Below are 60,948 nucleotides of genomic sequence, written 5' to 3'. Positions count from 1 at the left end.
ACTTTTATCTATTATCCTTCTGATCCAACAAGCTTTATAGCATTTATGAAGTGATCTAGATTTATCATTTTTATACCACCCATTTTGTAGTCCAGTATAATAATCTCCCTATTAATTTTATCTGGTTTATTATCCCACAAGAATTTAAACAATTGTGTTTTAATCTCTTTCATTACTTCATTTGATGGGTTTGGTAACACTGTAAGAGGGTAAATTAGTTTTGGTAAAGCTAATGATTTTATAACAGTTACTTTTCCAAGTAGTGTTAGTTTTCTATGTTCCCATTGTTTTAAACAGTTAGTAAAATTTTGAATCTTGGGTATCAGGTTTAACGTTATGCTGTCTTTTTTATCATTTGTAAATATCATTCCTAATGTTTGAGCTGACTCGGATGTCCAATTAAACATTTTATCTTTACAGTACTGGAGGTTTGTATCTTTTAATGATCCTATCCTTAGTATGTTAGTTTTGTTGATATTAAGTTTCAATCCAGATATACACTCGAAGTTCGATATAACATCTATTAGTTGTTCAAATGAATGTTTTGCACCATTATTGATAAAGGTTGCATCATCTGCAAACAGGGATTGTTTTATTTCAACATTATTAACTGTTATGCCTTTTATGATCTCATCAGTCTCGATATAATTTGAGAGGATTTCAATGCAAATAATAAATAAGGAAGAGGAAAGAGGACAGCCTTGTCTCACTCCACGTAGTATTGAAAAGGGTTTTGATAGATAGCCATTATTTATTACCATACTGGTTATATCATTATAAAATAATTTTACCCACTGTATAAGAGAATCACCAAAATTGAAGTGTTTTAAACACCTTATCATAAAGTTATGATCTAGTGTATCGAAAGCTTTTTCGAAATCTGCGAACAGTAAAAGTCCTGGTATTTTATTTTGTTGTGCGAAATCTATTATTTCATATATTAACCTAACATTTTCCCCTATATATCTGCCTTTTATGAATCCTGTCTGTGCACTGCTTATGATAGAATTGATAATCTTTTTTATCCTGTTTGCTATGGTTTTGGCGGCAATTTTGTAATCTACATTTGATAGACTTATAGGGCGCCAGTTACTCAAAATTTGTGTGTCTTTATTTGGTTTCGGCATAAGCGAAATAATACCTTGTTTCTGCAAACTAGTCAGATGTCCGGTGTTGTAAGAGTAGTTAATAGATTGAATAAAGTACGTTTTAATCTCTGTCCAAAATATCTTATAAAATTCAACAGACATGCCATCTGAACCTGGACTTTTTTGATTCTTCATCTCCTTAAGAGCTTCGAAACATTCATTTTCGTTTAATATCCCTTCACATTTTTGTTTTTCGTTTTCATTTAAAGTTCGCGAATTGGGTCTAAAGAAATCATAATCGCAGGTTTTGGATTCTTTTTTGTTATATAGCTGTTTATAGAATTCTGCTTCTGCCTTTAAAATTTCATTTTGAGAAGTTATTTCTTTATCGTTGATTTTCAATTTGTATATTGTTTTTTTTTCTGCGTTTCTTTTTTCTAAGGCTGCAAAATATTTTGTATTTTTTTCATTTCCTTCAATACTTATTGCTTTTGCTCTGATCAACATTCCATTAATTCTGTTATCAATGATTTGATTTAATTCCTGCTGTTTTTTGTCAAGTTCTTCCTTTAAAGTTTTTATATTAATGCTATTATTATTTTCGCTTAAAATCTTTTCTTCCAATACTTCTATATTTTTGTTTATTTCTTTTTCAATTTTATTTTCTTCTCGTTTTCTATGGGTGGAATATTTTATTGTTTGATTTCTTATAGTGCCTTTAATGACTTCCCATAGAATGTTTGGGTTTGCATCCTTATTAATTGTTACGGTTTCTCGAATGGCATTTCTTATTATTGATTGATATTCTTTTTCAAGTAAAATGCTGTTGTTTAATTTAAAATAACCAGGGCCTTTTTTTGTGTTAATAAAATCCAATTCTAGTTCAACCAATGAATGGTCTGTTTGGTAGCCTGGTTGTATAGTGCAATTTTTGACATAGTGCGTTAAACACTCAGATAATAAAAAATAGTCAAGTCTACTGGAGATGATTGGAATTGTATTTGAATGCCATGTATATTGTAATTTTGATGGATTACATAATCTCCAAATATCTATTAAGTTTCCGATGTTAATGATATCATTTATTTTCTGTCTGCAGTTTTTATGGCTATCAATCTTTCCATTTCTTTTGTCAGTATTTGTATTCAATATGGTGTTAAAATCACCACCAATTATAAAATCTTCCTCTAAGTTTTGACTAATTTCTTTCTCAATAATCGTAAAAATATCAGCTTTATCCTCATTCGGCCCATATACATTCATAATATTAATTTGTTTTTCGTTTATAATCATGCTAACAATAATCAATCGCCCTTCAAGTAATTCATGATATGTTAAAATATCTCCTGTAAAGTTACGATTAAAAAGGATTGCTACCCCTTCACTATTGCTTTTGTCCCCACTAAAAAAAGATTTTCCCTTCCATTCCCTTTTCCATTTTTCAGCTATAAGTGTAGATGAATGTGTTTCTTGTAATAAGCAGATAGAATATTTTTTAGATTCTAAATATTGAAACACTTGTTGCCTTTTCCTAAAATTTCCTAATCCTCTTACATTGATTGAGCAAATCCTAACCGTCTCGAAACTTAGTAGGTTTTTTTTTTTTGATAATTAGACGTTTGGAAACGATCATACATCCACAATGTTTTTTCATGGTTTAAATTAGGTTCACTGTTGAGCCAATGCCATATCTACTATCTAAGTGAGTTGAGCATTTAAACCATTTAAGAATATAATAAAATTGTTTCTTTTGTTTCTGTAACATATCCTATAAATTACATAATTTTTTTTAGAGAGAAAATTTATTATATCATATTCGAAGATATTTTTCATTTTATAACGAGAACAAGTATATATGTTTTAACTAAAGGTTTTGATAGGACTTCGTTTTTAAGATTTGAAAACGGTTTACATAATATTACTACATGCATACTTAAGAAACAACTTTTTTTCAAGTAATATATATTACTAATTTTATAATACATCCGTTTTTATGACTGAAAAAGATTTAGGTAACATATCAGGCATGTAAAATTAAAATTAAAACAAAATATGTTTCAATTATTTGACCTTGACTATAGTTGCTTAACACTATATTGAGTTTCAAGTAACTAATTACGATAGTAACAGAGATATTTGACTTTGTTAAAGGCTTAAATTAAAACTTCCCGAGATTTAAGGGACATATCTCTGTCATACTCCAAAAGATTCTCAATTAAAAAGGGGTATAACTCTGTAAGAGATCCAATTAGAGTTATTATGATGTATACTTGGTTGCAGATAACCATTCTTAATTTCCAGTCAATAGCTTTGATAGCAGCAGTGATAAAAATGTATTTGACTGTATCCTAAACTTTAACAATGGCAATGCCACAATGAGGGACATATCTCTGTCATACTCCAAAAGATTCTCAATTAAAAAGGGGTATAACTCTGTAAGAGATCCAATTAGAGTTATTATGATGTATACTTGGTTGCAGATAACCATTCTTAATTTCCAGTCAATAGCTTTGATAGCAGCAGTGATAAAAATGTATTTGACTGTATCCTAAACTTTAACAATGGCAATGCCACAATGAGTGCAAATAGCTCTGCTTTTTCTTCAACAAGTTGAGCTGAAAATTTGTGCATAATGTTACAACACTGAAATACCCACAAATGCTCATGATATCACAAGTACTATATCAAAAACACCTTTTTAAGTTCTATTAAAAAACTTGCATATGACAGTACTATATCATATATGACAGGCATTTTTTAAATTATATACTATTATATATACATGATTTTACCATGAAAATTTGTGTATAATGTCACAGTACTGAAACACATACAAAAGTATTCGATATTACAAGTACTATTTAAAAAAACCCTTTTTAAGCTCTATTAAAAACTTACATAATATTATGACATTTACTATGTGACAGGCATTTTTTTTTTAAATTGTATAATATTATATATGAATTTACCTGAAAACTTGTGCATAATGTTACAGCACTGAATTACATACAAATGTACGTGATATTACTAGTACTATATAAAAAAAACTTTTTTTAAGTTCTATTATAACACTTACTTATGACAGTACTATATGGCAGGCATTTTTAAATTGTATGATATTATATATACATGATTTTACCTCAACATTTGTGTATAACACAGTACAGCACTTAAATACATACAAATGTACGCGATATTACAAGTACTGTATCAAAAAGCCTTTTTAAGCTCTATTATAAAATTTACATATGACAGTATTATATGACAGGCATTTTTTAAATTGTGTAATATATACATGATTTTATCACAATATATTAAAAAGCTCGATTGTTCAGGCCAAAAATGTATTTTTTGACATCGCTAATTTTACCATTATAATAATACTTTCTATGAGGGTATTACAAAAATTTAATCACCTATTTTTTAACTTAAGAAAGTATGGTCATGATATTTATATTTTAAAGTAATATAAAATATGTCAATAAGAACTTTTTGACTTGACTAGCATAACACTGATATCACAAATGACGTCACATACCTGTCTTAAAACATTGCATATCAATATGGAAAATACTGAAAAATTCAGTTTAAGTTCAGCTTAACAAGGTTTTTAATTAATATCATAAAAAAAGATTGCTATCTTTTGACTTGACTAGCATAACACTGATATCACAAATGACGTCACATACCTGTCTTAAAACATTGCATATCAATATGGAAAATACTGAAAAATCAGTTTAAGTTCAGCTTAACAAGGTTTTTAATTAATATCATAAAAAAAGATTGCTATCTACACACATTATTCAAAAATGTATTTATTCAGACATCACAAAAGACGTCACGTACTGTTATGATAATTTGCGTATCAATTTTGGAAATATTTACAGTTTCAATAAACATAACTAGAATTGATATTTTTACCGTTAAAGTGGTAAAGAACTTTGGTCGTGGTAAACATGACACTAACACCACAAATGACGTCGCTTACCGTTGTGAAAATTCGTGTATCAATATAGAACATATTGAAAAACCTCAATATGCATGACTGTATTTGTACATTTTATTGTTAAAGTGATAAAGAATTTTGGACTTGGCAAACAATGTCACTGACATCAAAGACTGACGTCACATACTGTTATGAAAAATTGCCTCTATCACTATGGAAAATACTGAAAAATCTCTTTAAGCACGACTGTAGTTGAAAATTATCCTAGTAGAGTGATAAAGAACATTGGGCGTGGCATACACGTCATTGACATCACAAATGATCACTGACATCAAAGACTGACGTCGCATCCTGTTATGAAAATTTGCCTCTATCACTATGGAAAATACTGAAAAATCTCTTTAAGCACAACTGTAGTTGAAAATTTTCCTAGTAGAGTGATAAAGAACATTGGGCGTGGCATACACGTCATTGACATCACAAATGACGTCACGTACCTTTATGAAAATTTGCATATTAATATGGGAAATATTGAATAGTTTCAGGTTCCATTGAACTTAGCAACGTTTTAATTTAGAAACTAATAATGAATGTTATCTTCATACCTCGTCTAAAGATATGTTTTATCGGGACATCACATATGATGTCACAAATTTTTTAAAAGTTCTACCGCTATTTGAAACAAATTACGTTCTCATAAACAATATATACAATAACCAATTGTTTATACACACTTTAAACAAAAAAATGTTTTCCGCCCGGAAAAAAATCCAGCACGCCAAAATATGGGAAGAAATCCGATTGAATTTTCAAAAATTCCAATCGGACGCCATAAATCGGATTGGAAATTGGAAAAGTCCAATTCGACAATTTTTTTTAAATCATCTTTTTTGTACATAAGAAAATAAAAACTAAAGCAAAACTATATCATTTATTGCTCATTGGCCCCTAAACTACCATCCTAGCTAAAACAGTTCCTAAGTCACTTAGAAATGGTAACGAAGTTTGCCAAAGTCTGGTGGTTGTTTATAAAGGTTGTAACAAAGAAGAAAGTTCTAGATGCATTAACTACTATTGTTAATAAGCAAAGATCTGGGGAATATTCATATACGTATTGTGAATCTGCTATGACACGTAGGCAAAAGGAAGAAGATCAGATATTGAGAAAACTACATTATGATAAATGGAAAGAGCATGAAGATCAACGGGTTGCCAAGGCGAGAGGTATGGTCGAGCGGATCTTTCGTTGCAACAGATACTAATTATTCAAACTTGCACTCAAATGTACATGAAAGTTGTTATACACTTAGTTCACAAAGTTCAAGATTTTCATATGTTAATTCTACGTTTCGTTTACCTCTGGTCAAAGTCAGGAAGACTTAAACTGTTCATCTATTACTTTGAATGACAATAATCTTGTATTTTTGTAGGACAGTATTGTGCAATGAAAATGACTATGTGGATAATGATTCATGTTTCTCAAGTACGATTTTGTACAGCAGTGTTTTTGAAAATGATTCTATTGTTGCACCAACCGGTAGTGATGACAATGTAACCTTTTCCTCTACTGCTTCAGATGATTTCACTACTATTAGTGACAGAGGTGAAAGTACTTTCAGGTACAGGGATTCAAGGCTTTTTTAGAATATAACAATAGCAGAAATAAAGAAAATCTCTCAATTTTTTTACACAAATTCAGTCTTTTGAATAAACGGTATGACCTTCTTTTAGAAATTAATTGGAGAAACCCTGATGTTATTATTATAACTGAAATTTTACCACATATCATGGAGTGACCTAACAACTGCACCACAACGAAGACAATTGTGAATTTATTTTTTTAGAAAATCTCATAGATAATTTTCTGACACAGATGATACAGCAGCCAACACGGTATAGACTGAATCAAAGAAGTAACATTCTAGATTTATTCTTAGTTGATAACACAGAAATTGTTGATGATATTAAATATGTAAACGGGTTATGAGCAAGTGACCACATATCGTTGCAAGTTGCTAGTAACTTGAATTTGAACCCATTTCAAGTTGAAAATAATACACACAAAAAAATACAATTTTCACAAGGTTGAAAATAATACACAAAAAATACAATTTTTACAAGGGGGATTACGAGCAAATGAAAATTTAATTAACAAGATGTTGACTGGGAGCATATAGAAAAAAATGATGTGCAAGAAAGTTGGAACTTTTTCAGTGACACAATTCAGAGTTGTGTTGAGAAAAATGTTCCTTTGAACAAACAAGGACCTCGTAAGAAAGAAAAATGGATGAATTATGGAAGTATGAAAGCAATAAAAAAAGAAACGAAAAGCCTGGAATACATATATACGTACGAAACGCAGATCTGATTTCCAAAAATATTGTGAAGTAAGAAATAAATGCATGAAAATGGTACGTAAAACTAAGAAAAAATTTGAGAAGAGAACAGTGGAAAATTTAAAAGAAAATCAAAACAAAATCTGGAGTTACATTAAATCAAAAACAATGTCAAAGTCTGGAATCAGTGATTTGAAAGATCAAAACGGAAAAACAGTTTGTGATGATGAACTTAAGTAACTTTTTTGCTTCTGTTTTTGTAATAGAACCAAATGCTACTGTCCCTGTTTTTGACACTAGATTCAGAGGGACTCCTATAACAAAGGTTGTAGTTTCTACAGATGAAATACTCAAAAAGACTTAATGCTCTCAAGATTTTAAAATCTATGGGTCCTGATCTAATACCCCCAAGACTTTTCAAGGAATGTGCAACTGTCATAAATTCTCCTCTCTCTTCTAATTTTAACAAAACCTTTGAATACGGTGAAGGTTGAAAATCTGCACATATTGCTGCTCTATACAAAAACAAAGGTGTTAAAACAGAATGTACGAATTATAGACCCATATCTTTTACCATGCAAGCTTTGTGAAAGCTTTGTGAAAAATCAGTTAAAGATGTATTGATGCAAATGGCTTGACAGTATATTTGTAGCATTCGTACGTACGTGAAAGACAATAAACTTTCTCGAGCCATACGGTGTCAAAAGCAGCGCTCAAAGTACTAGAGTTAACTGAAATGACTAGGACTTAAAGAGCATTTTAATGGTTTTCAGGCGACAAGCTTATGCATTATTTTCCCAATGCTCATTTCAACAGATTTTACTTTTCTTTATACGAGGAACATTTCAACATATTTTACTTTTCTTTATACGAGGAATAAATATATGGTATAACAAAACCCATCTTTCATATTTGCCAGACTACCATACCACGTAGTTGTTTGTCAGTTTATGGAATCCTTCGAACATGTACCATCTTTTCCTTTCCTCGTCATTTTTTAGACCATTGAAATGATTTATTGCCTCGAATCCAAAACTATGAAACTCTTTCTTTTTATTGAATAGTACAGCTGTTGGCACTTTGGTCGTTTTATAATCACATCCTTCCCATCTTAGAAATGTATCAATTTTTTCAGGAGAGTGAATCGGCGAATGCGCACAGCAGCTGTGGGTTGTTCCTATATCAATGGCGATAACACAAATATGATCCATGTTTAATTGCTATCTGAAAGATAAACGCATCATAACATTTTGACAAAGCGAACTCATCCTAAAGGTTTCATATAAAAGAAACTCCTACAGATTGCATAGAAGATACAGTTTAACATGCATGACTACTTTGTTTAAATCACAGGTGAAATAGAGAAAGTAGTGTATCATTAAACTAGTCAATGAAATAGGCCAGTATTAGAATGTATATTTTTCGAAACAGATCCCAAAATACATGCCAAACTGTGAACTTAAGGAAACAGTGATCAACATGATGATATAGAATATTGTTTTATGACATTGGCATAAACCGTTAAAAGTTTAATTTCTCACCACGTATTGTGATTGCTCCAAACAAGGCCCGTGTAAGGATTTATTGACATTTTTTTTAAGATAAAATACAGTTGTAAGATTTTGAATTTTCATTCGTGTTTGTTTCGTTAACATCTTAATACTATTGTATTGAGTTTTAGTATGATATTATTAGTGCGTTCTTGGTCTTGTTCATTAATAACTTGAATTGTGTTTAGAAAATATAAATTTTTTACTGGAAGCAATAATGCTAGCATGGCTATTCCAATACTTCTCTATTCCTACCATATTTAAAACAAAAAAATACATGTAATGTACACCATACGTCAGTTGGAGAGATTTAAAGATGGTTCAACATATTTTTTTAAAGTAACGGTATTGTTCCAAAATTTAACAACTGCTCATTTACAATTATTTGTGTTCATAATGTGCTTAATTAAACGTTACATTTTCATTTTTTTTAATATGACTTTTCTATCCTGGTTGTGAAACCAAGGCAGAATAATCAATTTGACAAACATATTTTGCATAAAGACTGATTTTACTTTAAGATATTGTATTAGATTTGTTAAAACATTGCATTAACAATTATAAATTTAGCTGAATTTCATTAGAAATGCAAGTTTGAAAAAACATTATTATTACCTCCCTTTGTCTGTCTTGCTTGCGCAATGAGGACAGATTGTGCAAAAGTTAATTAAGAATTGCACGCAGTTTTAAAACTTGCCTTCTGGTTGTTGAAACATCCAGATATCTATCAGAATGCAAATGTAAAACTAGACATTATATTGAAATAAAAAGAAATATTCATCTTTTGAAATACTTTCACTTTCAAAGGGGAGTATTAAATTTTTGCAAATTTTTACAACAATCAATAAAACATACATTTCTGATAGGGACCTCACTCTACGTAATGGGTATTTTTGTTACATAAATAAATCTCTAACATTATTATACAAAAATGAAGAATGCCATAATGTGATTGACCATCTTCAATACAAAAATACATCTTTGATATCTCAATTAGTAAAAATCTGTCATGGAAGTACATTTCACATTCATGTAATTTGATCTGTTATACATAGAAACTGAAAAATATGGATGGTTTGTTTGCTGTTTTTTCTTCAATTTATCGGTATAATATTCAAACTAAAATTTCCAAAGTTAGTCTACCCAGATAACAGTCTTTCATTAACAAATTCTGAGTCAAGTATTAACTCCCTGAGGCCGATAGTGAAACATACCTGCTGCGGCGAGATAAAAATTACCACCTGACGTCGAAGACATTATCTGATCTTATCATAATCACACTCGCATGCGGTCAATTGAAATAATGCAGGGGAACATTATTAACTTTTGTGTAAGTTAAAATAAACTAACAAAATCTTGGAAGTTTAAACAAATATTTTTAAACATATTTCGCCCGTGGCTTATATCCAAATTGAACAATAATTTCACTTCGAAATATTCACAATTTAAGCACACCTAATGCGTTTGATAAATATTTGAACATTTCTGCTTTTCTTACCTTTTTCACACGTAAACACATTATATTCCAATTGATAGATACGTTATTTACACAGAATATTTAAATCAGTATTACTTGAAATTTACACCTGTTTTTGTGTGAATATCGATGGTTTATTTTGATGTATAATCTATTTCTAAATATGTACATAAATATTGTGTGAAACGCGCTTAGACAGTTAAGTTGCAACATTTACATCCATGGTTGAATAATCATTAAATTTACAAACATGCATTTATTTACATACATTTTTGTTGTGTTTTATGAAACATGTTTTGGTGTGTTATTTGTATCCATTTGTATCGTATGCGATATAAATGTAAGAATATTTCAGCCTTCTAAATCTTAGTATTTCCCGACCATTCATTTCTCTGATACTGGAATTTCATCATCGGTCTCATCACCCGACGGAGCTGATATGTCAGAATCAGCATGGTAATGAATATTTTCTTCATTTTAAGAAAGATCTCTGGCCAACGACATTATTTTACTCTTTTGAAAAAATGTATGAACAGTATGAAAGAAAAAAATCACAGCGGAGTTCGTCTTTTTATTTCCTTTACATGACCGCATAATTATAAACATTTATTTTAACAAGGGAACTGATTAGTAGCACACTTAGTAATTATAACATCTGAGAAATAATAACCAGAATGCAATATAATTTTGCTTTTATCAGATTTATCAAAAATTAACAAGTATGTGACGCAGTTAGCATGATGTCGGTACCGCGACTATAGTCGTCAATCGCCGTCCTAGGGAGACCTGATAACGCGCTTATAGTCGCATATCGACGCTACAGGGGTAGAAAATATAGCGCCTATAGTCCCATTTCGGCCTCAGGGAGTTAAGTAAACGCTTTACGTTTTCCATCTAATCACGCTTGACTGTCAATCCAGAGGTTCGGGGTTCAAATCCTAGTCCAGGCACTGGAAATTTCTGAGATGCTCTTGAGTGTATCCCACCTAAGTAAGAGGCCTGTACTGGTTCTTCCCAGGAAAGACGGCTTCGAGTGTATCGGTGCTATACACCGGGCACGTTAAAGAACCAGACTGTCTATTCGCAAAGAGCTAGGCTAAGTTAGCCTGACAGACCTGTATTTAAAAGGATTTCTCTCTATCTGTTCTGGGGGCTTTATCTCACTCTGTCCCTCTGGTCAGATCTCTCTGTGTCTGTACTAGTAGAGGATGAATTTCGCACCCTGTATGGTTGCGTTTGCCATATGTAAAGCGCCTTTGAACGTGTATATCATGGAAAGGGCGCTATATAAATCTGGTATAATAATAATAATATTATATATGCATCGTAGGTCTACTTATTACACGCTTTAGACACAAACACGGTGATATGCCTTTGTATTTCTGAGGTAGGTAGTTGAATTTACTACAGGCTTCTGTCTCATACGGCGTCACCTTATCTTTAATTTTGAAATTGCTATAAACCTAATTAACAATCGCAAAAAGATACCCTCGACCAATATTTGCAAGATGTGGATAAAGATAAATGTCATTTGGTAGAGGTCTCTCATATTGCTTCCGACTTATAAATGCATCTATTTTTCTAATATATCATATTGCATGCATACCTTAGTTCGAAAATTCGATAACAACTAGTATGAAACTAACGCGGACTAATTCGAATACACTGGTAGGAATCTGAAGCACTGACGTTGAGATTCGATCAGAACTTACTGTAAACTGAGGCACCGAAGTAGCTGACTGGAAACTGAAACAGTTGCGGGAGAATTAGGTAAGGTTAAAAATAAATTGAAATTAAATCTCGTTTTATTACTATAAAGCAGTTTTACGACGGTAAACATATGATAAGCATCTTATGTGTTGCTTAAAAGACACATGTTTCGCAATGTGTATGAGTATTGTTATTGGGACCGCCTATGTCATATATCACTATCGTTTGGATTATTCCTCAATCGTTCATTAGAGTTTGATGGTTCAATTTTTATGGACTATTTCTTACAAAACTTTTAAAGGAGGAGGTTCACTTTTGCCCCAGAATGGCCTAAAACTGCAAGTCTCTAAATGAAGACTATATTAAGGTTTCTTTTATCAAGCAGTATTTTCTTATCAAACTTCATGCAGTATTTTAACTTTTTTTCATTTTCATCACATATCCTTTGGACTACCGGCACATTTTTATGCAATCTCGCCAAGCATATAAAACCTTTTCAAAAATGGCTGCCCGGTATGCCTAACTATAAATGGTTTATAGAGCTATATGAGGGACAACTCGGTATGCACGTTTAATTCCAATATCTATCTTTCAAATAAATCATGTATCGTATATATCGGTAACGTAAATATTTTTTCAACATGTTTACTTATTTACAAATTATTCATCGATGAATGCTTTTAATTTATGATATATGATGTATGAATCCATCAAGCTTTTAGCTGATATGAAGTTCATATACAGTCTAGTTGTGGTAATCTAACTATACTTGGTCACGAAAATATTGAAGGGAAATGTCCCTTGCAAAAAGGAAAAAGAAAATGTACAATATTTATTTCGAAGATAATAGTGTTTCGCTAAATATTTTAATTACATTACAAATTGGTGTCTGTAATCTTTTGTATAAAGTTGAGACAATTTGTTTTTATCACTTAATTTCTTAAAAATTGGTCGTGTTATTATTTTATAATTCATTTTAGATGTTCGCAGATTGAAATTATAAGACACCTTTTTGATTCGCTATTCTGGAAATATGTTACTAGCATACAGCCGGGTGGACAACGCCAAAGCATTCGGCGGGGTATAATAAGGCTTGGTTTACATACTGCCCCCAGGATGGCATGATTGCCATACATGTTTCAATCTGACTTGACTGAAATACTGTTTTTAAAGAAACTACTGTTCATCTCTTGTCTTTTTCATCTGTCTACAATAGAATCTTAATTTTATACAAACAAGAAACACTTTTATTCTGAAATGCTTTTATTATTGAGAATTCGGAATAAGCGTCTGATTTCAATGTTTCAACTTCAATATACATATAGTCAATTTCAATGAACAGGTTTGTAACCAGCTGACAAAATTTAAAAATATGTTTAAATCCATTGACATAAAAAGGTTTCAACCAACTGACATAATGTAAAGAAAAGGTTTCAACCCACTGACATCATGTAAAGAAAAGGTTTCAACACACTGACATAATGTAAGAAAAGGTTTCAATTCACTGACATAATGTAAAGAAAAGATTTCAACACACTGACATAGTGTAAAGAAAAGTTTTCAACCCACTAACATAATGTAAGAAAAGGTTTCAATCCACTGATATCATGTAAAGAAAACGTTTCAAGTAAGAAAATGTTTCAATCTATAAAATTGGTTTCAATCAACTGATATAATGTAATGTATAATGTCATTGGTCCATTGAGACAATGCCAAACTCTTCCGAGTCAAGTCCTCAGAGCTTACATCTCCCCCGACTATTATGCTGTAAAGAAAATGATAAGAACCTATTACAGATGATATTTATTTCAAAATATACATGTATGATTTTAACATATTACACGAACTTATGTTTCTGTTGTACAAATTGCATTAATGATAAAATAAAAACATGAAATGATTTTTAAATAGTCCACATGAATATACCACAAATAATTTTGTTTTGTCAGGTGTTCAGTTACATTGACACAATGTCATATGAGGACTTTTCATTTTATTGGTCTAGGATGATGTCTGGTTACTATTGCTACCAGCATGCATTCAGACGTCATTTTCCAGCATATATGTGCACCTGAGTACAACACTTAACATTGTGCTGGTAAAGTAGTAGAATGAAAGTTTTTTTCCTAAATAAGTCTATGTAAAACTTGGGACCCCAGGGCGGGGTCTCTTTTCATCCCAGGGTAATAATTTGAATAATATTGGAAGAGGACCACTAGGGAATGCAACATATCAAATATCAAAAGCCTAGGTCTTTCAGTTTCAGACAAGAAGATTTTTCCCCTATATAAGTCAATGTAAAACTTGGGACCCCAGGGCATGGCCTCTTTTCACCAAAGGGTAATAATTTGAACAATCCTGGTAGAGGACCACAAGACAATGCTACATACTAAATATCAAAGGCCTAGGTCTTGTGGTTTCAGACAAGAAGATTTGTAAAGTGTTTCCCTATATAAATCTATGTAAAACTTAGGACCCCCAGGGCGGGAGCCTCTTTTCACCCCAGGGGTACAGTTTGAACAATTTTGAATAAGAAAATGCTTCAAACCAAATATCAAAGGCCTAGGTATTGTGGTTAAAGACAAGAAAATTTTTTAACTTTTTTCCCTATATAAGTCTATGTTAAACTTGGACCCCCGGGATGGGGCCATATTTGATCCTAGATGGATAATTTGAACAAGCTTGGTAGAAGACCACTAGATGATACCAAATATCAAAGCCCTAGGCAATGTTGTTTCGTACAAGAAGATTATCAAAGTTTTCCCTATATAAGTCTATATAAACCATGTGATCCCCAGGGCAGGGCCATATTTGACCCTAGGGAGATAATTTGAACAGTCTTGGTAGAGGACTACTAGATGATGCTACATAACAGATATCAAAGCCCTATGCCTTGTGGTTTTAGACGAGAAATTTTTTATATTTTTCCTTTCGGTTGCCATGGCAACCAGAGGTCTGCATGGAATTCAATTCTTTGAAAAATTTTGAAAGGGGACTACCCAAGGATCATTCCTGAGAAGTTTGGTGTAATTCTGCCCAGTGGTTTTTAGGAAGATTTTTTTTAAAAGAAAATGTTCACAGACGAACGACACACGTCATAAGACGGACATTGAGCGGTCACAAAAGCTCACCATGCGCTAAAAAGTTGACCGATATTTTGTTTCCACTTTTTCCATTTTAAAAACACTTTTATTATCTAAGTTTAACCATTTCTTGGACTCACCAGCAGCGTCCATTTCACAAATGTAGGGTAGTAAAATTTCTGGAATGCATGATTCGACTAACCACATGGTATTTTGGAAGAAAACACAGTCCTTTTCCTCACCATTTGTGATAGAGACGTAGTTGTTGACGTAAGACACTATGCTTTCGCTTCTAGTCCAAGTGAATGTACCCTCAGTTGTTGCGTCACTCAAGCCAATCCAGAAATATGCATTAACTGAAACATGTAATTAGTCTATAATGTTGTAACTAATACTTTTTGTATGAAGAAGTATGTGTTCTGTTTTTTTAGACATTTCACTTTCAGGTCTAATTTAGGTATCTCTGTATTTGACTGTTTTCACACCTTTCAGTTATGATAAAGCATTGTAAAGTTCACTTTCTACAGTGTATGATACATATAAGAAGGTCATGGTTGCCCTAAGTGAGGACGCTTACTGGTGCATTGCAACTTCCACAAGGAACATTTCCACCAAATAACTTTCAAAATTGCACTGATGATTCATAGATGTTGTAAACAGGAATAATGTATACATATATATTTTAGTCCCTATTGTTAAGTAGGATTTTTGCATTATATAGTCTAATATGTTATCATAAATATTTGTATTTTCAAATAGTATTGTATTTAAGTTTAGAATGCATAGATATAAAGCTAGTCTAATAAGGGCGTTCTGCTAGTTTATCAAAGACTGCTGATTTTAATTTTATGATTTATCTATATAGACCATTCTTCAGTTCAGTATATTCATTTATGGTACTTTATCACTGCTTTTATACTTCATTATCATCAGTGCTTTCAGTTTATCTTTATTGTTACAAACTGCATTTTATATCATTGCATAATTTCATTTTTATTTTCATTAGCTATTCTCATTATGACTTATTTGTAATTACAATGTACTCAAAATTAAAGACAAAACATGTGTATGCTGTTTCTGACATGAAGACTTTAAATTCCTACTATATGCATAGAGGGAATAGTAAACACGTCCCCTGGTGACCATTTGTTTTGATGAATAGAAATAATTTTAATAATCTTTGTACAGGGCCACAAAGGACTATTCGTGTAAAATTACTTTAGATTGGGCTTTATCCTTTAGCCTGCTGATGGCAATTGGTTTGCATTGCCCAAATTGAATGATGGACCAGTCTATTTTAGAAATTTAGCAGGGTTAGGGTTAAAGTTTTCACTTTATACACATCCGTTAAAGCAACCATGCCCATATGCGTCCATGAGTTTTGATGAATTGAAGTAATTTGAACCATCTTGGTAGAGGATCAAACAAGGATAAGGATTTGTGTGGACTTATTTTAAAACCGGGCAAGTAGTTTCATACAAGGAGATTTTTATGGTATGCACCATATACATACAGGGAAAAGTGACCATATCCTTTGGCGGTCATGTTTTTTGACAAATCGGAATATTATGTATAATCTTGGTACAGAGTCACAGAAGAATATTTGTGTGAAATTATTTCAAAATCAGACAATCTGTTTGTAGAAGATGTCGATTGAAAGTTTTTTTCTATATTTAGCCCTTTATGTTTCATACAGATGACAAAGTTTCAAGAACATCAGGCTGTCAGAGTTCTTTCCTACGATTTGCATTAGTGACATATTTTTTAACCACAGATAACCTGAAACTTGATTTAGGTTTCATTAAAAGCATTCTGACAAGATTTCATGAAGATCAGGTGGAAAATGTTGCCTTTATAGAGATTTAACAAGACTTAATTACCTATGATCTGACATTCTGACCAAGTTCTTGATCTTTACCACATAACACAGACTCAAAATTGACCTTGATTTCAAAGAGATAAACATTCTGAATCATTTTATCATGACTGTATGAAATTTTACAGCTGTAAAAGACCTGTATTTTTGTCAAAATTACAGTCTGACTCATGATTATTTCAAATTTACACCTGAAGATTTCTTATAACAACACCGATTTCAATTTACAATTTGGGCAATTACGGTAGACATTACAAATCTAGCTGATATTACACCCAAATATCAAGGCTCTAGCTATTATTGATTGAGAAAAGAAGATTTTCAAAGTTTCTAATATAAAAGCCTATAGTAAGTACATGTCAGACACAGGGGCGTGGCCATTTTTTTACCTTAGGGCAATAATTTGGACAAGTATGGTATACATAAAGGGAAAAGTGACAACACCCTCTGGCGGCCATGTTTTTTGACGAATCAAATAATTTGAACAATCATGGAAGAGGGTCACACAAGGACCATTTGTGTTAAATTATTCTAAAATCGGGACAGCACTTTCACACAAGAAGATTTTTAAAGTTTCCACTATATATATATAGTGAAAAGTGACCACGCCCTCTGGCAGCCACGTTTTTTTTTTGTCAAATCAAAATAATTTGAACAATCTTGGTAGAGGGTCACACAAGGACCATTTGTGTAAAATTATTCTTAAATCGGGCAAGCAGTTTCATACAAGAAGGTTTTTGAAGTTTCCACTATACATTATAGGGAAATGTGACCACGCCCTCTGGAGGCCATGTTTTATGACGCATCGACATAATTTGAACAATCTTGGTAGAGGGTGACATAACCATTTGTGTGAAATTCTAATATTTACTAAATAAAAAGGGGACATAATTCATAAAAAAATCAGTGCCAATTTATGCACCTTGTGTCATATGATGTTGGTGATAAGGTGGAACAATATTTTAAGTTTGAATCAAATTCATTCAGTAATAATTGAGATGGAGTGAAAGTGCATCAAAACTTAAACCTGAAATTGTAAGTCAAAAGGGGGAATAATTCATGAAAAATTGGCGCAACAGAGTTATGACCCTTTTGCCATATGATGTGGAACGATTGTTTTACTATTGAATCAAATCCATTTAGTAATTATAACAAAGCTAAAGTGAAAGTGCACCAAAAATTAAACCTGTAATTCTATGTAGAAACGGGGCACAATTCATGAAAAATTTAAGCCAGACTTATGAACCTTGTGTCATATAATGTGGGTGATAAGGTGGAACAAAATTTTAAGTTTGAATCAAATCTATTTAGTCACAACTGAGATAGAGTGAAAGTGCACTAAAACTTTAACCTGAAATTTCATTTAAAAAGGATGCATAATTCACAAAAATTGGTGCCAGAGTTATGCACTTTGTGTCATATAATGTGGGTGATGATGTGGAACAACTATTTTAAATTTGAATCGAATCCATAAAGTAATAACTGAGATAGAGTGAGAGTGCACCAAAACTTTAACCTGAAATTCTAAGTAAAAAGGGGGCATACATCATGAAATATTAGTGTGAGAGCTATGGCCCTTAAGCCAGATAATGTGGGTAATGATGAGGAATTATTATTTTAAGTTTAAAGCAAACCTATCAAGTAATTAGAGAAATAAGGTGAAAAAAGAGGAAGTGTAAAAAAAAAACTTTAACCAATGTTGGGACGCGGAAAGACGCTGACGCCGACGTGAGAAGGATAGCTCTCCATTTACTTCGTATAGGCGAGCTAAAATGAATGGGATACTTACTGTGCATGTCCTTATTTAACAGTTCAGTATCCCTTTGTGGTACATTTCCTTTTTGGAATGATACCTCTTGTACATACTTAATTAAACAAAGCAATTAAATCATCTCCCTTACCAGTTAACAAAAACTCATTTTCTCCAGCACTACCGATCTCTACAAGGAATCCACCTGTGCGGTTGCAGTCATCCTGTGCAAAAAACAGAAATGTTCCACATCAAGTTACAGATCTCATTACTTGTGAAAATCAGATAAGTTCAATAAGCATTTATTTTACATTTCCTCGAAAGTAAAGAACTTTGACAGCAATGTTTCCCATTTCTTATTTTGTGTAACAGGTAGCTTGCTTGAATTACATTTAAATACAGATGCAACTTCGCAAGAACCTGGTTGATTCTTCTATCTACAATCTGCTTATGATAAAACTTCTTATGTTCATGGAATGTTCCCTGACACTGTAGAAATGTAGCACTTAGAAAAAGTTCTGATCATTTTAACTCTGGAAAATAACTCTTGTCATTTTCTGACATCAGAAAACAATCAGCATCAGACAGGGAATACCATGTGATCAAGTTCAGTCAATTAATTGATTAAAATGTCAAAATACTCCGGAGTCCGGACTTCCATGCAAATTCATAGATTAATTCCATGGAGACCTCTGGAGTTTTCTCAGCCGGGTAGCGCCAAGAACATATTATTTTTGAACTAGAAAGTTTGACATTTAACTCAAAATTTTAAGAAACTAACTGGAAATTTCATCTCTCTTAGTTAGTCTACTTGGTATCTGACATTTTGTGGAGAAATCTAGAAGAAAGAAGTAAGGGGTGGGTATTAGAAGGCAGGGTAAGTCAAAAATAAAGCCCCAGGTGCACAACTTCGCATGCTGAATAAAATTGCTATAATGTTTCATGACACCGTTGTACACTGGTAACGACGACAGGAAAGTATTTTTACCCAGGCAACCTGGGTTCCATTCCCCTTGATTTAAGCATTTTAAAATGACCTTGATATACATATTTATGAACTATGCTATAAGTTCTTTTATCTTTATTTATTCAGGTTTAGCGCAATTTTTCATAAATATTTCATTGATGTAGCAGCAGGCAATTAACCTTACCCGTTTTTCTGGAATCTATACCAGCACTAACCCGTCCTCAAGAGGTAACTGCCAACTCAGAGGTGGAGGACAGATGATTTCAGAAACAATGTCTTTTCTCAAATCATTATGGAGAACATAAATCTCAACCAGGGATCAAACTCATGACATTGCTATTCAGGTATGCGAATGGGCTTATAAAAGTTCTTTAAAATCTATGAAATCTTGTAAGGGCTGTCAAATGTTTGCAAAGAAGAAGCACAACATTTTGTACTACAATGTGCAAAGATACGATACTATGCCTGTTTGAGACTATAAAACAGGTTATGTAAATTGTTCTCATCAAAATATCAAGTATTGTACTTTTATTCATCTGCAGCTTTCCATCAAGTGTTGTGTTGAAATCATACCAAAATAATTCCAAAGTTTTTCCAGCTCCTGATAATTTGGAGGTCATCCCCAAATAATTCCAAAGTTTTTCCAGCTCCTAATAATTTGGAAGTCACCCAAATAATTTCAGTTTTCCAAGCTCTTGATAAATTGGAAGTCATCCACAAAATAATTCCAAAGTTTTCCCAGCTCCTAATAATTTGGAAGTCATACCCAAATAATTTCAAAGTTTTCCCAGTTCCTGATTATTTGGAAATCATCCAAATAAGTCCAAAGTTTAGCCAGTCCCTGAAAATTTTGAAGTCATCTAAATAATTCCAAAGTTTTCCCAGCTCCTAATTATTTGAAAGTCACACCCAAATAATTCCAAAGTTTTGCCAGCTCCTAATAATTTGGAAGTCATCAAAATAATTCCAGGTTTTCCCAGCTCCTGATAATTTGGAAGTCATATCCAAAATAAAATCCAAATTTGTGCCAGCTCCTAATAATATGGAAGTCATCAGCTCCTGATAATTTGGATGTCATACCCAAATAATTCTAAAGTTTTGCTAGTTCCTAATAATTTGGAAGTCATCCAAATAATTACAACGTTTTGCCAGCTCCTAGTAATTTGGAAGTCATACCCGAATAATTAAGAAGTTTTTAAAGCTCTTAGTTAATTCCCAAGAGATGGGATTCTTTGAAATATTGTTGTCCCAGAAACAGGAATATTATGCTTAATATTAAAATACTTATAGAGTTTCAATTCAGTATCTGCATTAGTTTTTGAGATAGTATTTGTATGCAAAACTTAATCCAGAAGTTTTATAGTTCAAAAGGGGACATAATTTTGCAATATACAGGTCAGAGTTATAGGACTTGATGCTATGATCTAATTTTATAACAACATGTGAAGTTTCAATTCAATATTTGCATTAGTTTTTAAGACAGTAACTTGTATGCAAAAGCTTAATCCAGAAGTTTATCAGTCCAAAAGGGGGTATAATATGGCCAAAATACAAGTCATAGTTATGGGGCTTGATGCTATCACCTAGTTATATAACCCCAAAGGCACACGTGAAGTTTCAACTTAGTTTTGGAGTTAAATTACTTGCATGAAAAACTTTAACAGGTCCAAAAGGGGGAATAATCTGGCCAAAATATATGTCAAAGGTATGGCACTTGATCCAGTGATGTTAGCAATTTACATCGAAAAAGGAAAAATAAGTTTCAAAGCTATGCCTTAAATTGATAGTAATATTTTTCACTTGCATGCAAAACTATAACCAAGGTGTAACGTTGACCACCGATGCCAGGGTGAGTAGAATAGCTCGAACTATTTTTCGATAAGTCGAGCTAACAAAGCTCAAATGCACACATTCACATGCATGATAATATTCCAACATGGTTTCATGACTCTAGGTCAAACATTTTTTATGATTATAGCAACACAATTCTGTAAGCATTTAAATGGTTTATTTTTTCACTAAGTCAAGGGTCATAACTCTGGTCTGGCTGAATGAAATTCCAAACAGATCACAAGGTGCACAACTTCACATGTTACACAACAAACCTCTAATGGTTTACTACTTAAATGTGACACAAACTTGTATGCCCTTTATGCATATCTTTGACTTATACATGCACCAAAACTCTGATGTCCCAAAGATAATCCCATGCCTACAACTTCACAAACAGAATGACACTCCTGTGGTGTTTCATGACTTTAGATCAAAGGTCATTTTCAAAATAAGTGACGCGGAATTTTATACACTTTATGCATATTTTCTGAATGAGTGCAATACTTCATATACTGAGTAATAATCCTATGTTTAATAATTCAAGGTAATACACTTCTTGAGATACATGCGAAACAATCTTTTAGGCTCGTACGCAAAATTTTGGCAAAGTCAATAGCAATAACTCTTGCCAGGTTGTGTGAAATCCCAACTAAAACACCAGGTGCACAACTTCACATGCTGAATGACAATCACGTGAATATGAAGACTGGTTAAAATACTTTTTGAGATATGCACAACAAAAATTCAGACAAAAAAATAAGGACGGAAGAATAAACAAAGGCAACTCTAAGTGACCCCCAGTGACCCCCATCCCAATTTTGGGGATCACAAAAAAAGCTAGGCTAATATTTCTTCAACGCATTATTAAACATTGTTAAGGAATTTCTAAAACGATAACAATATAAATAATAAAGGGTGAACCTACACGAGCATCTGTCCAGGATCTATCTGTTGAACTAAGTAAATAACAACTACCATTGTTGAAGATCCACTCAGGTGGACATGATTCAACTGCTGCAGAATCTGTTAGCAAGGAAAGAAAATATGTAATCTTTTAATGTTACTAAATGTACATGCTAGTTCAAAATTTATAGTATATTATACATGGGTTGTTATATTTTCTGGTCCTTTGGGATCATGGAGTTCATTCAGCTTATGTGTAATAGAGTTCCGCTTAAGCCGGTGCTAGGGGGGCGTGAGAGGTGTTGCACATTTTATTACCTCTCATGAACAGACTCAATCAAACCGAGTCTGCTATTATTGTTCTTGGTTGTATTCTTTGCTTCCAAAGGATCTTTTTACAGATTTTATTTGCTACAAGATAATGTATAGTGCTTTATGAAATTTTGCTTGCTAAAATCTTTCAAATTTTTACATTTTGTAAAGGTCTTTAAATCTCTAATTCAATAAAAATAAAACTTATCATAGAGATTTAAAATTTAACAAGAGGGCCATGATGGCCCTATATCGCTCACCTGTGTAAATGACTGGGTGGAGGAGTGAAGTGGGGGAGGATACAACTTTGTATGTTGATAAATATTCATAAAAGGTTAAAAAGTATTTTTTTAAAAGAAAAAATGAAACAAAAATGGGGGGGGGGGGCGTTGATGGGACCAGGTCGGTGGGGGTCAACATACCAAATATCAAAGCTCTAGGCCAAGTGGTTTTGTACAAGAAGATTTTCAAAGTTTTCCTTTTATAAGTATATATAAACCATGTGAAGATAAGGGCAGGGCCATATTTGACCCTACATCTTGTTAGAGGACCAATAGGTAATGATACATACAAAATATCAAAGCCCTAGTCCTTGTGGTTTTGGACAAGAATGAGATTTTCAAAAATTTCCCCTATTTATGTCTATATAAACTATGTGACCTCCAAGGCGGGGCTATATTTAACCCTTGGGGGATAATTTGAATAATCTTTGTAGAGGACAACTATATTATGCTACATACCAAATATCAAAGCAACCAGAATTTCGTATGGAATTAATTTCTTTGAATAATTTTTAAAGAAGACCATCAAAGGAACATCCCTGTGAAGTTTCATCAAAATTGGCCTGGTGGTTTAGGAGATGTTATTTAAAGGAAAGTGTGTTTTCCCCATATAAATCTAATCCTAGGACCTGTAGTTTTGGACAAGAAGATTTTCAAAGTTTTTCCCTATTATAAAGTCTGTATAAACAATGTCACCCTCAGGGCAGGCCCAAATTTGACACTAGGAGATAATTTGAACAATCATTGTAGAGGACAACTAGATAATGCTACTTACCAAATATAAAAGCCTTTGGTTTTAGTCAAGAAGATTTTCAATTTTTTTCCCTATATAAGCCATGCGACCCCTAGGGCGGGGCCATATTTGACCCTAGGGGGATAATTTGAACAATCTTGGTAGAATAAGACCACAAGATGATGCTACATACCAAATATCAAAGCCCTAGGCCATTTGGTTTTGTACAATGAGATTTTCAAAGTTTTCCCTATACAAGTCTATATAAACCATATGACCCCCGGGTCGGGGTCATATTTGACCCTAGGGGGATAATTTGAACAATCTTAGTAGAGGACCACTAGATGATGCCAGATATCACTGCCCTATGCCTTATGGTTATGGACAAGAAGATTTTTAAAGGTTTTCCTTTCGGTTGCCATGGCAACCTGAGGTCTGTATGGAATTCAATTCTTTGAACAATTCGTATAGGGGGCCATCAAGGATCATTCCTGTGAAGTTTGGTGTAAATCTGCCCAGTGGTTTTCAAGATTTTCTTTTAATGTTGACGGACACACGACACATGACAGACGACGGACATTGAGCGGTCACATAAGCTCACCATGGGCCTTTGGCTCAGGTGCGCTATAAACAAGAAAGTAGGTAAGTAGGTCAAATTCATGGTCACTGAAAGTCAGTTTTAAGATCGGTGTGCAAGACTGTATATGTCATCCAAACCTCAAGGTTGTTTCTTAAACAAGAGGATCATGAAGGCCCTAGGTCGCTCACCAGAGTAACACAACCAGAGTAACACAACATAACAAACATGTTTGACCTAGTGACCCAGTTTTTGAAACCACATGACCCAGTTTCAAGGAGAAAATTATTCTGACTAAGTTATTAGAGCAAAAATGTGGCTTCTAGTGTTTTTATTTGGCCTAGTAACCTAGTTTTTTACCCAACTGGAGCTAATTTTTAATCTGTCCGAAATATCATTGAGGCAAATATTTTGACCAATTCTCATTAAGATTGGACCAGAAAATGTGGCCTGAGTGTAAACAAGCATTTTCTTTCATTTGACCTAGCGACCTAGTTTTTAACCCCACATGACCCAGATTAAAACTCTTCCATGTTTTCATGAAAACATTCTGACAAAGTTTCGTTAAATGACCTCTAGAGTATAAACAAGCTTTTCCCTTGGTTTTACCAAGTGACCAAGCTTTTGACCCTACATGATCCAAAGTCGAAATCATACAAGACTTCATAATACCAAACATTCTGATAAAGTTTTATGAAGATTGTATAAAAATGTGGTCCCTAGAGTGTTAACAAGCTTTTCCTTTGATTTGAACAGTTGACGTAGTTTTTTCCCCACATGACCCAGATTCGAACTTTGCCTAGATGTCATCAAGATTAACATTCTGACCAAGTTTCATTAAGGTGGCCTCTAGAGTTTTCACAAGCTTTTCCTTTAATTTGACTGGGTGACCTAGTTTTTGACCCAATATAACCTAGATTAAAAGTTGATCGAGAAATCATCAGTACAAACATTCTGACTAATTCTCATGAGTTTCAAACTTAAAATGGTCTCTAGAGTGTTAACAAGATTTTCCTTTAATCTGGCCGAAGTGACGTAGTTTTTGACCCGACATGACTCAGATACATGCTTGGCCTAGAAGTCATCAAGATAAACATTCTGACCAAGTTTCATGAAGCTAGCGTCATAAATGTGGCCTCTAGGTAGTTAACAAGCTTTTCCTTTGATTTGACAGGATGACCTAGTTTTTCACCCAAAATAACCCAGATTCGAACTTGGCCTAGAGATCATCAAGGTGAACATTGTGACCAAGTTCACGAAAAAATGGTCAAAAAATGTGGCATCTAGAGTGTTAACAAGCTTTCCTTTGATTTGACCTGATGAGCTAGTTTTTGACCCCAGATGACCCAATATCAAACTCGTCCAAGATTTTATTGAGGGTAACATTCTGACTAAGTTTCAGTAAGATTAAGCCAAAATTGTGGCCTCTAGAGTGTTAACAAGCTTTTCCATCCGATTTGGTCTGGTGACCTAGTTTCTGACCACCTAATCCAGATTCGAACCTGACCTAAATATCATCAAGATTAACATTCTGACCAAGTTTCATGAAGATACAGTCCTTAATGTTGCCTCTAGAGTGTTAACAAGCTTTTCCTATGATTTGACCTGGTGACCTAGTTTTTAATCTTATCTAACCCAAATTTGAACTTGACCTAAAGATCATCAAGAATAACATTCTGAGCAAGAATCATAGAGATTTTGTCATAAATTTGGCCTCTAGAGTGTAAACTAGCTTTCCTTTGATTTGACCTGGTGACATAGTTTTTGAACCCTGATGACCCAATATAAAACACGTCCAAGATTTTATTGAGGGTAACATTCTGACCAAGTTTCATTAAGATTGGGTCGAAATTGTGACCTTTGGAGTGTTAACAGTCAAATTGTTGATGGGGACGAGGGACGACTGACGAGGGATGATGACGGACATAGGACGATCACAAAAGCTCACCTTGAGCACATCATGCTCAGGTGAGCTAAAATCATGTTAGAAATGAAATTGCAATAAAATTTGTTCATTTTTGAAAAAGATATACATGTAAGACAAAATCATTACAATAAAATCAAGTACCCATACCCAGACAGTAAACTTAATATTACATAAAAGTTTAAATACCTTCACAATTTGGGCCTTTAAAGCTACCAGTGCAGATACATGTGTAATTGTGTTCCAAATCAATACAGGTGCCGTTATTCTTGCATGGCTGTGTACTACACCTGTCCAATCCTAAATAATAACAAGAGGGCCATGATGGCCCTATGTCGCTCACCAGAGTAACATATCATAACAAACTTGTTTGACCTAGTGACCTAGTTCTTGATACCATATGACCCAGTTCTAAACTCATCTGAGTTTTCAAGGAGATAAACATTCTGACTAAGTTTCATGAAGATTGGAGCAAAAACGTGGCCTCTAGTGTGTTTTTTTTCGATTTGGCCTAGTAACGTAGTTTTTTTACCCAACCAGAGCTAGTTTTTAACCTGTCCGAAATTTCATGGAGACAAATATTCTGACAAATTTTCATTTAGATTGGACCAACAAATGTTGCCTCTAGAGTGTAAAGAAGCATTTTCTTTCATTTGACCTAGCGACCAAATTTTTGACTCCACATGACCCAGATTAAAAATCCTCCATGAGTTCATGAAAACAAACATTCTGACAAAGTTTCCTGAAGACTGGAGAAAAATAAGTGGCCTCTAGAGTAAAAGAGTAAAAACAAGCTTTTCCTTTCTTTTTCCCAAGTGACCTAGTTTTTTGCTCTACATGACCCAGAGTCAAAATTTCATGATACCAAACATTCTGACCAAGTTTTATGAAAATTGAGTAAAAAAAAGTGGCCCCTAGAGTGTAAACAATCTTTTCCTTTAATTTGACCGGATGATCAGGTGTTTGACTCAACATGACTCAGATTAGAACTTGGTCTATAGGCTATCAAGGTAAATATTCTGACCAAGTTTCACGATGATAGGGTAATAATGTGGTCTCTAGAGTGTTAGCAAGCACTTCCTTTGATTTGACCGGGTAACCTAGTTTTTTTTACCCCAGATGACCCAATATCGAACTCATCCAAGATTTTATCTGACCAAGTTTCATTAAGATTCGGCCCGCCCGCTTAGCTCAGTAGGGAGAGCGTTGGTCTACTGATCGTGGGGTCGCGAGTTCGATCCTCGGGCGGGGCGTATGTTCTCCGTGACGATTTGATAAAAGACATTGTGTCTGAAATCATTCGTCCTCCACCTCTGATAATTCATGTGGGGCAGTTACTTGCGGAGAACAGGTTTGTACTGGTACAGAATCCAGGACACTGGTTAGGTTAACTGCCCGCCGTTACATGACTGAAATTCTGTTGATAAACGCCGTTAAACCCAAAACAAACAAACAAACATAAAGATTGGGCCAAAATTGTGACCTCTAGAGTGTTAACAGTCAAATTGTTAATGACGACGGATGACTGACGACAAACGACTGACGACAGACAAAGGGCGGTCATAAAAGCTCACATTGAGCACTTCATGCTCTGGTGAGCTAAAAACAAGAAAGTAGGTCAGTTTTAACATCGGAGATCCTCTAGGCAATGCTACATACCAAATACTGAAGACCTAGGCCTTGAACTTAACGACAAGAAGATTCGTATTTTCCGCTATAAAATTGTATGTTAAATTTGGGACCCCCAGGGCAGACCCTCTATTCATCTCAGAGTCATAATCTGAACACTTTTGGTAAAGGACCACAAGGCAATGCTACATACCAAATATCAAAGGCCTATGTCTTGTGGTTTTAGACAAGAAGATTTTTCCTATATGTCTTTGTAAAACTTGTGACCCCCGGGACGCGTCCTCTTTTCACCCCAGGTGCACAATTTGAACAATCTATATAGAGGAGCATTAGTTGATGTAACACGCCAAATATCAAGGTTCTATACCTTGCGGATTTGGACAAGAAGATTTTTAAAGCTTTTCCTTTCGGCTGCCATGGCAACCAGAGTACTGCATGGAATTCAATTCTTTGAATAATTTTGAAAGGGGTGGTTGGTGGGGGGGGGGGGGGGGGGCACCCAAGGATCATTCCTGTGAAGTTTGGTGTAATTTTGCCCAGTGGTTTTAAAGAAGGAGATTCTTTACAAGTTGTTGACACACGACGCACAACAGACATTGAGCAGTCACAAAAGCTCACCTTGAGCCTTTGGCTCAGGTGAGCTAAAAAGAAAGGTTGCCAAAAACTTAAACCAAGAAAGCTCACGCCGAAGTAGAATAGCAGCCCTATTCTCCAAATAGCGGAGCTAAAATGTTTTATAACAATAAGGTGAAAATTTGGCTCTTTGTGTTAACTCATCTATTAACTGACCTATTCACCTAGTTATTGACTTTAGACAACCAAGAAATAATTGTTAAAAATTTATTAAGGCTAACATTCTGACCAAAGTTCATTAAGACTGAGACAAAATTGTGACCTCTAAGGTGTATGCAGTCACATTCTTAAAAAGGTACAACTTCAGGTGATCACTTTGTGGTAAAGGTAAGCTAAAACTCTTATGAGCTAAAGACTGTCCACTGGTAAACTTCATGAAGATACTCTTACATCAAATTAGGGGTTTCAGAGAAGATTTTCACAGTAAACCCTTTACATAAACATAGACAAATTTTTTAATTTTCCGGTACTAAAACATACATGTATTGGAAAAAGTGACTATGATCTTTGTAATGGAAATAAGTTTTGACAAATCAATAATATAATCTGACAAAAGAGACTACTTTTGAAAAAGTGCATACCCCCACCACATACTGCTTGATTTTACTGAATCAGATATGTAAATATCTTGGTAAATGTGAAGCATATCAAACTGTCCCTTAATGGAAAAGTATGTGCCAAAATATACTGGTCCCTTCAGGGATGGCAGAGTTGTGGACTGCTCCAAGTGTGACATTGACCTTTGAGTTAGTGATCTTGGTGTTGCACAATGTGCATCATCTCATTATTGGGGACACTTGTGCCCAGATATATTACAATCCCTTGATGGATGACCCAGTTATGGGCCAGACAGGGAAAGAACTTATTGACATATGATCTCTGAGTGTGGCCCTGACCTTTGGAATAGGGGTGTGGATGTTGCACAGGGCACATTATATTATTATTATGGGATACATTTGTGCCATATAATATTACAATCCCTTCAAGGATTACAAAGTTATGGACCAGACTTACACTTTTTACACATACATTACAAACATTTGCCCCTAGATCAACTAGACATCTGTGGATTTGGTCATGATATGGTGTTTGATTATAAGAGACATTTGTGCCAAAAGCTATTAAAATCCCTTGATGAATGGTTAAATCACAGACTTGACTGGACAAGAGCACGGAAATACGAAGCAATATACCCTGAAGGTATGACCTTTGACCTCTACGTGTGACCTTGCGCTTGAAATGAGCCATTCGCAAACATCAGCTCTGCACGTCGTTTTGATGTGGTAAACATTTGTGCCAAGTTTCTTTAAAATCATTCAAGAAGTTCAAGAGTTACAGAGGGACACAAAACAAATTCATATGACCATTGACCCCTAAGTGTGACCTTGAACTTGAAGCCAGCCATCCAGAACACGTGCTCTGCATGTTGTCTTGATGTGGTGAACACTTGTGCCCTTGATTCATGATGACCCTATATCGCTCACCTGTTAAACTTGGCCTTGGAATCATCATGATAAACATTCTGACCAGGTTATATGAAGATAGGGTCATAAATGTGGCCTCAAGAGTATTAACAAGCTTTCCTTTGAGCTGACCGGGTGACCGTCTTTTTGACCCGATATGACCCAGTTTCGAACTTGGTAAAGGAATCATGAAGAGAAACATTCTACCAAAGTTTCACGAAGACAAGGTCATAAATGTGGCCTCTAGGGTGCTAACATCATTTTCACTTGATTTGACCTGGTGACCTAGTTTTGACCCCACATGACCCAGTTTTGAACTTGGCCTAGAGATCATTACGATAAACATTCTGTGCACGTTTAATGTTTCAAATCAAAGAATAAATTAAACCTTCATATGACTGAAAGAGCCAAAATAGAAAATGTTTCCCCTTTCAGGGGCAGTAACTCTAATGCACATGATGGAATCTAACTGGTTTTCTAAATGGAACCGAGAACTTATAGTGACTTAAGTTGTGTGTGTGATTAAAATCAAATGTAAAATGTCACTTCTATTGTGTTCACAAGGTAAAAATTAACATTTGAGCTCTTTCAGGGATAAATCAGGGTCGTAACTCCGGAAAGTTTAACTATGACTGGATCTGACGGATTCATTATGGAATCCAAGATCTATTTTTGCTAAAGATATTTTGCAAGTTTGTATGAAATCAAACCATAAATGAAGTCTCTATATGGCTGCAATTTAGCAAAGTTTAAATAGCTGGAGATCTCGATGGGATCTAGCCAGTTTTCGAAAGGAACAGAGATATTATGCCAATACAAGATGCGTGCAAGTTTGATTAAAATTGACTGCAAAATGTGGTCTCTATGGCGTTCACAATAAATATTAAATATCACCTTACCATTTCCAGGTAAACCTTCTGACTCTGAGTCACTTGATGATGAGTCTGTACTCCGAGACTTAGGCTGACCACTGACAAAGGATTTGGCATTTGCAACAATGGCCGGACAGAATAAAGCATACGCCAAGCATATAACCTGAAATATATATCCCTGCAAGCACTTATTCATATTTATGGGGGACTAATTTTCATATGGCTTCAACTAGTGCTTCTTTGTCTGTTATATGCCATTTTAGTTCATTGAGACCTAAAGAACACTCGCTTACGAAATAGCATGTTTTTCCCCATTTTCATGGACTTGCATCCACTGCAAATTCTGAAAAGTCAGATGTTATGATGGTTTTATCAAATTTGGGAGAACCTATGATTGGTGCAGTTGTGAGTCTGTGCTTGTGGTCATCAAAGCTTTATTGACATTCTGCTGACCATGCAAATATTTGTTATTTCCTGAGAAGTGCTAAGAGAAATGTGGCTTTCTTTTTATCTATTTTTAATGGATGGTAGGTCAGAGATCTTTATAACTGGACTTGACCTTAGACCTAGGGACCTAGTTCTTGTGTATGACACATTGTCTGATGATGGTAAACATTTGTGCCAAGTTACGTCAAAATCACTCCATGCATGAAGAAGAAATTATCAAGGACAAAGTTTGTGGACGCCGCCCACCCGCCTGCCATTCTGCCGTCCACCAGAGGCGTTCCCATAATACGTCCCGTCTTTCAGACGGGCGTATGAAAAGCATTTTACATACATTGTACATCCTATGCCCATATATGATGTACAATGTATAAACGGCTGGCAGAAACTGGTCATAAGTTCAAGAACACTGATTTAACGTTCATCTGCCAAATTACTGTTAAATGGTATGAAAACCTAGCAACACAAACAGAACTAAACTTTCTTCATACAAGTAATATCTGTATGCTTCCAGACATACTTTCACACAATTTTTCATGCATGATATTTAACACTTTTCTTAATTCTGGCCATTTTCTTGGATGACCGAATGCTATTTGTACGAAAGTTATGTGCAATTATAAAGAAAAGTGCAGCAATATCATCACATAACTCTACAAAACTTGAATTTTTATAAGCCATTGACCAGTTCATGATTTTTATTGATAAACCTTCATTCAATAATCAAATTATACATAAAACACAACTTACAGCGCAAAATATTGTCAGTTTTTCATCCGATTATTAAGTGAACAACAAGTCTGATGGTAAGAATCTGTCAAATGATGTACTGCTGAAAACAGAAAGCAATATAACATTATAGCATGTTTCTTCTTAAAGATATACTAGTATATATTGTAACAGAAACATAAGCTGAAGATTTTTAACAGAAAGGTACTTCTTTCTGTATCGATGCATGTGCCAAAATTTAAGGTAGTGAACAGGTTACGACAATCAGCGTATGGTTTTGTATTCTTGTCCGTTATTTTGGCAAAATTCGGCCATAACTACAGCTGTCATAGGAGTGACGAATTATACCTCAACAAAACGGCCTTGTCACAGAAGTAAGCCAATGTCAAAGTCGAACCTTAAAGTCAATAGGGGTAATCTGCTGGTCATGATTGACCTCCCTATTAAGTTTCGTGATCCTAGGCCCAAGCGTTCTCAAGTTATCGTCCGGTAACAATTTAACTGTTCTGGGTCATTGTGACCTTGACCTTTGACCTACTGACCTCAAAATCAGGTGTCATCTGCTGGATATGACTAACCTTCCTATCAACTTTCATGATCCTAGGTCCAAGCCTTCTCGAGGGACCATCCGGAAATGGTTTAATGGTTTCAGGTCACTGTGACTTTGACCTTTGACATACTGATCTCAAAATCAGTAGAGGTCATCTGCTGATCATGACCAAGCTCCATATCAACTTTTATGATCCTAGGCCCAAACATGCTCAAGTTATAATCTGGAAACCGTTTAAATCCCATGTAAAAGCAGGGCCTTGCAGAATATACTTTTTATCTTTGCCAAATATTTGCCATAACCTTTGCAGAACAGCTGCAGCACATGATTGCTGAATATATTCCACAGACGAGTAGATTTGGAACGAAACGTGCAACTAATTATAATGAAAAGAAGAGCTGTCACTATTGGTGACAAATGTCCCCGAAGCATGTCCAAGAAAGTTACAGCTGTCTGCGCAAAAACAATCACACCTTGAAGACCTGACCTTGACCCCATAGACTAGGGTCATGATGTAACACACCTCAATATGGTTAACATTTGTTTCAAATTATTTTCAAAACACTTTATAAATGGCAGTGTTACGGATCAGAAAAGAAACACCTTTGACTTCTAAGTGTGACCTTGACCTTCGAGGTAGGGGTCTGGATATTGCGCATGACAGATTATCTCAATATAAGGATTATTTATGCAAAGTAATTTTTAAATCCCTTTATCAATAACAGAGTTCTGCACTGGACACGAAACAGACCCTGTTAACCTTCGACTTCTAACAGTGACCTTGACCTTGGAGCTAGGGGCCTGGGTCATGCACAAGACAAGTCATCTCATTATGGTTAACATTTATGCCAAGTTATTTCAAAATCCCTTTATGGATGGCAGAGTTATTATTATTATTATTATATCAGATTTATATAACGCCCTTTTCATGATCAATTTCACGTTCAAAGGCGCTTTACATAGTTCAAATGCAGCCACACAGGGCGCATAATTCATCCTCTACTAGTACAGACACAGAGCGATCTGACCAGAGGGACAGAGCGAGACAAAGCCCCCACGACAGAGAGATCAGAAATCAGATACAGGCTTGTCCGGCTAACTAAGCCTAGCTCGTTGCGAATAGACAGCCTGGTTCTTTAACGTGCCCAGTGTATAGCACTGATACACGTAAGGATTGGACCAGACACGAAACAGACGCTATAAACATTTGACCACTAAGTGTGACCTTGACCTTGGAGCAAGGGGTCTGAATCTTGCGCATGACATGTCGTCTCATTATGGTGAACATTTATGCCAAGTTATTTCAAAATCCTTTTATGGATGGCAGAGTTACAGCCTGGACAAGAATTTACACGGATGCACGCACGCACACACTCATACACGGACGGATGGACAGTGCGATTTTAATATACCCACCTTCGGCGACATAAAAACACCAACTAAACCTAGCTATTCTTGTAAACTGAGTACTAAAATTTATAAACCCTATTTGAAAGTTAAAATGTACATATAATTATATTCAGAAATCAAATTTTCATTAAAAAACAAAACATTCTTACCAGATTAACACACAAAACAAGAGGGTCATTGACCCTAAAGCACTCACCGGTGTAAAAGGCTTCAAGTGTGTTTGTGTAAGTACAGAGTTAGGTCTTTCTGTGTTAGCCTATATCATATACATGACCCACACACTTTTAAACCTAGGGCAATAATTTGAACAATTATGGTAGACATTACAAATCTGATATCATATGCCAAATATCAAGGCTCAAGCTATTATTGATTCAGAGAAGAAAAGTGACCGCGCCCCCTGGCAGTCATATTTTCTGACGAATTGGAAAAATTTTAACATCTTGGTAGAGGGTCACACAAGAACCATTTGTGTAAAATTATTTTAAAATTGGGCCAGCAGTTTTACACGAAAAAGATTTTTAAAGTTTCCACTATATACATATAGGAAAAAGTGACCACGTCCTCTGGCGGCCATTTTTTTGACGAATCAAAATAATTTGAACAATCTTGGTAGGGGGTCACACAAGGACCATTTGTAAAAAACTATTCTAAAATCGGACAAGCAGTTTCATACAAGAAGATTTTTAAAGTTTCCACTATATGTGTATAGGGAAAAGTGACCATGCCCTCTGGCGGTCATATTTTTTTTACGAATCGGCATAATTTGAACAATCCTGGTAGCGGTTCGCATAAGGACCATTTGTGTGAAATTATTTCAAAATCGGACCATCGGTTTAGGAGGAGATGTCGTTTGCCTTTTTTTTCTATTTTTAGCTCTGGCAGCTACGTGCAACAAAGCGGAACCGTTTGAACAACTTTGGTAGAGGACTACCCAAGGAACATCATCGTGGCCACGTTTCATCATAATCCATTCAGTGGTTTTTGAGGAGATGTCGTTTGAAATTTTTTCTATTTTTAGCTCTGATAGCCCCTATATGCAACCAAGCGGAACCGTTTGAACAACTTTGGTAGAGGACCACCTAAGAAAAATCATGGCCAAGTTTCATTAAAATCCATTCAGTGGTTTTGGAGATGTCGTTTAAACACAAATGTTGATGACGGACGATTTGGCGCACGGACGGACGGACGCACGAACGACGGATACAGCATGATCACAATACTTCAGCATGAGCAGCTTTTGCTCAGGTGACCTAAAAACCCACAGCATTTTTATGTAAAACACTGGCAAATTATTTCAGCATTCTTTATTTGTCTTATTTATTCATATATTTATTTTGGAGAAAAGTTGATGCAAAATAAAAAGCAATCAAAATTATTAAGAGGGGAAAACCGCAGCAACATGATACTGAGTTTTCAGAAAATTAAATGGGAAAGTTAAAGCTTTTAAATTAGTAAACAATCTGTGCCACGGTGAAAGTCAATAACTGACTGCTAATTAATCAAGAGATCACAGAGTGATCTTGGCGCCCACCGTTGAGTCACTGTTGAATGTTCTAAATTTCAAGACTAGCTCAAAATCCTAAAAGTATGTAACTATGCCAGAATCCAGGTCATCACAGTCCTTGGATCCAGTGACCTCTAATACCAAATGGTAATTTTGGCGCCACACAAGGTACTTACATACCAAATATCAAAGAGATTGGTCTATATATGTATGTGCTATGAGCAAAGCACAACTATGTCACTAGGTCAAAATCAAGGTCTAAAGTCATTTCGGTACACAAAACTGTGCATGTGGTCCATGCATATGGTCCAAATTTGAACGCTACAGCTTCAGAAATGTGAAAGTAGATCACTAGATCAATTTCAAGGTCAACTAGGTAAAAATCATGGTCAGATTTCAGTTCAGAACACAAAACTATGCACGAGGTGAAGCCTGTAGCTTGAGAAATGTGAAAGTAGGTCACTAGGTCAATCTCAAGGCCAACGTTCATTTCAGTACACAAAACTATGCATGTGGTCCAAATTTGACGCCTGTACCTTCAAAAAAGTAAAAGTAGGTCACTAGGTCAATGTCAAGGTCAAAGTTTATTTCGGTACACAAACCTATGCATGTGGTCCAAATTTGAAGGCTATAGCTACAGAAATGTGAAAGTAGGTCACTAGGTCAAGATCAAGGTCGACTCATTTCAAGGTCCATCTAGCCACTCAAAACTATACATGTGGTTCAAATTTGAATGTTTTAGATTAAACAAAATAGTAGGTCACTAGAATAAAAATAAGTGACCTTGACCCTAAATAAGAGAGATGACACCAGTAATGAGTTATATGCATTTTTTTCTTATTACGAAAACAGAGAATGCACATATAATTATTTATATTATAACTAATAATTAAACCCAAAAATTTGAGTACTAAACGAATTAATAATCAATCTACTAGGGTAGCCTATTCACTGCTGAGGTGTAATAAGAAAATAATGAACAACTTGAACCATTATCTCATTAGTGTCTGCAGACTTTATGACCCTTCTACAGGTAAGGCCATTAAAAACAATTAACTATTTAGAGGGCCACTGGATATAAAGTTGTATTAGAAATCAAAATAAATAAAGGGCCATAAACTCACTCAAAAATTGTTGAACCAGTCTGGTTTTAAGGGGGACACAATTAGGGTACAAATACATCATTCTGACAAAGTTTGATCAGAATCCCCTAGTAGTTTCTGACGAGATGCGATAACGAGAAATTGTTAACGGACGGACGACGGATCACAGACGCAGAGTGATTTGAATAGCCCACCATCTGATGATGGTGGGCTAATAACAAGTAAGTTCCGATCTTCATGAAATAAATCAGTTTTGTTTATTTTGTTTGGTTTAACGTTGCACCATTGCACACAGTTTTAGCTCATATGGTGACTTCCCAGCTTGATGGTGGATGAAGACCCTAGGCCCAGGTACCCCTCTGTGCATATTTCATCACAGGCGGACACTTGGGTAGAACCACCGACCTTCCTTAAGACAACTGGACAAGGCTTCATCACATGACGAATTCAACACCCTGAGTAAGGCTTGAACACACATCGGCTATGGGCAAGTAATTTAAGTCAGCGATCTTAATCACTCGGTCCTGGAGGCCCCGGAATAAAACAGTGTTATTCTGGACATGTCATCTTTAATTAGAAATTACTATCTGAACCAGAATTCAGTTCCAAATTGTATTAATGCAAGAGTATTCGCAAAAAATAAAAAAAAATAAAATGACTACTTGTTTTGTATTCATTTGGAAGTGTTAAAAAGCATTTATTATTCTGTGATCTAGGTTAAATTAAACATAGCTATGGATTAATATATGAGCTACATGTGGTCCAGTCTTACATACTGACCCAGCAGTCATGATTTTAAAATTGCACAATTGTGTTATTTCACACACACAATACTGTTAAAAACATAAATCTGATATCAGTTTCAACAGTCTATGGACTTCTGCAGGAGCTACATGCCTGAATAAGTTAATCATTAATATCTTTTAGTCAAGAATGCAGATGAGGTGGCTCGGGATCGATTCCCGACCCTTGCATTTTTTCCACTTAATGTGGCATTTTTAAATTTCTTATCTATGTTTTATAAAAATATAAGCAAATAAATTACAAGCTTCAATAGTATACTTTTGTCTATCATTAACATTATTTATTGCATTTGAAATAGTTTTCAAATATCAGAACTATATAAAGATTGGTACATATTAAGTAAACACTTTTTAATTGAAAGATTTTGCCAAATCATTAAAATAGAAATACATGGTAGGATTTGCAACATTTTCCTAAACATTTAACATATTCTAATATGGTGGTCTATGTTAAAACGCCAGTTCGCTACAATGGCATCATGTTAATGTGCAGTGAAGTTAAAGGTTTTGTTGCGCCATAGAAAGAGCGCTTCTATATTTTATCTACTGTTTTAGATTACGGGCATATTAGAATCGAAATAATTTATAGCAAAAGCGTGTTTTACTTAAGAAATAAGTTAAGCCCGAGTGTATAAATAGTGATAAAGCACTGTTTTGCTATAAATTATTTCGATTCTAATGTTTTTATTGTAAAATTTATATCAAATATGATGGAACTGTTTCTTCGCGCAAGCATGGCGCCAATAGTAGGTATTTGTTAAAACACGACAGGACCGGAAACGGTAATACGTCTTGCGGCAGAATTCAGTTCGAGCGAAAATTATTGCGAATTATTCAGTAATGCGAATAACTAACTCAGTATGTGTACGTGGCATACAAATAGTTATCAATCTGAAAAAAAAGTATTATTCAAATAAATAAAACTTTGAACAAAAGAAACCAATAAAAACAACAACAACTACAAAAAAGAACCAACTTACCTTTAAGGTGTTCTTAAACTTAGATATAATTTAAGTAGCTCACGCAAAAACATAATTATACGAACAATTAACATCCAAATTTTAACTTACATATTTCCAGTATTAAGACATACACTACAGTTATCCTCTCCACTACAAATGAAACTCCAAGTTAAGACAAAATGCGTAGAAAATAGTAATTTATATGCAAAAGAGGATGGTAAAACTTACAAAATACTGACAACTGTTACTTTTTCATTTCTTCAATCAATACCACATCTGGTAAATTTATAAGTAATGATCTTGCTGGATTGTCAAAAATAGTGAATTATGAAAGTGTTGATTAATCATGGGTTGATAACTCTAGAACTAATACGGGGGTTGGAACCAGCCCATTATCAAATTCCCAAATTATAATAAATATGCATCTTCTTTATAAATATTATGAGACTTGGGTATAAAATGAGTTTTTTTTTTAGAAATAAACATTGTGAAACAAGGCAATCGATAACACCGATGGATGCTCCCCAAAGCAAATATCAGAAAAAAGGGGTATTTCCAAAACAGGGTCACATAGAGTTATGGTTCTTAGCTACTGCACTTTCTCTCAAAGACTTTAAGTCAATCCTTTATATAGTTTTCAAGTTATTTTCTGGCCAATATTTTATACATAAGGGAGAAAATAAAAATTGGGTGATCTAGATATACCTTATAGTTATATATATATATATATATATTTTTTTTTTTTCTTGGTTTAACGTCTTCACATTGGACTGCATGGCATCAAGTTTTTATACAGCGTTCTTAATTACACAAAGCGGTTTCAATATGCATTAGACGGCGTCAAGTTGTAATAAATCTCATTTTACACTGCACGTACTCATGTTGTGTTAAACGACTTCACATTGAGCTGCATGATATCATGTTTTGTCGGATGATTTCATATTACGGTGCATCGCAACATGTTTTGCAATGCATCGTTCCATGTTTAAATGGTTTTGTATTTAATTTAAATGGTTTCAAAATACAATGCGTTGAATGCAAATATATTGGACGGGATGGAGTTTTAGACTAGACGGCGTTGAAATGCACTATACATTGAGTGACTAACTTGTTTATGAATGGGTTGTATATTTACTAATTTTGGCGGTTACCGCCGCCCATACAATTCTGTTCTCCGCAAGTTACTACAACTGCCAACTTCCCCACATGAATTATCAGAGGTGGAGGACGAATGATTTCAGACAATGTCTTTAATCAAATCATCATGGAGAACATACGCCCCGTCTAGGGATCTAACTGGCGACCCTGTGATCCATATAGACCAACGCTTTCCCTGCTGAGCTAAGCCGGTGGACATACCTTATAGTTAAGCAGCGATGCTCTGGACAAACTTTTTAACAAAAAATAAGGAGATAATTAAAAATGAGGCCATATAGGGTCATTGTTCTCTGTTACTGCACTTCCTCTTACTGACCTGTATTGAGTCAATCATTTTGATACTTTTCAAGTAATACATACATAAAGGGAGCTTAAAAATTCAGGCCTGGCTGAGTGAAATCTCAAACAAAGCCCCAGTTGCACATATTGTTATGCTGAATAACAAGCCTGTAATGTTTCATAATCCTAGGTCATAATACTTTTTAGATATGGGTAACACAAACTTTAAGGGCCCCTATTAAGTCGAAGGCCATAACTCTGATCTGGCAGAGCAGGGAAATTCAAACAAAATCTCAGGTGCACAACTTTACATGCTAACTAGGAGATGCTTTTGTAGAAAAGCTCATGTCTGCCCCAATGCATAGTATTACTAGTAATTAGTAAGTCAATAGGGGACAGAAACAAAAGTCCAAGAGACACTGATGGTTGGCTGCAATGGGGGATGGTTGGCTGCAATGGGGGTCATCTACTCTGCGTGCTTAATCATCCAAATAATCAACATTATGGTGCCTAGTTATTCTCAAGTTATGGATTGGAAACGGTTTTCCACGTTTTCGCCCCTGTGACCTTGACCTTTGATCAAGTGTCCCGAAAACAAATAGGGGTCATCTACTCTGCATGTCCAATCATTCTATGAAGTTTCAACATTCTGGGTCAAGAAATGGTGTTCTATGTTCTGGCCCCGTGTTCACAAAACATTATCAGTCTCAGCTGAGTTTGATAATGAAACTTTATTTGTCATTTATGTCTAAATAGCATGTTTAAAACTATACTACTTTTAAGTTAATAACTCTTTTCAAGTGGCTATTCAGTATTGATGGTCAGTCTCAGTTGGAATTTAACCTTGAAGTTTTAATAAAATTGATATTAAAATTTCCAACTCAAACTCAAGTCTGAAAAATGTTTTGTGAACACGGGGCCAGGCCTCTGTGACTTTGACCTTTGATGACCCCTATTGTTTTTGTGGTCACTTAATCAAAGGTCAAAGTCACAGAGACCTGAATATAGAACACCATTTCCAATTCAAAGTGATTTACTCGATACAAAGACTCTGCCAAACACCCTCAGTATATTTTAGAATACTCTGCCGTGGACCAGATGATTGTGTACGTTATGTGGACGCTGAGATCGAATTTCCCGTTTGTATGGAACCGAAAGGTTACGTGGGTTGGCCATGGATATTTCATTTCACTGGCGTTGTACTTCAATAATCTTCTACGTTTTATAAAGTTATATGTTCACTACTGATATAAACTAAACAAAATTCCATTTTGAAACGTTTTTTAAGACCGATAAACTAGCCGAGCTGCCACACCGGTTTTCTTTTACATTCGGGCTTGCCAGTCCATTTTTGTTTGTACAGTCGGGTTGCAAAGACAATTTTCTGTACTTGTTTCGACTGGACAGTCAAATGAATCATGTATTGTTTAGAAATCAAAAAAATATTAAAAAATTATTTTATATCGGCTTCCTATGCGATGTCTCATTTAAAACAATGACCATTTGTTTCTCTATTACCCGTCTTCAAACATAGCCTTTTGAAATAAAACAATCCGTCGGCAAATGGTCTAAATAAAAGAAGTGCGTCCCCGTCAAAAGCATTTGGATCCAGTAAGAAGCATTTGGAAACCAGTCAAAAATGTTTAATGCGATGCAAACGAGCACTGTTGTGTCACATGCTTATTACGGACCAACTACCACGATGACAACCAGAGCCTTTCATAACGTATTCAAATTAAAATCTCCATCGCAATCCCATACCAAAACATATACTTTTTTATATTTTTTTTTCATGCAGAGTAATTATCCTCTTAGCTCTGAGATATCAACATTCTCTGTGGTGATATTCTTTCTAAGTTAATTGAATCAGCGATGGTATTATCAGTATTTTGGATTCTTCTTTGCCGCTTGAATACTATGTTTGAATATGTAACGATAGGTGTCTTTTTTCGACTTTCCTCATACTGTCCATCTGGTTTCACTGTATTCCTTATGGTAAAATATATTTTATACAAGTATATTTCTAACGCTTGTAAAGGCTGATAAAGTGTCCATAGTATCACAAACTTGAGTGAAAATGCGTAGATTGACAGTTTGTTTGGCCATACGTCCGTTATACACTTGACGTATTTTGTGACGGCGCATGCGTCTGTCCGTCCGTCCGTCACAATTCGTGTACAGAGTCTAACTCATAAACATTAAAGGTCTTGAATTTGAACTTGGAAAATAGATAGATTGTGACGAGACGATATGCAGATGACATGAACCTGATCTGTAGGCTTAAAGGCAAGGTCACAATATAAGTTCAAAGGTCAAATCTGTCCGCCATATTTAGTATCCTTAGCATAACTTAATAACCATTCAAGATATGACTTCAAACTTGGAATGTATGTAGGTGGTGAAGAGGCATAAACCAGGGTGGTTGGTCAAAGGTCAAGGTGAAATCTGCCCACCATATGTCGTGTCCAGAGCATAACTTAAAAATGTTAAAGGTATTGCCTTTAAACTTGGAATAAAGGAAGGTGGTTATATGACGATGTGCAGGCTGAAACAATCTACATTACAGCCCCGCTCCTCCCCCGCATACCTCTCACCAAAAAAGTATTTAAATCAAATTTTTTCTTTAAATTTTGCTTCCGTCCTCCTCTGAGGTAACCCTACGGACGTATATTGCCCAGCTTGGCGGAGCTCTTGTTTGGTTTTAAGCAGAACTGTTACAATTTAGGCCATCAGCATATACAAGCTTTTTACACCAATGATAATGGATAAGAAATAAAATCTTTAGGAAGACCCTTTGGAAGCATAGAAAGCAATCAAGCAATAATAATGACAGACTAGGTTTAATAATTAATTGTGTCTGTTCGTGAGAGGTTACAGAAAGTGCAACACCCCTCACCCCTACTAGGAATAATGTCAGAACCTTAAACTAATTGCAACATAAAAATTTTGTGATGATTTATGTTTATACTTTCTAGGTTTATTATGTAATACAGGAAAATGTCCTGAGAAGAAATCCAAGCCACACTATAAAAAATAGGTTATATTTGAGGGCAGCTTCATTTAGATTTTACTTAAACAAAGTAATCCAAATTTATCTAACATAAAATCAATTAAACGAAATGAAGACTGTTGGCGTACGTCCTCTCACATTGCAAATATCAAATGTATGCAACTAATGACGCTATGTTCGAGTTCCGGCCATTACACATGTAACGATAGAGAAAAGATATATATCTAAATGCAGCTTAAGAAAAGCAGATCGTTTGCCAATAACTTAAAAGCGTTGAACACCCTGATATTAACTGTGCCTTGGCTCCCAATCTGGTTCAAAGCGCCTCCTCTGTGTCGCTGGCTCCTCCTCTCGGCCAAAAATACACATAGACGGTAGTAATCCGCCAACAATTCAGGTAGATTTTACAGTAATAAGACATTCTTTTCATCAACGTCCGAACGATGAATTTGAAATACCTGACTTGTGTAAATTAGGGAGAAATACAGAGACGTATGTCCACTTTCGGTTTAATTCGGTCCTATTTCACAACTTTCAAAAGTTCTCACGTCAAGAAATACCTTCGCTCTGCAGATCGACCAGCATACATAAGAAGTTTAACCAATTCTGAGTGGAGTAACATTGCCCCTTTTTGAAATCAGATTTGTTACAGAAAGTAAAAATTAAACTCATCTTATGCTTTTGTTTACGTTTCTCGTGTAGCTCAGGTCATTAGCGTCGCTTCGGAATTATAACTGGGTCTTTTTTCAACTCACCTCCATAAAGAGTGGGAGTCAGTGTTTACAGTCCGTGGTATAATTGCTTAAAGGACGGACATGGACACCGGTAATGAAACTAAGTTCTTACTACATGTATTCAATTTATAACAAAGGCAAGTGTAAAGTATTGTTAACTTATGACGTGCAGTTACTATGAACATTGCTCAAAGTTGCAAATAGGCTTCAGTGGCCGAGTGGTTATGGTCGCTGACTTCATATCACTTGCCTCTTATCGATGTGGGTTCGAGCCTCACTCGGGGCGTTGAATTCTTCATGTGAGGAAGCCAACCAGCTGGCTTACGGAAGGTTGGTGGTTCTACTCAAGTGTCCGCTCATGATGAAATAATGCTCTCGAGGTACAAGGGGGCCATAATGTCTCTATATCGCTTACAAGAGCTTACAGCTCAGACATATTTTACAAGACATATTTCTGCCAAATTACACTGGCCTGCTGATTCCGCGGAGAAGATTTCCAAAGTTTTCAACAGAGACATATTAGGAAAAAAGACCAACTTCGGTACCCTTTTTTGTTTGACAAAGCAATATGGCTTTTAGAATTTTAATAGGTGGTCAAACAAGGTACAGTCTTTTATTTCAAAATCAGACCGGTCGTTTAGAAGGAGATGATGTTTGATAGTGTGTTCATTTTTGATCTGCTGGCCATGTCAAATCAAAATGAAATGAATACAGTCGAGACTGCCTTAACGACCCCCTGAATTTAGCGACTCCCTGTCATATGCGACCATATTTTATGCTCCGGACGCAATTTACTATTAAAAGAGTCTGAATTAAGCAACCCCCTGCCTTACGCGACAAGCGACTGTGAAATCAGGCTCCCGAATCGATATTTAGACCGTTTTCAGCGACTTTGAGACGCTCCCTCGCAAGATTTTACACGATAGAGTTACCGTTCTTTATCTCGCGTGAAGTTGTTTGAGACGAGAACTTATTGTTTACAAAAAAATGGCTGATGAAAAACATAAAAAAGAACTGTTTTGACATTAGAACAGCGTGTTAAGGCACTTGAATTGCTCGATTAGGGAAAACCAGCGTATAAAGTCACTGAAGAATTCGGAGTCAGTGCATAAATTAACTTTATTCCTGGTGAAACAAATATGGCAGTATTTAACAGGAAACGACGAAGTAAACACAGATTAAAGATGCAGTCAATAATCGGATAAATGTCAATGAACCATTATTACACAATGGAATATTTTTATTTTACTGCTCTCCTTTATTTTCTTGCCAGATCCTTAGCTTAAATTTGTTTTATCAACATCATACGAATGATGCAAATTATTTGAAATTTATATTTTATCAATATGCAACAAAAGAAATAGTATTTAATCATTTTCCACTCCTACCTTAAAAGAGGTCAGTATATAAGTATCCGATATTCATGTACTTTAATTGGAAAAATATATGAAACTAGCGTCATCCTGTTAAGTGAGACTGTTTTAAGAGACTCCCTGTCATATGTGACCTTTTTCGCTGCTTCCCAAAGTCGGTCTCTTAAAACAGTCTCGACTGTACATTTATTAGATGGATACTAAAGGAACATTTCTTTGAAATTATTTTAAAAATCAGACCAACGATTTACGAAGGTTGTTTCGAGACATTTTTATATTTATCTTTGATGACCCTGTTTTATGACGAATCGGAATAATTTGAATCAGTCTTATTTAAGGGCGACCTAAGGAACAAATCAAAATCAGACAAACGGTTTCTCACATGATCATTTTTAAATTTTCCACAGTTCATTTAAGGAAAGTGACTACGCCCTTCGGCTGCCATGTTTTAACGAATCAGAATGATATAATTTAAACCATCTCCGTGAAGGGTCACCTAAGGAACATTTGTGTAAAATCATTTCAGTTCTAGCTATTCAATATTTGACATTTATTAGGAGTCTATTCAATGCTGAACGTAACTTAAATTTGGGTTATGGAGACGCTTTAATGCTTGACGTAAATTGGGATCATGGAGTCAATTCAATGTTTGACGTATATTGGGAACATAGAGTCAATTCATTGCTTGACGTATATTGGGATCATCCAATCCATTTCTTGTCTGCCGTATTTTGGAGATCATTGAGTCTATTCAATGTTTGACTAACGTCGAATCAAGAATAACATAATGCTTGATCATTAATTATTGGGATCATGGAGTCCAATTATTGTCTAACGTATTTTTGAGGACGGACCGCGGAGTTAATTCAATGCTTGACGTATATTCGGATCATGGATACATTTCGACGCTTAACGTATATTCGGAGTGTAGACTCCATTAAAAGAATTGAGGCCTCCTGGCTAAGTGGTTGAGGTCGTTGACTTCAAATTACTTGCCCATCATCGATGTGGGTTCCGGCCTTACACAGAATATTGAATTCTTCATGTGAGGAAGTCATCCCCCTGGCGGTTCTACCCAGGTGCCCTTTCATGATAAAATAGTGCACGGAGGGGCACCTGTGGTCTTCCTTCATAATCAAAGCTGAAAACCCGCTATATGACCTATAATTGTGTCGGTGCGGCGTTAAATCCAACAAAAGAAAGAAAAAAAAAAGATATTAAATGTCAGACGTATATTGTGATCATGATATCCATTCAAAACTTAGTGTATATCGAGATCACGGAGTATTTTCATTGCTGGACGTATATTGGGACCAATAGAGTCAACTCAATGCTTGATGTATACTAGTAATAGTATTAGGATCGTAGAGTCCATTTAATGTCTGACGTATCTTGGGAACATTGACACCGTTCAATATTTGACGTAAATTGGAATCACGGAGTCCATTCGATGTTTGGCGTATACTAGGATCATAAAGTCTACTAATTCCTTGATATTAACTACGATCGTGACACAGAACTAATTCACTCATTCAATGCTGGACGTATATTGGGATCATGAAATCCATTCAATGCTTGACTTCACATACATTGGGATCATTGGGTTATTTCAATGCTTGGTGTATATTGGGATCAAGGAGTCAATTCAATGTTTGACGCATGTTAAGATCATGGCACGCAGCCCATGCAATGCGTTCCGTATATTGGGATCATGGAGCCAATTCAATGCTTGACGTTTATTAGGACCATAGAGTCAATCCAATGCCTGGCGTATATTTGGATCAATGCATGGAGCCCATGCAATGCGTGCCGTATATTAGGATTATGGAGTCCACCCAATGCTTGACGTATATTGGGATCATGGAGACCATTTAAAGTCTGACATATCTTGGGGGAACATGTAATCTATTCAGTGGTTGACCTATCCATTCCGATCATTGAGTGAATTTAATGCTTGACATATACTATAGTACTGGGATCATAATGTCAATTCATTGTTTTACGTTTATTCTGATCGTAGAATCATTTTAATGCATGGCGATTATTGGATCACGGAGTCAATTCAAAATGTGTCGTATATCGGGACCATTCAATGTTTGGCGTATATTAGGATAATGGAATCTATCTAGTGATTGGTATACACTGGGATCATGGAGTCAATTTAATGCTTGACGTATATTGGAATTAAGGAGTCCTTAGTGATTGATGTATATTTGGACCATGCTTGACATAAACTAGTATTGGGATAATAGTGTCAATTCAATGTTTGACGTTTATTTTGATCATGGAGTCAATTTAATACTTGGCTTGAGGAGTATAGCACATGTCGTTACCCTTTCTGATTAACATACTTTGCCATGTTTTAACGGGTTGCGTTATACTCACAAACAAAATAGTAGTTTTCCAGTTAGCTATATAAGAAAACAAACTGAAAAATAGTACAAAGAATGGACATTCTAAGTGACCGATGAAAACGAATGATAGTACCATATTCCCTTTTTCAGATGAGGCGGGAATAAAAGAAACAAACATTGTACTTTTCTGTATCTCTTTATTTCATAATAAATACTATTGCAAAGCAGGTAAGATGTTCGCAAAAAATATAAGAGCAATAATATAGCGCTTATTTTTTACATATGTTAAAATCAAACAAACATAATAAATAATACATTTTTTAAAAACATAACTAAGTCAATATAATAATTCAACCAAAAGAATAATTTTTGTCTCAGAAACGTTATGAACATAAATTGTATCAGTAGATATAAACATTTGTTTCTATAACAAAACATGAACATAAATTTCCATAACAAATATGAATACTTAACTACACAATGGATAACATTTCTGGCAGTTTATCCAGTACAAATATGCCTGCTTAACAACAAACTTAGCGTATCTCTTATTACTATAGTGTATAATAAACATAAGAAATGAGTAAGTTCACATCGAAGCTTTAGGGAAGGGTAGGCTGTTGCGTAAATGATACTTACTTCCACCAGTAAAATAAACGGTCAATCAAAAATTGGGCCCTGAAATATGTAAAACATTTTTCCCCTACACACTGAGCGCTGTGATGTAAAGCAAGACACCAGTAAACCCTACCTCACCGTTGGGTTTGCAGAGTTCAGCTCTTCAACAGGGAGGATTCGATTGGTGTACATACTGATACCATTCAAGTGTGTTTTCGATTATAGAGTCGGTCTCTACTCTACCCTGGAGCTTCAGTGTGAACTTACACAAGGTTTAAATCAGCTTGAATTTTAAAATGTAAGTTTATATAAAAAATTTAAATCGGTCAGAATCAGTCATTTATTAAAAAAATAATCTATGTATGTTAACTTCACAGTATTTCAACAAGAGATGCCAGAAGATGCAGCGCGTTATCATGTTATTTCGGTGCTGTATACTGAGTAAACTTGAGTTATCAATGAGGGGTTAATATCCCCGAAATACTGTTTCCTTAAACACACACTTGATATGTGAATTAAGTGCAATAATAAGATAAATCGAATAAGAATTTATGGATTACATTATCAATACAGACCATCCAAAATAGCAACGCTGCTGCATGAGATATGAGTCGTGCCATGAGAAAACCAACATAGCGGCTTTGCGACCAGCATGGATCAAGACCAGCCTGCGCATCCATGCAGTCTGGTCAGAATCCATGCTTTTCGCTAATGGTTTCTCTAATTGCAATAGGCTTTGAAAGCGAACAGCATGGATCCTGACCAGACTGCGCAGATGCACAGGCTTGTCTGGACCCATGCTGGTCGCAAAGCCACCATGTTCGTTTTCTCATGGCGCGGCTCAATTATGCAAATACGAATGTCACACTCCTCATTGTTTTTAAATGGCCCTTGCAAAAAGCACTTACGATATAGAACCGGGAGTACAAAAACTGTGCACGTGCGAAGAATGTGCTAATTTATTTTTTAAAAAATGAACAAGTGCGTATGTATGCGTGCGTGCTTCTTTAATTTACTGAAATAACAGATACACATTCTAAACAGAAAGCACAAACTACGTCAGGGTTTACTTCCGTAAAAAAACACTAAGACAAGGATAGGATTTTGGAAATAAATCATTATGTGCGCAATGCTTTGGAAGACATCAAACAGACACATCGTCATTCTACAAAACTGTGGCGAATGTGTCTAAAATAACACCCATGAAAGTGCCCGGAAACAAAAGGCCCTACACTTTCACTGAGACTGGGAACGAAGGAACCAACACCCAGACGATTAGTCAACAGTAATGCATACTATTATTATCGTAAACGTATATTGATTGTGTTACTCGGAAAACATGTTCTGATGTTTATAAAAAGCATAATGTAATAGACTGGCACCAGTCGTTAGAGTCATACATGTAAAGCACTTGGCCATAGAATCACTTTCTGAAAAAAATTACAATATCTCCGACTCTGTTTAACTCTTAGAAAATAAAGTGTAAGTATGAAACAAGAGCTGTCACTTATGGTGGCAAATGTCCCCGCAGCACCTTGGCCTTTGACCTGGTGACATTAACCTTTGATCTGGTGACCCCAAAGTCAGTAGGGGTGGTGTACTCAATAAGTACTATCAGCATACGAAGATTGAAGGTCCTGGGTGAAGTGGTTCGCAGGTAAAGTGCCTTCATGCAAAAAGTTAACGTTGGTCCTTGTGACCTTGACTTTTGAACTGGTGACCCCAAAGTCAGTACGATTGGTGTACTTATAAAGTTCTATCAGCACGTAAAGTTTGAAGGTCCTTGGTGAAGTGTTTCGTGAGTAAAGTGCCTTCATGCAAAATGTTAACGTTGGCCCCTGTGACCTTGACCTTTGACCTGGTGACCCCAAAGTCATAAGGGGTGTTGTACTCAATAAGTACTATCACCATCTGAAGTTTGAATGTCCTATGTGCAGTGGTTCACGAGAAAAGTGCCTTCATGCAAAAAGTTAACGTTGGCCCCTGTGACCTTGACCTTTGACCTGGTGACCATAAAGTCATTAGGGGTGTTGTACTCAATAAGTACTATCTGTATGTGAAGACTGAAGGTACTGGGTGCAGTGGTTCGCGAGTAAAGTGCCTTCATGCAAAAAGTTAACATTGGCCCCTGTGACCTTGACCTTTGACCTGGTGATCCCAAAGTCAGTAGGGATAGTGTACTCAATAAGTACTATCAGCATATGAAGTTTGAAGGTCCTGGGTGCAGTGGTTCGGGAGTAAAGTGCATTCATGCAAAAAGTTAACGTTGGCCCCTGCGACTTGACCTTTGACCTGGTGATCCCAAAGTCAGTAGGGATAGTGTACTCAATAAGTACTATCTGCACGTGAAGATTGAAGGTCCTGGGTGCAGTGATTCGCGAGTAAAGTGCCTTCATGCAAAAAGTTAACGTTGGCCCCTGTGACCTTGACCTTTGCCCTGATGACCCCAAGTCAGTAGAGGTTGTGTACTCAACAAGTACTATCAACATGTGAAGTTTAAAGGTTCTGGGTGCAGTGGTTCGCGAGTAAAAGGTTCATGCAAAAGGTTAACATTGTCCCCTGTGACCTTGACCTTTGACCTGGTGACCCCAAAGTCAGTAGGGGTGATATACTCAACAAGAGATCACAGAGTGATCTTGACGCCCACCAATGTGGAGTAGTCATTAATCATCCCTCTCTAAACCTGTGGTTCCTTTACAACAATTAGATCAACTAAATGCAAACACTGTGATGGAAACTGTTAAAAATGTACTGTCGTCAAACGAAAATCTAGCCATGGGTGGCGATTTTGATATTTCAGTTGGAACAATTGAAGTTCCTAAAGGTGCAGGAAAAAGAAAACGTATAACTGACATTGTGAGTTCAAACAACTCTTTACTTAAAAAGCAATCTATAGGTTATATTAACAATCCTCATAACTTATGTTTACAGCGAAGTATTGCTTATGCTTGGGCCAAATTGAATCAAGTTGATCGAATTAACCTATGATACACCCGAAAACAATATATTAGCCAACGTACTTCTTGACCGTAAAGTACCAACCTATTATTACAAGGACACTACAAAGCACAATAGAAAAGAACAATTTTATCTGGCTGTTGCACTTAGTAATCTTGCCAATGTTTCAACAGAAAAACCGGGCTCCATCATAGATATCGAAAAATTTGAAAATGCTTTAGACATTTCAGTAGCCGTGATATCGTCCAAGTGTGGCAATAAATTTGTACGTATACCATCATCCGAGGGAAAACAACGTACTTATACTTAGTTGAAAATGAAAAAAAAAACAGCATTGGTACCCAATTTTATCACCGACTGGATTTTTCAGTTCGTCTTATTTCTGTTAGACATGTTTGATACCCTACTCTACAAAGGGAAAACATGTTTGCAGCACTACTTGTTTGATTTGTAAACATGACAGTTGCCTTAAGTCTGACCAGGAGCTTAGTTGCAAACAATGCCACATGACCTGTCGATCCATGGAATGTTTTGTTAGACAACAAACTTCAAAAGTCGTCATAAAAAAACAATAAGAAAATTAAACTAATATCAGAATGCGAAAAATATTGGAAATGTACTGACTGTAAAAAACTAAATTACAACTTAAGAATGGGAGTGAAAAGGGGAACCACAGATGCGGCGAATATACATGTCCCTCCTGTCTCACCATAGCGCAACCTGGAAATTTGTGCTATCAGCGTGCTCTTAAATCGAAAGAAAGCAAACGTAAATTTATATTTTTCGACATTGGAACTACACAGAACACGAAAGTACATTTATGTAAAGATAATGAGCACACTACTTCCTGTTTGTGCGAAAAAGAGCAGTACGTGCCAAATTTAACAGTGGCACAAAAAGCTTGCGAGTCTTATATGAATTAGGACATGACAGACAAAGCAGTATGTAACAAGAGCTGTCTCCATAGGATGACACATGCCCCTGATGGCACTTTGAATGAAAAGTTATGGCCGATGTTAGAGTTTAGGACCTTTGACCTACGGACCTGGGTCTTGCGCGCGACACGTCGTCTTACTGTGCCACACATTCATGCGTAGTTATTTTAAAATCCATGCATGAATGACAAAGATATGGACCGGACACGCCCATCAATGCACTATCATGAAATATGACCTTTAACGTCTAAGTGTGACCTTGACCTTTGAGCTACAGACCTGGGTCTTGCGCGCGACACGTCGTCTTACTGTGGTACACATTCAAGCCCAATAATTTTAAAATCCATGCATGAATGACAAAGATATGGACCTGACACGCCCATCAATGCACTATCATGAAATATGACCTTTAACGTCTAAGTGTGACCTTGACCTTTGAGCTACGGACCTGGGTCTTGCGCGCGACACGTCGCCTTACTGTGGTACACATTCATGCCAAGTTATTTGAAAATCCATCCATGGATGACAAAGATATGGACCGGACACGAAAATTGCGGACAGGCTGACCATTTTCCCATGATGAATGGGGGGGGGGGGGGGGGATCCACACCCACTTTGTTTACATAACGATGACGTAATATGTCAAATTTATGAATAGAAAACACGACATGTCGCGTTTATGAATAGAAAACACGACATATGTCACGTTTATGAATAGAAAAGAGGACATGTCAACTTTATGAATAGAAATTAAGACATGTTAACTTTATGAATAGAAATGAGGACATGTCCAGTTTCTGAATAGAAATCTGAGCATTTGTTTAGTCAAAACAAATATGCCGCCATAATGAATACAAAACGGAGCATTTTCCTTACGGCTACAAGAGTATTTAATGAGCCCAGTTTTCGCTATTCACCACAACACCTTACTTCACTCTAATGATAACATAATCAGATTGAGATACAAAAGCTGTTTACCCAAAAGATTTACTATGTATCACAATCGGATCAATTGTCAGGTATGTACTAATTTGTTTTAGTTATTACCATCAAACAGAACTTTGAAAAATAAATATTTGTTCCTTAGTCCTTTTTTAAATTTATATCTTTGTTATTAATTTCTATTTTTTCTTTGTTTTATTTTAGTTAAAATGGATCAGACAGACAGTGTACCTCTGCCTGTTTCAACTGACTTCATGTTTTACGAAGACAGACTTTCAACCTTTAAAAAATGGCCTAAACAAATGTCGCAAAAACAAACAGATTTAGCTAAAAGTGGTTTTTATTACACTGGCGAAAATGACGCTGTGAAGTGTTTTTCTTGTAAAATAAAACTACATAATATGGAATCAAATGATATTCCTATGCAGGAACATTCAAGATGGTCTCCAAACTGTGTGTTTCTAAATATGATAGGACCTAAATGTTTAGGATTTCTCTTTACACCTGCAAAAACGTTTAAACCAACTATTCCGTCTAGATGCTTCGTTTTAGAAACATCTTCATCAACCCAAAACTCATCTGGTCATTTAACTTTAGATTCAAAACAGTCAACATCCAACTCGGGGTTTATATTTGGCAAACCATCACAAGACACTGGACTAACATCTACAACCACGTTTCAAACTGCTGGACAGAAACGGCTGTCTGACTTCAAAGTTGAGCCACATCATTTTGTCAAGCAGTCTAAAACATCAGGTAATTATTTCAATAATATTATATTTAAAAAGATACAACAATAGTTATCATAAAACATACCTTATAGAAATATTTGTTATATTATCATTTTTTAAAAAAAGAATGACATTTTTTACTCTTATGTTTATTATATTTTTTAAAACTTGTTATTTATTTTTTACAGGTTTTGGTTGTTTTTAAAAATGGCCACCAAAACTCCCTCCAAAAAGTTGAAACTAAACGTCAAAAAGGCTGTAAAATACAGTATGTCAAGAAGAGACAATCAAAACGTTGATAAATCGTGTATCATACAACTAGACGGTGACAAAAGTATTTTCCTGTCAGTATCTGAATTTAAAGGTCAACACTACATACACATTCGAAAATGGGAGGACCAGAAACCAACAAAAGAAGGAATCTCCTTAACTCAACAGATGTGGTGGGAAATTCTAAGATATATCACTGAGTTGGACCACAAAATAGATTTATTACAAGACAAGAGCCAGGATGTAGACTATAAATGCCATCTTGGTAAAAACTGGTACATTTGTGTGCAAAGCGGATACCCATTTGTAAATATAAGAAGATACTGGACTCCTCCAGGAACCGTTAACATTCACCCTACGAGGAACGGACAGATTTTATCTTTTGATATGTATAATAAAATGAAGGACTCATTTAGCCAAGTTAATGAGTGTATACCCAATTTTGACCAGTTTCAACCTTGCTATATGCAGAATGATCATGCCAATTTACTTGGCGCATTATCTTGTTCAGTGTGTAACCCCACGGGGTATAAAGATCATGATAGTTTATTAGTATGATTTGTGTGTGTATGCTTCTGATTGCTTTACAGATTTATAAGTGAGCAATGTATTTTCAAATAAAATGTATTAGAAATGAAAATGTTTTATTGTATATAAATGAAATGTTTACCCGTATTATGTTCATTTATCAGTATGAGTGATACTAATCAATATTTAGAAAATATATGGTATGATATTAAAAATCCAGTTTCTTATTCTGGACCATTAATTAACATTATACCAACATGTTAAAAAAGAAGGAAAATATGACATCAGTCTAAGGAAAATTAAGCAATGGCTAAATGATCAAGACAGTTATAGTGTCAGAAAACGGGTCTTGAGAAAATTTAAAAGAGGTCGTGTTGTAGTAAACGGTATCGATTCTTTATGGGACATAGATCTTGCCTCTTGTGAATCTATATCTAAATATAATTCTGGTGTACGCTTTTTGATGGTAACTGTAGATGTATTCTCAAGATACATGTGGGTTGTACCCTTATACGATAAAACTAACAAAGAAACTGTCAGAGGCTTTGATAAAGTTTTGAGTTCTACAAATAGACGTCCAGAGACCCTAAGAAGCGATAAAGGACAAGAATGGAGAGGTCGTCTTTTTTCAATCCTATTTGAAAAAACGTAATATTAATTATTACTCGACGGAAAGTGAAACTCATGCTAACTATAGCGAAGTGTGTATCAGGTTTCTGAAGCAAGCAATGTACAGGTACTTTGCCAGTCAACACACGTTTACCTTTACAGACGTTTTGCAGGCGATTGTTTATAATTATAACCATAGAAATCACTCAGGCCTAGGGGGATAAACACCTGCTGAAGTCATAAATTCTAACCAAGATGAGGTCAGATATTTACAGTATGTCAGTCGTCAAAAGAAGCAGAAAAACACTTCAAAATCAAAAAGTATCATTCCCTACAAGTTTAAAGTACATGACATAGTCGCATTTCTCATTTAAAACATCCCTTTCAAAGGGAATACAATGACCGTTGGACAACTGAAATATTTTTTATTTCTAAAATATATAAAAGACAAGGCGTTCCCGTATAGAAAATTAAGGAGTATGACAACACACCAGTGACAGGATCATTTTATGAACAGGAACTGCAAAAAGTGAATAAATCTAAAGAGACAAAGTGGCACATTGACACTATCATAAAAACACGAAAAGTCAAAGGTGTAAAACAGTCTTTAGTCAGCTGGCTCGGTTGACCTAAAAAATATAATAGTTGGGTACAGAGTAACGATATCAGCGAAAATGACTGACATTCGTATTGTATTACGTTCCACAGACTGTGTTGATTTTTACAAGGATAATAAAACTTACAACTTCCGTGTCGAATTAAGCAAGCAATTAATTTTAGATGGAAGCTGGAAGGTAGCTTTAACAGATTTTGCATTTAGCAACACTAAAAATTTTCCTTGACAAGAAATGTTATATTTTTGTAGTAATATTTGCAAACATTCCTACGTTGGCTGTTCCATTATACCTTTATTAAGAAATGCCTTCCTGTACAATAAAACAGACAGCGCAGTTACCTATGACAACCCTCACTATATTCCTGTAAAATTAGGATATATACACGAAATACAGATTTATATAATTGACCAGAAAAATCATCTGGCTTCATTTTTAGATGGGACATTGACAGTAACGCTTCATCTTAAACAACAACTTTTTTAACAAACTAAAATTGAGAACATGTATATTAGTGATTGGAAATACTGGGAAAATGAAGTTCATCAATCTCTCAAACATAAGCCTAATATGTTTGGTAAAGGACAATCAAATTTAAAATGCAGTCAAAAGTTCAAGCAGACAATAACAGAGCAAAGGCCGAGTACAGGTTCCAGTCCAAGAACGAAATTCCATATGTGGATCCGTCAGCTATAAAAAGGACTAGGAAAAGAAAAACTGTCACAACTGGTGTAAACCCCAAAGTTAAAACATCTAGAAAGAAGCCTAAAACCGGTGCTAAGACATTAAACAAGAAGAAAAAATATACACCTATTAAAAAAAAAAATAATAAAAACGATAAAAGAAAAAATATAAAAACTGTGTTTTCTAAACTGAACAGTGAAAACAAGTAATGGCTTTTTTGAACATTTCCAATCAAGATGTGGCTTATACACCGGGTTTACTAATATTTGCAACCAGACAGAATCAAGTTGCCATTGAGAATATTCGTTTTGTAGAATGTCAGCCTATATCCGCGATATCGACAGAAGGTTCCCCTGTAGAAATCCAAATACCCGGAGCTGGACAAGAAGATCTAGACTTGCAACGTAGTCGACTGTATGTGAAGGCAAAGCTATTGAAACATGACGGATCTCAGCTTACTGCTCAAGAAAAAACATCAATCATTAACTTACCTTTACAATCTATGTGGTTACAGATGGAGATATACATGAACGGAAAATTAGTGTCTTTGAACGCTAATAATTACCCTTGGAAAGCTTATATCAAAACATTGATGAGAGTACATCACATGATGATTTACAACACCTCGAAAGTCAGTTATACTATCCTGATGACCCTAATCTGGATGAAACAGATCCTGTTTCTGGATCCAATGGTGGATTAATAAAAAGAGGGACTTTTACAAAATCCAGTGTTGAGTTTGAACTGGAAGGGCCTCTGATGGAAGATATTTTTTCAATAGACAAATACATGATACAAGGGGCGTTCAATATGTATTGTTACTCCGTATGTAGTTCCGTAACCGCTGGTTTTTTTTAGATGCGGTTTTCGGCACATTGTAGAGCAATTTATTGGGAACACAATGATAATAAATGATAAAAATCGGCAGGTTCAAAGTAAAAATATAATCATTTTAGTGAGGTGTACTCAGGTATACTAGAACATTATTATAATTTTGGTTTGTCCTGGGCATCCAGAATCTCAGAAAAATAGAATAACTTGTAAAATCAAAAAATTCTATCATTTTTTCTACGAGGTACAGCAATTTGTGCTGCGTCTGCGCTTGTTTTGAACTATTTACTGCATTTTCAATTTTACAACACAACTAAAAAATCTAAACTCGAGGTTGATTCCATCTTGAATGGGTGTTGAGGGCGATTAATCAAAGTTGCAAGAACTAGTTTTGCAATCGAGAATTAAGGTACTAGTATCAACTTAAAATACAAGAATTTTTAAAACGGTGATTATCGCAACTGACACAATTGCAGAGGCTTATTGTACTCACCTTATCATTTTTCGAGTAAAAATGTATACACTCAATTTAAAACTGTTATAAACTTTTTTATTTTAGTTTTCATATCTTTTTGTGAAGATCATGATTTGTTTTATCTGTTTAAACTAAAATTTTAACTATAGTTCTAGTTATTGAATAGTATATTTAAGGAATTACATATTACAATCTCAATATTTTGGACATAAAATTGTCTAGTATACCCGAGTACACCTCACTCAAATGATTATAGTTTAACTTTGAATCTACCAGTTTTTATAATTTATATATCATTGTGTTGCCCATACATTGCTCTGTAATGTGCCGAAAACCGCATTTAAAAATAACTAGTGGTTACGGAACTACATACGGAGTAACATTATATATTGAACGCCCCTCGTACATCGCCTGATTATAAATTAGTACTTTTAAATGTATTGTTTAAAGCCTGCAAAGTCAGGGTTGATCCAGGCGTATATCTAGCCCATGAAAAACAAATCCAGATAGCCCCTGCACAAGTAAAAATGAATAGCATATTGACTAATTCGTCCGAGTTTTTATGGGACAATTTATTTGTCCTCTTGGCTCTCATATGTGAACTCAACTGAAGGATCCGATACTTTGACATGTGAGTCAACTATATTGCATGCCATCATAATCAGTATATGCATGAGTATATTTCTTATGCTCTCTGGAAAATATGTACAGATGCTAATTAAGAGAATAAAAACCTGGAAAAACAAATCTATAAAAAAACAAAAAATGCCTATTATCCCCGGTGCAAATTTACAGACCAACTGTGCAACAATCGTCTTTTCTTATTGATGAATATAACTGTGAAAACGAATATGAAAGTCCGTTATGATAAAAATGGTAATGGTAATAGAAAGCATCTTTTTTCAGTCACAACTTCCGTATCGGTGTCTGGATTCATTGCTGTAGTCGCGGGGGTTGCAATCAAACTACTGCTACTGTATCGAAAATCAGACATTTGAAGAAGTGGAAACGGTACAATGTGAACACGAAAGTTTAGAACTTGAATATATTAGACCAAATACGAGATCAATGAAAACAGGAAAAAAGGACCATTAGCTTTTTTTTTGTTAGGACTATTTTTCTCCTTGTGAATGATTTAGAAACGTTTGACAACGTACCATGACAATGTACGATGTATTGTTCTTTCATTAGTGAGACTATAGTACTTGAGACGGTTTTTATTATGTTTATTTTATACTTTATATTAGATCTATATGACAGTGTAAAACTTGAAAAATAAATTGTATAATGTATACTGTTAAGTGTAATAAAAATTGCAGGTTTTAATATTATGTTTTATTATAAAAAAAAGACATATAATAGCTGTACCCCACTACAAATATTTTTAGAAAATTGCGCCAAAAATCAACTTTATGACCTCCTTAGTAACAAAAAAAAAATAAAGTACAGAAATATTTAAATATTTAAGACACGGTTTTTAAAGTGGTATAAGAATTATATAATATTTCTAAATCAAAAACAAACATAACGTTGAAAGCATGAAAGAAAAAGCATGCTTGTCCATCAAAAATGAATACCAGCCTGAATATGGTTACACTAGAGATTAGAAAAAAAATTACAATAACTCATTGAAATTGGACAATTATAACTTTGTGATTCTTTTTATCATCATTTAGCGAAAGGTTGTAATAAAATTTTTAAACACAGCACTCATGGAATCTATATTTCCGCCGAAATAATAGTTGTCAACCCTCATCTGCTAGGTATAAAACGGAGGGTAGTTTGGTCTTCTAAACATTGTCTAGATGAAAGTCAAAATGGATTTTGAATTGTACGAGTAAGGTTTTAAAATTATTATCTTTAGTTAGCTGTAATAAATTTTGAATTGTAGTTTTAAAAGATATGCAATAGATATTAATTAAATCATTTATTAATTAATATATACATTCTATAAGTATATAACATAGTTTAAAATGTATTTTGTTTTATAAGTTAATAAAAATATCCATATTAAATTAATGAACATTACATAAACATTTTTTCAAATTATAGAGAAATGGTTGATGAAGTTGTCAACGCCGTCGAAAATGAAAATGCAATAGACCCAGATCTATTTTTGAGGTAGTGTTTTCATATTAGATCATGCATAATAATACATATTATATCATTGATGATAATTAAAACAGTATGTGTTTAACATGTAAAAGTGACAAATTTCTTTTAAATACACATTCAGTTTTCAAATCATATTATAGTAACTTGGATAAGTATAAGTTCTACAAATATTTCAGTTTGTTTGGGACGGAAATGTCAGATTCAATAACAGCACCACCACCAACAACAACAACAACAAGCCAGATATCAACAAGAGGATCATCTCCTGTAACACAAGAATTAAAACCTGATGTGACAATGACACCTGATGTGACAATGATATCATCACACCGTGGATGTCACCACCACCACATACTGGTACAACGCAAACATCATCATCACCGTGGATGTCACCACCACCACAACCTGGTACAACGCAAACATTAACATCACCGTGGATGTCACCACCACAACCTGGTACAACGCAAAATTAACATCACCGTGGATGTTACCACCACAACAACATGGTACAACACAAAAATTAACATCACCGTGGATGTCACCATCACCACAACATGGTACTACGAGTAAAGTGACTCCTGAATGGGTAGGTCCCTTAGGAAGCCTGCTGTTAAACCCCACAGATCAATGTAGTAATACATTATCTTTTCAGTTCCAAGTAAGTAACATAAATACATTACAAATGTAATATTCTACATATTTTTTAAATCAATCGTAAAACTAGAGCTATCACTAAAGGTGATGAATGTACCCCCAGCATGCACTGACACAGTACATTGCAATTTGACGCACACAAGATTGCATAATTATGTGGACTGTATGTATATAGACTGTATGTATACAGTATAGTAACAAAAAACAAAGTGCCATATCTATGCAGAATATTTATCTAAAAGAATGTAACATGCACAACTAGGGTTGGTACTGATCACTTGTGTGAAGTTTCAAAAAATTGTGTGTAAGGTTTTGGTAGATTAGGCACGCACAAGATTGCATATGCAGACTGTAATAGTATGTTAACAAGAAACAAAGTCCCATAACTCTGCAATTTTTGTTGCTGAAAGAACCTAACATGCCCCATGCACAACTACTGTTGTTACTGATCACTTGTGTGAAGTTTCATTAAATTGTGTCAAGGGGATGAGGAGAGATGGTGCGCACAAGATTGTGTCTATGTATATAGTATAGTAACAAAGTCCCATAACTCTGCAAATTTTTTTTCTGAAAGAACCTAACATGCCCCATGCACAACTACTGTTGGTACTGATCACTTGTGTGA

General features: G+C 35.0%; 2 protein-coding genes across 2 annotated transcripts; one reads left to right on the top strand and one right to left on the bottom strand.

Annotated features, from left to right (window-relative positions):
- Positions 1 to 13,377: 13,377 nt before the first annotated feature.
- LOC123560588 (CD209 antigen-like) lies at positions 13,378 to 32,143 on the bottom strand (the record flags this gene model as incomplete). The annotated part of the gene is made up of 7 exons (XM_053525820.1): positions 13,378 to 13,872; positions 15,331 to 15,546; positions 18,968 to 19,040; positions 22,542 to 22,639; positions 26,536 to 26,646; positions 30,971 to 31,106; positions 32,138 to 32,143. Coding segments are annotated over 7 exons (645 nt in total), but the record flags the coding sequence as incomplete, so codon positions are not given.
- A 20,257-nt stretch (positions 32,144 to 52,400) lies between these two features.
- LOC128549549 (baculoviral IAP repeat-containing protein 3-like) lies at positions 52,401 to 56,018 on the top strand. Its single transcript, XM_053526472.1, has 2 exons — positions 52,401 to 53,568; positions 53,732 to 56,018. Exons 1-2 carry the CDS (start codon positions 53,022 to 53,024, stop codon positions 53,746 to 53,748), a joined length of 564 nt encoding a protein of 187 aa, XP_053382447.1. The 5' UTR covers positions 52,401 to 53,021; the 3' UTR covers positions 53,749 to 56,018.
- Positions 56,019 to 60,948: the final 4,930 nt, after the last annotated feature.

The sequence above is a fragment of the Mercenaria mercenaria genome, chromosome 16 (genome assembly GCF_021730395.1).
Source record: "Mercenaria mercenaria strain notata chromosome 16, MADL_Memer_1, whole genome shotgun sequence".
Lineage (NCBI taxonomy): Eukaryota > Metazoa > Mollusca > Bivalvia > Venerida > Veneridae > Mercenaria > Mercenaria mercenaria.
Note: the sequence above shows the minus strand (reverse complement) of the source record. Positions and strands in the feature narration are given on the sequence as shown.

Excerpts from the sequence above, each read along its gene's own strand:
- LOC128549549 (XM_053526472.1), top strand. The coding sequence starts at position 53,022 with ATGGATCAGACAGACAGTGTACCTCTGCCTGTTTCAACTGACTTCATG.